Below are 72,089 nucleotides of genomic sequence, written 5' to 3' on the forward strand. Positions count from 1 at the left end.
TTCCTTTCCTTCACTATCTCTAGCATATACGCGGCTTAATACATTATCATGAAAATCCTCAATACTTTTATATGAATGAATGATTGAATTACAATACAAGTTCTTTGCGTTCGCTCCCACTTCTATCACATACGTTTTCTTCCCTGCCCCCATTCCTGATGCCTGGGCTTCTGGTGGTGGTGGTAGGTTCTGTGGTTGTGCCACTAAGAAATGATTTATTTTTCCTTGATCAATCATTTTTAGTATGATTCTTTGAACATTTCGACAATTATTAGTGTTGTGACCGTGGAAGCGATGATACACACAAAATTCTCTACTTCTTCTTCCTGACGGTGGTTCTTGTCCTAGATTTGGTGGTGGAGGTATTTCTTCTATTAAAATTATCGCCTCCCAAATCTTTTCTACTGCTGTATTCAGCTGCAGCATTCTGATTCCTTCATAAATTCTGTTGTTTCCACCTAGTCCTTGATTGTAATATCTTTTTTGTCCTCCGTATCCATCTGCTTGGTTTTCATACCTGGGAATTCTGTTATTGCTTGGCTGATTGTTATACTGTCTTTCTCTATATTCCTTTTCATACATTTCTTAATCTCTACTGCTCATTGCTACCTGATTTTTCTTATCCTTCATTACTGTCTTTTCTTGACTCCCTTGGGATGTGCTTGCGACCGCGTTTGTTATTCTTGCAAGTAGGATTGCGTTCCCTTCATTGACATTTGTAACCGCAACTGGATAAGATTCCATATCTCTTTTATTTTGTTCAAGAGAAATGTATTCTTCTTGGAACTCGCACATGTCTGTCATAGTAATGGTATCTTTCATTCTGAATATCTGCGTATACAACAAATCTGTTGGAAAAAGTGCGTTAATCAAAGCCAAGATGAAATTTCTCTCATCTACCCTTCCAGCCATCTCACTACACATAGTCCTCCAACGTGTGGTTAGGTTACGCAAGCTTTCATTGGTCCTTTTACTTAAGATGAATATCTTTTCAATTCATGGCCGCGCGCAACATGTTGTTACTGATGTGTGCTCCTAAGAAAATACTCTGGAGGTGATTGAAAGGTCTGATCGTTCCCATTGGTAACACTTCAAACCATTGTAATGCCTCTCCTATTAAACTGGAAGGAAAATACTTACATAAAACCGCATCGTTATCTTCCCATTGCAATAAAGATCTGCTGTATGCCTTTATATGCTGCACTGCACTTGTGGTTCCATCAAAAATATTAGTAAAGACAGGTAAAGTGCATTTGGCCGGTACTGCTGCCATTTGTATCTTCCTTGCGAAAGGTGTTTTCCATGCTTCTTCTATTGCTTCATCCAATTGCCGCCTTACTCCGTCTCTTCGTGCTGTCATCATCGCTCTTACTTCTGCTAATTATCTTAAGATTATTTCGTTCATGATATTATCTTGTTGCATGGGTCTCTTCAATCTTGATTGTCTTACCCTGTTGTCATGCCTACTTTGACGCAGCGTCTCTTGTAGTTCTTGTTCTTCTGCCTCCTTTCTTCTTCGTCTGCGTCTATCTCTTCCGTTCCTTTCATCTCTTGCATTTAGACGCTCTTCCTTGCGTCTTTCATCTTCTTCTGCCTGATCGCGTTGATTTCGCAACATTTCTATGCCTTGTAATATCATTCTTCCCTGTTCCTCATCAGTTTCATCTTCCTGGTCATAATATATACGGTCATTTTCGCCCTGTTGTGCATGTCGATTGCCCCTATGATCTCCTCCCATGTGATGATATTAGCCTTGTTGTATGTATCGATCCTCCACTGGCTGATGTTCCAAGCGATTATGGCGGCCCCCTTCCTGCATATTATCTCCTACCTGAAAATTCTCAACAATATTTTCTAGTGGTTGATTTTGTATGTTATCCCTGCAGTTAGATCTACTACGTCCTGATGTACTCCTGCTTGTCCTTGATCTTGAGCTTACACGTGTTGTCCTTGATGTAGTTTGTGACCTTCGCCCTAGCAACCCGTTATTTTCTTCTCTGAGTTCATTATTCCGACGCGTCAAGTTCGCACGTGCTTCTTCTTCTCTTCTCCTTTCTCCAACTAATCTTTGTCGAAGCTCTTATATCGTCATATTCTCCTCATTTTCTCTTACTAGTCCTTCTTCTCCATTTCATTGTTCGTTTTCCTCCGCTATATCTGTATTCGAACACTCACCTCATCATAATTCCTGTGGTTGTTTTGCTCTTCTACCTGCTGGATCTGAGATTAATCTGTCTATTCTGGTTTTTTCTTTCACCCATCCTTGACGATTCTGCGTGTTTTCCTCTTCTTCTTCTTGCAATTCTTCTGCTCCTTCTAATTGGTGTTAGGTTTTCTTCTGCGAGTGCTTGTCTCACCATCTGTTGTTTCTGTAACAATATCTTCTCTTGACAAAGGAAAAAGTACTCTATAAAGAACCTGATAGATACTAAGGAAAATTGTTTTCTGAGATGAAAACTTTAGGTTACGTTTTTCAGATCTGAACTTCTAAAACACTCAAAGATTGATGATGAAACGATTAAAAACTGGGAATATTTTTAAACACTTTTATTAATGAGAATCACCAATAGGGTATATCATCCAAGCTGTATTCTAGCGCCAAAATGTAGTTGCAGGAAATCCCACAAATACACCCTAATGATAATCTATCAAATAAACTAAGAAACCGTTGATGAATACTCAAGATCTAATATTAAAAACTTAGAACAAATACAAATGAGATATAATGAAACCCTAACCTGGAAAGCAAATAATACTCTCTCTCATAAAATTCTAAGTTCTGCTCACCAAAAAAATATATTTTCCTTTTACAACGGTGGTTGGTCCGTTTTATAGGAGTTTACATAGTGGAGGATATCTAATAAAGCCCATATTTTCGGATTTGACGCGCGTCAAACTCTGTTGTACATTTACACTGCCGCATAGATTGTTTAGTGACGCACAGATCTTCACACTTTTATTGTGACTTGGTGATATCATCTAATTCGTCAACCAATATGAATGTGCGTTCGTCTTCGCATAGTACTAAACATACTAGTTCGCATAACTAATGAATGTGCGGTATTTTTCACCCACAACCATTACCACCATGATAGACAGAGATGGTAGACAAATCAACAATACTTTCACCGGAATGTCTCGAGCTAACAGATTGAAATAATGCACCAATGATTTTTTGATAAGTATTCATCCCAGCAAATCCTTCCGAATTCCACTCCATTGAGCAAAACATGATAAACTGTATTAATATGAACCCGATAATGGTAGCGACCAAATATAAGGAATGGACAGTAGAGATCAGCACTTCATTAGCCGGATAGCCAACTTGCTCTATTGCACTAATCTTTCTATTCAACTTCAAAATGTATCGGATAACATCTCTTTTACTGAACTTCCCTAAAAGTCCATAGTATAAGGGATTAGAAGTAATAAGAGGCATTCCATAGCCTAATGATTTTCCAAGACCATTAGGTTTGAGGCATGAACAATTAAGAATATCACCTAGTTTCATACTTATACAATGCAAGATGATGCTCAATGTGAACAAGCTTGTTTGTTCGTGAATTTGTGAACATATGCAAACAAGTCTGCATGACTTCTTTAACCAACATTTCTGAGAATAAAATTTCTTCGTCTCAGTTAACTCATTCCTTTCAAACCCTTCGTAAGATCAACACCCATATGGCCATATCTTATCCGCACCCTCCACACTGAAAAGATCGATTGGTAATTAAATTAAGCGGACAAAAAACAACCACAAAAAAAAAAAAAAAAAAAAAAACTGTTGTACTTTTTTTGTTCGGTAAAGATAATTTTATAAACAAGGTAATATTTCAAATTACAATGTAAAATGTCACATGGAAACGTTTTTTCTCACAAGAAATTTGTAAGAAAAAACCCATTACATGATTGCTATAGAATAGCCCAACACAGTCTAGAAGCCCACTCTAATTGACAAACAAAGACAACCCTCTAGAAGCCCCAAAACATAGACAACCCTAAACCCACAGCCTTTTATCATTTTCAAAACCCTAAAATATGCAACCCTAGAAAATAGTCACCATGACCACCACTATTGTTTTACACCGCCGCCGCCAGTGCTTCTGCCATTAACTTCACAAGCCAAATGAAACCACCGGAACAAGCTAAACGCCACCAAATTTGATGCTTGATAAACAACAACCAAAGCGTTCGAAATCAACCCCACAAACAAGCTCCAGATCTGAAGAAATCTCCATCTACAGAAACATGAATGCAATTGAAATGGTTCTTTATAGAACTTCTGTACTAGAATCAAAAACAGACAACTTGCAAAGAAGATCTAGGGGTTTGACGAAAAACGCCCAAGTTTTTTTCTCCCAATAAAATCCACCATTAATCCTAGCAGAGAAGAAGAACCCCCAAAGTAACACAAACAAATAGACCCAAATAAGAATGATTTCTGAATGAAGACTGCTATGATCACCATTGCAAATAGAACTAGGGTTGGAAAAATCAAAAGAGGCAGAACAAACGAGTATCCAAAGTTAACAAAATCAATCCCAATAATAGAAATCTTATATGAAAAGTATAAGCTAGCAACAATGTGTTGTTTCTCGTTAAAAATATTCTTTCTGTTTATTATAAAGAAGATAAAACTTCATTACAGACACAGGATCCAATGCTACAGTTTTATAGTGTAATCAATAATAACCAACACTTTCTCGTGTACAGAAAACGTGTGACATTGACCAGCTGTGAACAACCTGGCATGAGCTGTAACTGCTTATCCTTCACTGCTTAAGTTCACTTATCCTGCACCACTGCATCAGCAGAAATATCCTGTTCTTGTATAGATGAAGCTAACTGATTGTAGAGAACACTATCAGTGTTAATATCCCCCCTCAAGCTTAAGGGAGCATCAATGACATTGACCTTGGATCTTATATCAATAAATCTGGGACCATGATAACATTCAATGAATGATAAGAGTATTGAAGATCGGTTTGCAAGAGCATTATCTACTCACTCCATTCAACTACGCACAAAGTTAGTCTCTTTAACTCAAGGTAACAAATCAATTCCATCATTGATTAATGAGATCAAGAGTAGATCAGATCAGTTAGCTGCTGCAGGAGAAGTCATCTATGACAAAGAGCTTGTTGTTGTTACTTTAAAAGCTTTAAGTACTGATTATATATCATTTACCACTGCTATGAGGCATAGAAGTCCACCTGTGACTTGTATTGAATTGTACAATAACTTGCTTAGTGAAGAAGCAGTTATTACTGATAAAGCTAAAGCAGTGAAGAGTGAAACTGAGGCAAAAGCTTTTTTAGCTAACTCACGAAGAGGTGCTTTTAGAGGAACTTACATCACAGAGGAGGAGGTTATAGAGGCAGAGGTTCTTATGGAAGATATCCAAACCCAACTATGTTTTCAAGATCTCAATCTGGCAGAGGTTATGCTCCACCAGAAGATCCAGTATGTCAAATCTGCATTGAACCAGGACATAAGGCTGATGTATGTCCTCATAGGCTTCATTTCACCTACAAAGGAAAGCAACCACCTGCAAATTTGAGTGCCATGTTAGCTGATGCCGACATATTTGATACTGATGAATGGATTGCTGATAGTGGTGCAAACTCACATATTGCCTCTACTTCTGCTGGCTTACAAGAGATCACTCATTATGATGTTGTAGAAGTTATAAAAGATGCAAATGGTGAAGGTATGCCTATAACTCAACTTGGTTCTGCTAGTAAACATGTGCATGTGCATTCTTTCTCTCTTAGTGACATTATAATAGTGCTAAAATATTCTCATAATCTTCTCTCAATTCATAAATTCACCTCTGAGAATAACTGCTCCATAACTCTTGATTCTGCTGGCTTTTCTGTGAAGGACTTGAGCTCTGGGAAGACTCTTTTCCAAGGACCACATAAGAATGGACTTTTATCCAATCCAATTCACTCCATCCATATATGCTTTATCATCAACAATAACAGATCATACTCTTCTTCACAAAATATTTGGTCATCCATCATTTCAGACTTTTCAAAAAATTTGTAATCATCTCATTTAAAGAATGTAGCTAATAAGCCATTTACTTGCTTGGATTGTAAAGTTTGTAGAAGTCACAAACTACCATTTCAACTTTTTTTTTGTTTTTAAATTCTGCTAAACAACCTCTGGAATTGTTACATATGGGCCTTTAGGGTCCTTGTCATGAACAATCTGTATCTGGATCTCTTTATTATGCTAATATAGTGGATGATTACACAAAGTATTGTTGGGTTCTACCCTTAAATTCTAAGGCTGATTTTAAACATGCTTTTCATTCCTTTGTAACAAGAATTGAATTTTTTTTTATTTTGTTCAGTCATTACCATGAGAAGTGACAATGGTGGTGAATTCTTAAATGATTTTCTTCATTTTTTCTGTGCTCAAAAAGGCATTACTCATGAACTGTCTTGTCCTAACACACCAGAGCAGAATGGTGTTGCTGAAACTAAACATAAGCATTTACTGGATGTTACTAGAACTCTCTTATTTCAGTCTAGTCTACCATCTTCTTATTGGGTTGAAGCTTTCCTTACAGCTAATCATCTTATTAACAGACTTCCAACTAGAGCAATTAAGTTTGTCACTCCTTTTGAAATGATTTTTCATAGAGTCCATATTATAATTTTCTGAAGGTTTTTGGATGTTCTTGTTTTCCATGGTTTAAACCAAATACTTCCAACAAGCTTGAACCAAGGAGCAAGTACTGTGTGTTCCTAGGCTATAGTTACATCAAAAAGGCTATAGATGTCTAGAACCATCTACTGGAACTGTGTAAATCTCAAGACATGTTACATTCAATGAGACTTCTCTTCCCTTTAAAGATGCTCTTTCTACTTCAGTACCCATTACTGATATTTCTGCTGCTCCTTCTGCTATTCCTGCAAACATTCCTCCATTACAATCTGTTTCTCAGACTTCCTCTTTTCCTGTCACTAAGAATGCTCATCATATGACAACTAGGGGAAAGAATCGCATAAGAACACCAAAATCATACTTTGCAACAAAACATCCTATGCAACTTGCTTTGCTAGCTAATTCTGTTACAGTTCCTACTTGTATTACTGTTGCTCATAAACAAAAAGTTTGGAGAGTTGCTTCTGCAACTGAATTTACAGCTTTACAGCATGCTGGTACTTGGTCTCTAGTGGATCCTTCTGAAGCTCAACATGTAGTAGGTTGTAAATGGGTTTTTAGAGTCAAATACAAGGCAGATGGAACTATTGACAAACATAAGGCTAGACTGGTTGCAAAGGGATATCACCAACAACATGGCATAGATTTTGATGAGACTTTTAGTACAGTTGCAATGAATACAGACTAAAATAATTTAAAAATTCACCATAAGCTAACTGAAGTAACTTCTTATGTTTAGTTTCAGCAACACCATTCTGCTCTGGTGTGTTAGGACAAGACAGTTCATGAGTAATGCCTTTTTGAGCACAGAAAAAATGAAGAAAATCATTTAAAAATTCACCACCATTGTCAGTTCTGATGGTAATGAATGAACAAGATAAAAGTTTTTCAATTCTTATTGCAAAGGAATGAAAAGCATGTTTAAAATCATCCTTAGAATTTAAAGGTAGAACCCGACAATACTTTGTGTAATCATCCACTATATTAGCATAATAAAGAGATCCAGATACAAATTGTTCATGACTAGGACCATAAAGGTCCATATGTAACAACTCCAGAGGTTGTTTAGCAGAATTTAAAGAAAGCTTAATGGCAGTTTGCGACTTTTACAAACTTTACAATCCAAGCAAGTAAATGGTTATTAGCTACATTCTTTAAATTGAGATGATTACAAATTTTTTGAAAAGTCTGAAGTGATGGATGACCAAATCTCTTACGAAGAAGAGTATGATATGTTATTGTTGATGATAAAGCATATGTGGATGGAGTGAATTGGATTGGATAAAGGCCATTCTTATGTGGTCCTTGGAAAAGAGTCTTCCTAGAGCTCAAGTCCTTCACAGAAAAGCCAGTACAGTCAAAAGTTATGGAGCAGTTATTCTCAGAGGTGAATTTATGAATTGAGAGAAGATTATGAGAATATTTTGGCACTATTAAAATGTCACCAAGAGAGAAAGAATGCTCATGCACATGTTTACTAGCAGAACCAAGTTGAGTTATAGGCATACCTTCACCATTTGCATCTTTTATAAATTCTGCACCAACATAATGAGTGATCACTTGTAAGCCAGCAGAAGTAGAGGCAATATGTGAGGTTGCACCACTATCAGCAATCCATTCATCAGTATCAAATATGTTGGCAGCAGCTAACATGGCACTCAAATTTGCAGGTGGTTGCTTGCCTTTGTAGGTGAAATGAAGCCTATGGGGACATACATCAGCCTTATGTCCTGGTTCAATGTAGATTTGACATATAGGATCTTCAGGTGGAGCATAACCTCTGCTAGCTTGAGATCTTGAAAACATAGTTGGATTTGGATATCTGCCATAAGAACTTATGCCTCTATAACCTTCTCCTATGTGAGTGAAAGTTCATCTAAAAACGGCTCTTTGTGAGTTAGCTAAAAAAGCTTTTTCTCAGTTTCACTCTTCACTGCTTTAGCTCTATCAGTAATAACTGCTTCTTCACTAATAAAGTTATTGTGCAATTCAACAGAAGTCACAGGTGGACTTCTATGCCTCATAGCAGTGCCAAATGGTATATAATCAAGATTTAAAGCTTTTAAAGTAAAAACAACAAGCTCTTTGTCAGAGATTACTTCTCCTGCAACAACTAACTGATCTGATATACTCTTGATCTCATTAATCAATGATGGAATTGATTTGTTACCTTGAGTTAAAGAGAGTAACTATGTGCGTAGTTGAATGGAGTGAGTAGATGATGCTCTTGCAAACCGATCTTCAATACTTGTCCACAATTGATGAGAAGAAGTAGAGCTGGAGAAGTATGCAATAACAATATCCGAGATTGTTGAATTTAGCCACATGATAATTGAAGAATCCTCATCCATACAATCTTTGTATAATCGATTCTCAATTCTATTTTCTTGATTTATTCTACTCGTAAATTGTACATGACATAGAAAAGATCCATCCAAGAACTTCATGAGTTTATATTTTTTGGATTATTGGATTTAGTAAATGCTTCGAAGGAATGAAATTGTCTTCTTTGAGTTTTTGGTTGACAAAGTGAGTAAGATGATGAAGAGGAACTTTTGAGAAGGAATTTGCAGTTGGATTTTCCATTGAAAACAAACAATAACTAGATCTGAAGATGGATAATCAAAGATCGAAGAAAGAATGTAAAGATTCATACCATATTAGCAGAAAACTGTAAAGAATGTTATGAAGAATCTTCGATGAAACTACGGAAGAATACTAATCTTGAATCGAAAGAAAGATTGATTTGAGAAGATAATCTTCTCAAAGAACACACTGAATCATATTAAGAGAATACAATTTGATGAAGAAATGATCGAATTTACAGGTTGAAGATAACCTTCCCTGTCTGATACCATAGCAACAATGTGTTGTTTCTCATTAAAAATATTCTTTCTGTTTATTACAAAGAAGATAAAACTTCATTACAGACACATGATCCAATGCTATAGTTTTATAGTGTAATCAATAATAACCAACACTTTCACGTGTACAGAAAACGTGTGAAATTGACCAGCTGTGAAGAGCCTGGCATGAGTTGTAAATGCTTATCCTTCACTGCTTAAGTTCACTTATCCTGCACCACTGCATCAGCAGAAATATCCTGTTCTTGTATAGCTGAAGCTTACTGATTGTAGAGAACACTATCAGTGTTAATATAACCCCTCAGCAATGAAATAAAGAAAATGAAATCTCCGCTTGGATTTGATCAAGAAATGACCAAATCCGAGCGAGAAGCGGCTAGAGAAAAGAGCAAAAAACTGTTATAATTGTAATTGTTATAGTTTACATATATGGAAATCAATTCATATATGGAGAGGTAGACCTAATGAAACCGCTAAGGAAGAGAAAAGAGCCTCAGTGTGTTTCTGTTAAATTAATCTTGGATTTCTGAGATACAAAACTGGGTCTCCAAGTTATAATTATTTAATTGAATGAATAATTAAGATCACTTGAAAATTAAGAGGAAAAAGTCGAACGGAAAAAATGAATAATGGTGAAGAGAAAATGAAGAGGGCAAATTTGTGCACTACCAAGCCGAGGATGCACATTTTTTTCCTCGTTATTGGCTTATAATCCCTCTGTCTCACAGTAGGTGATTAGTTCAAGTTTGCACAATTTTTAAAGTAAAGAGGAAAGATGAATATTTTTTAATTATTTCTTATAACTTATGGATAATAATTAGTAAAATTTAGAAATAATTTATCTCTCAAAATACCAAGGATATTCCTAAACATTATACCATTGAAAAACATTATAAAAAACCTACAAAATGAATATAAACATGGCTACAAATTATACATATTTTTACTAATAATAATCAACTAAAAGAGTAGTTTTAGAATTATCTCTTTGTTTAATGATATATGTCACCTATTAGTGGGACAAAATTTAATAATGAATAAGTCATCTAGTGAGGCACGAAGGGAGTATGTGATTCTAGTTATTATTAGTTGGACCTATCAACAATTCGGGAGCTTTGATATGGTTTTATTTTTCGTCCAACATAACCACTTACAAACCTCAATCAAACATATCATTATCGCACTCAGTTACTCATACTAAATATCACAAACCCTAGTAAACCATCCCATTTCCGACCAATTATGTAAAGTAATGTGGCATACAAGATCATTTTAAAAATACTGGTAGACAGAATCAAACAATATATCTTAAGCCCATTTCAGAGTATTTTTGTACCAAACCGAACAATCCATGACAACAGTGCAATTGCAACCGAATTGTTCCACCACATACGGACAACACCACCGTCCAAACATCCTAAATTTCCTTGAAATTGGACATTAAAAAAGCATATGAAAGACTGGAATGGGGATTTAATCAACTCATTCTGAGCAGATTAGGTTCTCCACAACTATGTATTGACCATGTCACGAACTGCGTCACATCGGTCACGTACTCCATCAACGTGAATGACACGTCACATGGACTCATTCAACCATAACGTAGATTCAGACAAAGACAACAAGGCAAGGTGAGAGGCTTAAAAATTTTCACAAAATGCGACTCCTATACTGCATTCATTTATGCAAAGGACCTGCTCCTTACTTGTGTTGCTGAGATGGACTCTTGTAATACTCTTAAAGCCTCACTGCAAGAATACACAAGTTCAGCGGGACAACTCATCAATAAAAAAAAACCAACTCATTTCACTACCGCAAACTATAACAGGAGGTAACTCATTGGTTCAACTCAGTCTTTCTCATACCTACCTCACTATCCACCTAAGTATTTGGGAATCCAGTTCAGAATAAGGAGAAACAATATACACATGTTTCCTCGAACGACTAAATATATTATAAAGAGAGGCAAAGGGGTGGATATCTAAATGCCTAAAACAGAAAGGTAAGTTAATACTCATCAACACATCACTCACACCTAAAACCAATCATATAATGCAAACACAGCTTCCACCTGCGCATGTCCATACCAAGATTGATAGAATCACCATAAATGTTTTCTGGGGACATGACAAACATATCAAAAAGCTGTATCCAATTGGATGAGATAAGCTCACTAAACAGAAATATATTGGCAAGCAAACATAAGGAAAAAAAGAACCACAATAAAGCTTTATTCCTTAAGAGAGTTTGAAAAGTGCACAACGATGACAAATCCGTATCAGATACACTATACAAAGAAAAATATCTTCACAATCAACCTTTTTTCTACCAACAACAAATCCCAAAACCTCAATCATCAGCCAATACAATTGGAAATGTTTATCTTACCTAGATGTTCTTTTGCAGGCACAAGTTTTTTCAAAAATTGGATATAACAAACTTCTTGTTTCTTCCTTCACCGAGAAATTTTACGGGGAAACAGATACTTTTCATCTTCCGATTGGAGAAATGATAATAACTCTAAACGATGTGCAGTTGATTAGTGATCTAAGCATAGCAAAGTCGTGAGGAGCACCAACTGCGTGAATGAGCTTGTATGGAAGAAGATTTTCGAGTTCACCAAAAGCGTGTTCGGTTGGGATGAGAAGAATGCCAAGTCTTAGATGCTAGTGGGTTCAACGAAGCATAGAATCTTCTATCTCGTGATCTTGAGAGACCAATTCATGGGAGCAGAGAAGCTTCGCGAAGAAGAAAAGTTGACCCTAGAACGTATCAGTATTGCAACCCACACATATGTTCTCTACATCTTGGGAGCTGTTATCTTCCCGAAGTTTTTTTACAACATAGACCGGTTCTGAGATTCATCCCTTTATTCTGCCAGGGTACATGACGGTTTATATATAATATACCTATCGACCAATTCTGAGTAAAACAATCTGGCTAGGCTAGTCGCGAAATAGGGTACTCCTTGATTTTTTAGCTATCTTAGTTGATTATCTTGGATCAGGTGTATCCGATCTTTTTGAAAAATTTACCAAAATTTTGACAGTGTACCAGAATCGATTCCTTTTAATTGAAAATGCCAATTTTTCTGTTTTTTTTAAGGTTAACATCGGATTAAGTGAGAATTACCTATATACCGATTCTGGCAAGGAGGTTTTTATAGAATTTTACAAGTCCAAAATTGGTCTATGTGGACATATTTGCAAGTTGATTATTGGAATTGGTTTCAAAATAACTAGCGGTTTAGTCTTCATTTATGTAAGGACAACCTCTTTTTCAAGCATATTTTGCCCTAAACTTGCAACTTTTAGCATACTTCAACCAATACTCATATAGAGCTTGGAAAATGAAAAGGGAAACAAAAGAACATACGTAGCTCGTGAAATTGCTCTCCCTTCTTTCTCAAACGTCCGAATGAACTACATTCACTTTTTTGAAAGAGAGCCAAAGAGTTCTATTATAAGCTCACCAGGAATCCCAAGAACCGCATATGGGGAGACTTAGCGTTTCGATTCACATACATCAAAAGTGTAATTCAAGAGTTTGTTAAAGTTACAAAAACGGTGAACGACCATCATCCCCAAGCTCCTCTTCCTGGAAAAGTGAATAATCCGACATTTTTATACCCATCCCATCTCGTAATGTTTGCACCCTAACATTTTATTCATTTATTACCGATGGGAAAAAATCAACAACATGTAATTCATTTAGTTTCAATTGGAATGATTTAATGGCATATGGCGAATACGACACAACGAAATAAATTTCATTCACACGAAAGAATATGGGATATTATCAGATCGGAGGTTCATTGACAATGTACTGATGTGCGAGATTCAAGAATACACATTCTAAATTATCGTATGAAATGTGCTAATCTTCTAAACTATGTAATCTCTTGATTTCCCAAAACTGTGAACGGATATTTTCCTTATGTTAGTATAACATAATAGGTGTATATGTACATCCACATCCACGAATTCCTAAAAATGGTATCTAACGATTCCGGGTGTTCTTAGTGAATACAAAACATCAACCTAGAATTTGTGTACGAGGGAATGAATACCCAACAATTCTAGGTTGATGTTCTTAATTTTTTTAATTTTTTTTTTTTGGATTTTGTCATGTTTTCGTGATAACTTAACATTAGTTGATTTTTAGGATAACAAGATTAAACATCTATTAATCATCCGAATTACATTAATTGGTTAGGACCAAATTAGCCATTAACGAAAATAGCTGGTTAAGGGCTTTTTGAGTTTACTTTATGATGACCCATTTCTATTAGAACGGGATAAAAGCCATAGGTGCCAAATTAGCCAAATTATGCCAACTCATTGTCTCAACTGACTGTCTCATAATAAAAAATGACATTTTTGAATTAAAGGTATATCGGTAACTTAAGATTTTAAAAGATAGTTTTACTTTAGGAAGAACACCTAAAAAAGGTATTGAGACCATTGAATTTGAATTTTTGGTTGTTGGAAGAGTCTCTAATTTTACTTGTCAAGAATTAAAATCCAAGAATTAATTAATCAATTGTGTGGTTTCTTAATGCGTATAATTAACAGCCCTGCAATGATATCTCCTCAAATGTGGATTTTATTTATGAAAATTAAACATAATACTGCATAGGGTACAAGCATCATTTTTATATAGGGAAAACTTCCAAGTCACGTATGAATATTATGTAGTGTACAAGTTCATGTCAAATAAGACATAGTTAAAGGTCCTGTGTTGAGAGTTTCCAAGCTTTGCCTCCCCTAAGGTTAAACCTTTTAACTCTACCAAAAATCATGACCACGATTAGTATTATCTTCCCTACGTTACTCCATCTTCCGACGAAACCAAACATCATATCCTTGCACAGGCCGTCGGGGTTTAGTTGCCGTTTGCAACTGTAGCCAGTTGTGAAACCTACATTTCCATATGCGCTGCAAAAACAAAATTTATTTGCTTAGTTCAATCCTTTAGAATTCAATTCAGTTCAGTTCTTTAGAATTCAATGCCAAAGAGCCAGAGACAATAATTAGGAGTTAGATTATCTTTAAAACTTGGGTGGTCCTAGCAAACACCAGGCTTCATAACACACGCATAAGTATGCCAACCATAAATCTAGGATTTTAGATCCTTAAAGCACTACTAATCTTAGTGGTAGAGTGTAGTAATCTAGGATTTTGGATCCTTTAAGCACTAACTCTTGCTTTTTGGAAACAACTAACCAAATTTTCAAACTTATGAATTTTTGCATCTCTGACACCTGAACAAATATAAGGAATATGCATATTTACTGTCCCTATCATTCACTGTAGATTTATTCCATTGCGCAAACTTTTTTTCTTGATGTTAATTCTATTGTGAATATTTTCAAATTTCAATCCTATGTATCTTATTGTCAAGCACAGTTTGTTACCCATTTCCGGTTGCACTCACCTTTCAAATGTTTTTTTTTTGGGATCACATTAAGTGGAACTTGTAATGATACCCAACTTTGTAGGGTTTTCATGCATGTTCTCCCTCAATCTTTTTATTTTTTATTTTTTTTAATTTAATTAGTATAAGATGATTGAAAAGAAAAACTAAAAAAAAAAAGAAAAGAATGTTATACCTGATAACTTCTATTGTTATGTTAAAAACATTGAAGTTGAGAGGATCATCCTTGAGCTTGTTTCTCTCTATAATGCAAATGAGGACTATAAACATAACCAAATAAGATAGCTGTGAAAATAATAGGTTATCTACGAGTGTTCGTCGTCTTCGTTTCTTTCTTTGATCGCAACATCCGATGATAGATCGTTCGTCATTAATGAGTGGTAAAAATGAAGTATATGGTGGAAGGTACCTGTCATTGAAATGACAAAAAATCAGACTTCAACATTTTGATACATAATGGGCAACCAATCATGTTTCAAAATTATACATAGATGTGTTTAATGAACTCACGTGAAGTAACATGATATGTTTAAGACAATTAGACAAGTGATTATGGAACACGATCCAGTTCCAATAATGGTTTTGTTTTCATCATCAATTGATTTTCTTGATTTTATTATACTTAGATTATTGCAATATAAATACGGTTTTATTTGTAGGGGAGTTGATGGAATATGGATAATGAAATCAATAATTCGAGTAAAATATTTAGAAGTAACTGCTAATTATTCTTGTTGACTCCCATAAATAAATTTATTTCGATTGTCTATGGAGCCCCGTCAATGTGATACCTCGTACTTCTTCCAAAAGCTAGTTTTAGGAGAGGAAAAAAGTTTCCACATCAGCTCTATCAATTTGGCGCCTAATATGTATTGATCCCAAATATTGTTGCAAAAGTACCAGTATTTGGGTTTTAAAACGTCACTGTAATACAATGGCATGGTGATGCATAAATGAACTGATTACGAAACTCTCGTTAATTTATCATCAAATTCTTTACGGATAAAATGAAAAACTTACCCAAAAAAATAAAAAATGAACCATGAGAAGGGGCTATACTTACATCATAACAACAAACGCCACCATGATAGCTGGTGAGGTAGTAGATAGATCGACAATATTTTCGCCGGAATGTCTCGTGTTAACAGTTTGAAACAATGCACCAATGAGTTTCTGATAAGAATTCATGCCATCAAGTCCATCTGAATTCCACTCCATTGAGCAGAATAGAATAAACTGTATAAATATGAACCCTAAAACAGTAGCAATCAAATAGAAGCAATGGATAGTAGAGATCATTACTTCATTAGCAGGATAGCCAACTTGTTCTTTTATACTAATCTTTTTATCCAACTTTAACATATGATGGATTTCTTCTCTCTTGCTGAATTTTCCTAAAACCCATAAAACAAACCTTAAACCGGCTGGAAATAACGTGTTACCGAGGAGAACTTGAGGGATTAGAAGTAATAAGAGACCGGAGTTCTTCCGAAAAATAACCATACCTTCATTAGTTGGAACGTAACCACAATTCGCAAATGTTGCAATGATCAAAAATATAGAGAAAGTTTCAGTGTTAATACCTTTAACTTTGAGTACCTCATTTGCACTTGGAACCAACCTCATGTACATTATAACCAATATAGAACCACCACCTAGAATCACAACCAGATACCCAAGAACTACATAACTCAAATACTTCACTGATTTATACTTCAAATCCTCGTTACTAGAACGGTCATGATGAGGGGTACTAATAGTAACTGCCATCGGCTCGTTCATGTTTGCAACAGGAAAACTCCGTACCCCATTCTCAGAAGATCCATTATATGCAAATTCTCCTAGCTCATTAATTCGAGGACAATGATCTTCTTTATGGACAACAATACTGACGTTTTCAACTATTTCTTTTCTTTTGATGATCAGTTTAGATTTTTCTATTTGAAGTTCAACGAAAAAAGTAAACACTTCACCTCCGAATAACATGATAATGGTTAAAATCACAAGTTGGGCGTTCGAAAATACCTCCATTTCGATAGTAGACATACTCGAAACGGTAGTAGCAGATACCGATGTAAAGAACATATCAAGATTAGCTGGTGCCATAATCGGACCAGGATTAATACTATTAGACGATCTTGGTTTTAAAACTTTCAAAACCAAAAACCCCATGAATGAAATACACATAAAATAACACAACTGAAGCCAAAATGGTTTCAACTTGAAGATTAAGTAACGGTAAAAACAAGCCATTCCATAGCCTAAAGATTTTCCCAGACAAGTAACTTTGATGCATGAACAACTACAAAGATCACCTAGTTTCATACTTAAACAATGCAAGTTGTTCTTCATCGTGTGTGATATATTTTTTTTGGCTTGAATAGTTGAATGTGAAGAAATTTGTTTCTCAAGTGACGGGCTTATATAGGAGTTAAAACCTGGCTCGCTAGTGTACGTTAAGAGGGATAACCGGTTTTCAAGATTTATTATTAGGATACATTTCGATACTTTATCTAGTTAATAAATTGCATGTCGAGATATGAGCCCTTCTACGTCTATGAAAACAACTTGCCGAGATGGTTGCCAGAGCAACTTTTGAATTTGGGGTTGAATGAGAAGATATAAGTCGAATAGGACGCAGGTCCCTCGACCATAAAAGTCCCAAATAATTAGAATGTCTTTCAGTGCCATTGTGTCGTATATCGTACCAATGATTCTAGATTCACAAAATTGGTTAAAAAGATCAAAATCAATAATTCTTGGGGTGAAAAAGACATGTAAAATTTGATAAAATGGACGAGAATGTAAAAATAGCCAGGATGTAAACAGTTTCATCCTATCCATTTTCAAATAATTTTTCTTATTTTTAATTTACATCAGGATGCATCCCGTTTCATCCTTGCTATTTTTGAAGTTTAAACCAGGATGAATCCAGTTTCATCCTTGCTATATTTTTGGTGTTCATTTCACCCATACAAATTTTTACTCGTCCATTAAAACCATGTTTTAAAATTATTTGGACAAATGACCCATTTTCCGTTCCAGATTGGCCGAGTAAAATCCCCACAAAATTGGTTAATTAATCCAATAACGATAATTCATGGAAAAAGACATGTAAAATTTGATATTGTTCAAATGGACGAGAATGTAAAAATAGTCAGGATGTAAACAGTTTCATCCTACCCATTTTCAAATACTTTTTCTTATTTTTAATTTTCATCAGGATGTATCCAGTTTCATCCTCGCTCTTTTTAAAGTTTAAGACAGGATGAATCCAGTTTCATTCTTGGTATTTTTTTGTGTCCATTTCACCCATACTAATTTTTACTCGTTCATTAAAACCATGTTTTAAAAATATTCGGTCAAATGACCCATTTTCCGTAAAATCCTGGATTAAAATTCGTAAGAAAAATCAGCAATGATTTGAAAGCCATTCTATCATTGGCTGTGGATGAAAAGCCTAAAAAGTCAATCCTAAATTTTTGAATTTGTAGATGAAAAGTTCACCAATGTATTTGCAAGTTTAGGTTCGTTCCGTTGGGAATTAACTCGGCCTCCATGTGGATGGTGCAGGGTACGATCTAGGGTACCATCATTATATTTGGTTCCTATGTTACTTAGTTTCTACTCCGTTAGGAAGCCGGTTGCACCGAGCTTTAAGTTTTTTATGGGGAAGAAAAAAATGTTGTTGCAGCCTAACAATTCCCATTCCCTTTGTTGGGCAGCTTGTAATATAAAATATTAAATATCCATTAAATTTTCTAATGAATTATTTGCCAAAATAATTGTTGTATCTTTCATTTCATTTGAGTTTGTGACTCAAACACGGAGTGTACACGGTTTTAACAAAGACTGACTAATGACATTTATAGGGTAATATTACTAATATTACATATGGCCTATAGGTGATTTTATTTTGTATAAAAGCAAAGGCATGCGCCATGCCCGTTACTAAAACCATCAAACACATGTATATGTATAGGCAAGAGGGTAAAATGGTGGTTATGTATATTTCAAAAAAAAATTACGAGGATTAATTTCGTCCTCTTTTTATGAAGCCTGCGTAGTCTCCAAACCAACCCAAGAGAACTTGTTTTATGCTTCAAAAGAAAAATTAATAAAAATTAATAAAAAAATAAAATAGAGTATTGTTAATTTAAAAATATATATAGATACTAAACAGAACATATCTATCTTACTAATATTATCTTAGGTAGGTTGTTAATTGTTGTCCGGCTAATTGTACTTAAGCCACTGTATATTCTTCTCTTACTCGAATTTTATATCCTAAACTAAATAACTTAGTTTTTGGATGGAGAATTGTCAATAATTCATGCTATTTATTTGGCTAAATTAACACTTTATCCTTGAGCTAAATAATTCTAGGAATAATGGTTAACTAGGTTCTTTGTACTTTTGATTCAATCAAAATAGTTGAACGAATGAATAATTAATGAATTATTTGTTAGGGGATTGGTCCCGGGCATAGTGGGACGTACTCGCATTATTTAACTACAAGGTCCCCTAATCAAAGGACCAACATCGTATACAAAGTGCTCTGAATCGCATGTCAACTTCTAAAACAGGAAAAGCTATTCCAAATTTCTATACAAGCATCATCTTTCATTATTTTCTTATGATTATCGTGGGTAAGTAAGAGCAGGGTTGGAACTAAGATTCTAATCATGGGTAGGAGAATTTTTTATCAACACTCTTGGATAGGAAAAATTGTAGAAGAGGGCTTTGGAGCCCATATAGCTTATAAAAAATAGGCTTAAAGAGTCAGCCTAGCAGGGTAGGAAACTGCCTACCCTTGCCATGGACTAGCTCCACCCTGAGTAAAAGTGGTTTAAAGTTCGACTAACTATTAGCAACAAGTCTACCCATCAAGATGCGAATGCGCCCATCTGATCATTATTATATGTATCTAAATACAGATAAAGCTTATTATCATTTTGGTTTTGTAGGAATTGGTGCAAAATTCATAGAGATGATACATTGGATTCATGATGTCCCACGTAAGGCACATTCATAGAATCGGAAACAACATGACAGAACTTTGAACAATCAAAAGAAGAAACCCACCGAGTTTACAAATTAAACATGAAGAAGCTCACCGTGAAATCTTCCTATCACTCACAAGTACTAATAGATGAAAAAGAGAGAGTACGAAGTATATCAACAACTTTTTCGTATTAACGTAATACAATCCATGGATAACCTTTAACAAGATTACAATCGATAAGGATGAATAACACAATACCTGTATTTTTTTTTTTAATTATATAGACTAATCAAATATAATGTGAAAATTAAAGTAAACATTATGCCACATACAACAAGACACCAAAAATTTAGCTAACTCAGGTGCATAAAATTTTGGGACATCCTCCAGGTTGAACACACCCCAACACCACTAACCATACTAGCAGACTTCAGACGGGATGTAATTGACATCATATATCCTCCAATCTACTTTACTTCAGTGTGTTCCATGCTTCACAACTCCCCTAGATGATGTCTTTTATAGGCATAGGAGTTTCTCCATAGTTCATCGTGAAGACTGTCGCTTCACTGCCTCCAATAATACGACTAATTGATATATTGTTAGATGTATAATCTCGGAAACAGAAATCTCCCTAAAACTTAGAATGATCAATGTGAAATATTCAAATTTTTATTTATATTCTTCACAACTTATAGAGATACTTAATCGAATCTACCTCACTAGAATATCAACCTTAGAACTAATCTTAGACAAATATATGGAAACTTCAATTCTAAATTTCATCTAATAAGTGTTGTTATGAAATTCTATCGAGTTTTGAATCTGATCGATAATTGTTGAACGTCCTTGTATATAACATAAGAGAAGAACCTTTAGAATAAACAAGAATTATATGAAAGATCAAACCAAGATAAATGAATCGAAACTATCAGATGATACTTCAACCTACGTTTCACATTCCCCAAGTTAAGTACTCTTGAAATTCTTACCATTGATCTAATCACAAGAACCTTCGGGGTTAGAGGGTGACCTCTTATATAATAAATACACATTTTCTAATGGGTTGGGATTTATGTTGTCGTATGTACCTCATTTATAATGAATGATCAAGTCTAGGTTACTGGAGATTGAAGTAAAGAGTTTCATACCATCCAAATAACTTAAATACTGCTCAGAATAAGTTCTTTCCTCAGATACAAAACTAGTTTGTTTCCTTAGTTAGAACTAAACTTGTATTGAGAATCTTTCCTAAGGTAAAAAGCTTATACAATTAAGTACTAAGTAAACCACATGTAATTACTTCCATAAATGGCTTCTAACTTGCTATAGTTAGATTTTGCAACTAACTAAATTAAGATACAAACTTGTCTATCAAGTTTGATTTGCTCTTACTAGTAAATATTAAGTTTTATCGCTTGAAATTGCACCACATATGGAAACCAAAAACGCGCATTTTTTTTATTGGAACAAAAAAGAAAAGTGCAATAATTTCCAAAAACAGTTTTAGACGATTTTTTTTTTTTTTAGGTTCGGGTATTCAAGTGGGAAGAAAGTGTCTAGAAGAATAAACTCAAATTACAAAAAATTCTTCAATACATAATTGCTAGACTTAGGTTCGCAATCTTAACTGAATAGGTTCACAAACTTAAGTAAGTTGAATGTTGGCAGTAAACAAACTATTTGACTTAGGTTTGCGAACTCAAAAAGTAGGTTTATGAATCCAAACTTTCATAATCATTACCCACTAGATTTTTCTTTATTTATTTTTAGTTTCAAATTTTGACAAGCAAAATCCTGAACTTCAAAACCTCATTTAACTAAGTAAAATGCTTGTCTGTACCAAAAACCTTCCTTGTATGTCATTCATACTAAAGTTATTTGACTTTACTGCGATAGCTAATAGATATAAGGGAAATAAGTATGAAAGGAAAATCAGTCTTCGTTACTAACCTTTGATGAACTCTCAAATGATGTCTTCTTATGTTATTCGATCTTCAATCTTCAAGGGTAACTTATGTGAATCCTATAACTATATTACCTAATATAATCTAGTTTGTCGCTCATTTTAGTAGACTACAAATCAGAAAATTATTTTGGCATCTAAAATATGATAACCGACTTGACATAATACCTATGCATTCAACCACGATACTTTAATAACACATACACATACTTATTATTGTAAAATGCTACACTCTTTTTGATATTAAGCATGTTAACAATATTTAACGAAATGACTAACGACCATTTTTCCTCCCTTCCGATAATCTTTACTGAAAGCAGTGACTAGATATAACCCACAGTAATATTAAATACAATCTTTTAGAATTATTATAAACCTTACCAATGTGAATGGATAAAACTTACCTTTACAATCTCTCTTTTGGCTGTGTTATATAGATTTACCCCAGATCCCATAATACTCAAATATGATTCTCTCTATTACCACAAACTCAATTCTCAACCAATCTCTGTATTAGTAAAGAAAATAAAAATTGGAAACCTATTAGGCCATGATCAATATCTATATCTTTTTTTTTTTTGCTCGGTAAATAGAGAATTATATTAAGAAGAAAGGAAATTACATAATAGCGCTAAGGCTAGCCACCAAGCAGGTTATAAACAGGGAAACAAGGAAAGAAAACCCAAAAACCTAGGACCACTAAGGAAGGTCAAAAAGCATATTTTTCCAGTTAACAATTACATCATTCAGGTAATAGTGAGATGAATTCTGATCAACAGCAACCCAATGGAAAGAATTGATTTTCACGTCAGTTATAATCGCCTCGACTTGTCTCTTTTTTTTCCGTCAAAGCATCTAGCATTTCTCTCCATCCATATGTTCCAACAGATACTTGCAGGAATGCATTTCCAAACAGCGTTACCCATTGAAGAGCCATCGTAGGTTATCCAATTTTTAAAAAGATCAACCAAGTTGGTGGAAGTTGGCAACGGAAGGTCGGCTTGCGTGCAAAAGAATCTCCATAGATATGATCAACTGGATTTGTGCCCGTGCTACGCACCGGGCATCTTTCTTCTTTTAGCTTGATGTGTGTGGGGCTTTGCCCCGCCCCGTGGCAATGCGTTTTTGATTTGGCATGGAAGCGCAAATACATTAAATACGTTTTTTTCTTTTAACCCGGTGTGTGGCTACGCATTTTCGATTTGGTGTGCAGGGGCTTCGCCGCCCCGTGACAATACGTTTGATTTGTGTTGTAGCGCGAATACATTAAATACGATTTTTTTTTCTTTTAACTTGGTGTGCGCGGAGATTTGCCCTCCCCGTGATGATGTATTTTTTATTTGGTGTGCGTGGGGTTTCGCCCTGCCCCGTGGCTATACATTTTTGATTTGGCGTGGGGGTGCGAATACATTAAATAGGTGGAGAAAAAATAGAAAATATGTGCCAATTGTAGTTAATTTTTTATTTTATTTTTCCAGAAAATATGTATTTTTTTTACCTTTATGTAATGGAAAAATTAGTATATATATGATACGTACGTGCTCGACTTCCGTATTGCATTTGAACTTCCATAAAACTGCAAATAACGCTATTAAGAATAGCGTTTTCACTATTCCACCACTACACTTGCACTTCCATCCACGGTTCCAAATGTTGAGGTGGCGTGGAAGATGGAACTCTTCCACCATAAGACTTGCTCTAATATGATACTCCTAGTACATATTTCATGAAGTTTAAGAGAAACCGTAATATATCTGACACCCGGCGGTTCCTATTAGTAGGGCTACATGGTACTGCAGTTCCTTATCAATTGCAACTATAAAGGAATCGTAAGATATTCTATGGGAATCTGCAACGCATGATGTGCATTAGAGAATACTGTCTATATGCATCGGAGGTCACTAAAAGGACATGTACACATAGACAGATGGTACCTGGGGGAAACCTTCGACTTCAAATATTTGTCCCCGTCATTATTAGCAAGTACTTGGCAATTTTGGGTTAAAACATTACACAGAATCCCTGTAATATTAATGGGTGAAAATCCAATTGGAGAAAGGATTGCTAATATAAGATGACATATGGTTCTCATGAAGTGAAGTAACTACGTTTGAGCAGCGAGCCTCCATACGAAGAAAACTGAATGGTAAAAAGATATCAACCAAGTAGTCGATGGCGGCGACAACTTAAAACAGTTCTGTTTCACCGGGAAAAAACGTTGAAACTTTGAGATGGAATAAACATTGAGTTAATCTGATTCATGCAAGCCGTTTGAGTTTGACATGACATATAGATATTCGTAAAACACTAACAGAAAAACGTCAAACAGAGAGAGAAAGGAAAAAGTAAGATGGATTACCTTGCAGTTTTGCAGAAACTCGTTATAAAAGCTTCTCGTGGGGAAGATATTTTGAAGTTAGCTGGTACGCCCAACTTATACATATAAACACGATGCTCTTTTAATCCTATTATAAACTGAGTTTAGGAATCTACCTTTTATGTATTAAAATTTCCTTATTAAGCTGAGTTTAGGAATTGAGTTAGGAATTGAATTTGGATTTCCATAGAATTCCAAACACGGTATGTACGATTTCCTTTTATCGTTTGTTTCTTCTTTTTTAACCGATCATACCTTACTAAGTGTCCTCATCAAAATCCTCGTTTCACAAAACTCAAAAGAACCTTATTTCGATCAATAGGAAGCCAGAGTTTCCTCACAAATCATTGTGGGAGCTTTATTTGTCTAGGCCTTTAAGTCTTAGACATCTATATCTTGAATATTGTTAATTTCAATATCTTGTATGAATTAATGTTTAGCTCCATATATATAGGGCTTTAGAGTTTAATTAGACTCTCTAGTCATGCCTTCCAAAGCCCAGTGCGTGTTTGTTTTTTATTTGCGATAAAAAAAAAAGTTGCATTAAGAAGAAAAGAATGTACAATGACCCTACTACCAGCAGTAGATGAAAGAAAGAAAAGGAAAAACAATACAGAAGATTACACAAAGATAGAATCCCATGTAGAGAGCATTGAATTTAAAAAGTTCAAACGAACACGGTGACATGCTGCTGCCTTCCAAGAAAACACGATTGATTTAGAAGCCTAGTACGCTCTAGTCGTGTAATAATGGGTTAATCTTGTACATGGACCTAACTTTTTTACTCTCTCATTAATAAAGTTTGTATAAAATTAGTAAAGAGGATTTTGGATGGAGGCAGTTCTATAGCGTGCAAACACTTCTTAATCGTTGCTCTGTTGAGATACTCCAAAAGAAACCCAAATGATCAAGAATTAATTTAATTACAGGATATTCTTTCTTGTTTAGTGACCCTTCAGAGATTGACGATAAAATGACAGATTTGTCCGGTGATTTCTCAATCTCGGTGTCCTCCCTCCATGACAGGTTCATCACCTGATATTTTGTGATGGAAAAAAAAGGAAGGAAAAATATAAACTTTTGTGCGCCTGCAAACGCTACTGGTGCAGGTGAGGGAAGATGACAGAGGAAAGATTTTTTTTACCCATGTCAAGAAAGTGTATGGTATTTTAAACGGAAAATGGGTCATTTGTCCAAATATTTTTAAATCACGGTTCAAATGGACGGGTAAAAAATAGTAAGGATGAAACTGGTTTCATCCTAACTTAAATTTAAAAAAGGATGAAACTGGATACATCCTGTGTAAATTAAAAATAAGAAAAAATATTTGAAAATGGACACGATGAAACTGGTTACATCCTGCTTATTTTTACATTTTTGTCCATTTAAACAATATCAAAATCTAACTGTCCATTTCACCCAGGAATTATTGATTTTAGTCTTTTTAACCAATTTTGTGTATTTTAAAAGGGTTGTGTTTGAATTTAAAATGGGTTGTATGTATTTAGTCATCCTTTACTAAATATATGAAATACGATAATTTTCAGCGGATATTCGATATATGATAATTACTTCAATATCTTAAAATTATTGTATATCGACTAATATCCAATAATTTTTCGAAATACTAAATTAAAAGACAAACAAAAGCCATTTAATTTGATTGTTTGTCTTTGATCACTGTTTCATCTCGTGATACCATAATTGTAATACATAAATAAGTTTGATGATCTTATCATTACTTTGATGATTTAAAATTACCACGGATCATGTGAGCAGCACGAGTCAGTGTTTTTAATGGGTTAGAAAGGAAGTCAGTTGGATTGCGATGACAGTGTCCTCTTTGCCAAATGGGTGTCGTTACGCCAACTAACTGCGGTCAGCACTGTTGACTATTCTTTGACCGTTACATTGAATAAAAAAATTTCCAAGAATTGACACGCTAATAATTAGATATAAATCAGGGACGGACCCAAGAAGTTTTCTCAACCTGGGCTAATAGCCTTGGCCCAGTATAGCATTTCAATTTTTAGGTTGTTTTTAGGTTGTTGGGCTGTGACGACTACCTGGGCTAAAGCCCGAGTTAGCCCAGCTGTAGGTCCGTCAGTGATATAAATATTATAAATAAACAATTCCTTACGTGTCAAACTATGATGACTGGAGCCGTCCAACGACCAAACATGACAGTCATCCTCGAGTACCTCAGCTATTCATATTTTGTGAGTAAAAATTTTCCATTATTCAGACAAAAAAATTGATTATGTAGCGAAATTGGATGGTCAATTCTCTCTTGTCAAACAGGGATATTCGATCATACACGGAGTGTACACAGCCTTAACCAATTCGTAAGCACGGAATATAAGTAGTTCATTATTGCAAATTATTAAATGAAATTATTGCGGTTTGATTAATATTAAATTATTTTTATTCATTATATTTCATGGAAGAATACTTTAGCGCGAAAGGTAATTTAAGATTTCTAACTAATTTTCAAGATTCGTTACCCTTCGAGAAGAGAATATGAGGCATGCATGTCTAAAAATGCCACAAAAGTCAGTGACGAGTGATTTTTATTTTTCTGGGTAGCTAGGATGAAGGGTATTAGTTAGGGGCCTAGGGTTTCCATACCTACTGAGTTGTCGAATAATAGTACTTGTTCTCCCTAGTCCCTACTAAATGCGCCAACAAGGCAGCAGAACAATCTCTTAACTTCAAAACCTTGAAACAGACAGTATTTCGATTCGAAAAGCCAATTTGATTTCTTCCCCCTTTTTCTTCCCTTTGCGACTGCGGGGTAATCAGTGGTGGCCGGTTTGGTTGGTGGAGGGCCTGGGGACAGTAGAAGCTGGAATTGGTAGTGCGAGGAAGAGAACCATGTGCTCTTATTTATTTTTTTAAATAGGAAAGATAAATAGATTGAATTTAAATCAAAGAGTACAATTGTTCTTGTCCTGTTGAATCAGGATTTCAGCCCACTCTGGGGTGTTATTATGCCAATTAAAACAAACTGAATGTGATCTTGCAAATTTGGCCAGAGAATCAGCCAAATGGTTAGCATCTCTGCGCACATATTTGCATTTCCATTGTGCAAAAGAACTAAGTAAGAAAATAGCGTCTTTGACTACATTTTGCGTAGTCTATTTCACAACATCCATCTTTCCATTTGCAGCTGTTATTACGTTTTGACAGTCTCCTTCCATAACAATTTTTCTCCAATCATTTTGCTTAGCCCAAATCACTGCCTCCAAAAGTGCATAAGCCTCAATTTGCTCTGGATCTATTGCACTACATGCTCCTCCTCGCAGTCCATTGCTATTACCTGCGACATCTCTAGAAATTAGTCCCCAACCAGATAACATGTTTTTATCAACACAGGAAGCATCAAAGTTAATCTTGAGAATCCCATTGTCAGAGGGGTTCCAAGTATTAACAGAATGTCTAACTGTGCCACAAACATTCATTCTTAATATTTGCCCTATTCCATTTTTCTACCTGCATCACAATATTATTAGATAGCTCATTGGCATTTAGGGGTTTATTATCAAAAACCTTAGCACATCTTGCCTTCCAGATCACCCACAGGGTGAAACAAGCTAGCTCATACATTGTGTAACTGTTTAACACATGATTATTATTTACTGTGAAGAAATTGCATATCCAGTCATAAATATTCATAGATTGAAAAATGGCATGGAAACTAGTATGCACAGTACTCCAAATATTGTAAATAACAGCAATCACAGAAAAGATGTTGAGGAGTTTCTTCAGCACTATTACATAGAGAGTATAAATTATCTTGGTATCTAGTACAGACAGAGAGTCTCGATTTAGTGGGGAGACATTGGTGCAAGAATTTCCACAAAAAGAGATGAACTCTTGGTGAAAGTTTTTGTGTCCAAAAAGCTTTCCAGTTTAAATCTAAGTTGTTTTTGGAAGGTTTTATTCTCATCTGATTATCCAAGATAGCCTTATAAGCAGACTTTACAGTAAAGTTTCCATTACTAGATGGTTCCCATCTAATTTTATCATGGCCAAACAAAGGAATTCTAATATTAGAGATTTCTTTAACTGTATTATCATCAAATAATGCAGATAAAGTGTCCATCTTCCATTCTTTAGTGTCATGATTAATTAATTGGCTAATAAAAGTGATACCTGCGGAGCTCATTCTAGCATTGGGAGGTTTGTGCATATTTGGAATCCAATTTGTTTTCCATATATGCACATCAGAACCATCACCAATTTCTCAAACATAGTGTTTTTTAACAATGTTCAAACCCTGTGCATATTCCTTGCCAGATCCAGGATCCTTGATTACCTATACCATCACTCAAGAGATTTAAATTAGCAAATTACTTCTCTTTAAGAATAATAGCCCATTGATCATCAGGAGAGTTTAACAATCTCCAAGCTAATTTGGTAAGCAAAGCTAGATTAAGAACATCTGTTTTCCTAATGTTCAGACCTCCTAGTTCTTTTGGTAATGAAATATCATACCAGCCTTTAGGATAGTAGCCTTTTTCCCCTTCCCTTTTCCCCCACCAAAAGTTCATCTGAATTCTATCCATTTTATCAGTGAGTTCTTTGGGCATCTTGAAAATAACAAGATGATTATTAGCTAGACTGCCTAGTACAGACTGATTCATGACAACTCTTCCTGGTGGAGATATAAATATGGTCTGCCAAATATCTAGTCTACCATTGTAGTTTTCTAGAAGGTGAGCAAAAGTTTCATACTTTGTTTTTTGGAGCAGTAAAGGAACTCCTAAATATTTCTCTTGCAGGGACATTCTTCTAATTCTTAAAATGTTTGAAATTTTATTTTTGACATGAGTTGGGACCTTTTTACTAAAACCAAGAGCTGACTTATCAAAATTAACAGCTTGGCCAAAGAATTTGCTAAACTGTTCAACGATGGTAGCTAATTTTCTAGCATCTTTAGTCCTAGCTTTTATGAAGATCAAACAATCATCTGCAAAGAATAAGTGAGAAATAGGAGGACAACTCTTAGTAGCTTTGAATCCATGAATTAAATTATTTTGCTCAGCATGATAAAGATTTCTAGATAGAGATTCCATACAAAGGATAAAAAAGTAGGGGGATAAGGGGTCTCCCTGTCTAAGACCCCTTTGAGGAGTGTACACATTAACTGGAGATCCATTGAGAAGAATAGATGTGGTAACAATAATAACACATTGTTGTATCATGTTACACCAGTCATTTGAGAAGCCTAGTTTCCTGAAACTAGCAATGAGAAAGCTCCATTCTACCATGTCAAAATCCTTTGACATGTCTAATTTTATTGCCACACACTCATCAGTAGCTTTAGTCTTTTTCATACTATGTATTAGTTCATGGGCAATTATGATATTATCATATATTAATCTACTAGATATAAAAGCTGTTTGAGCAGGAGAAATGATTTTATGCAAGACAGTTTTTAATCTAGAAGCAAGGAGCTTGGAAATGATCTTATAAGAAACATTGCAAAGACTAATGGGCCTAAAATCAACAACACTTTTGGGACTTTTATTTTTTGGAATCAAAGTAATGAAATTATGGTTGAGTTGTTTCAGTAAGTGGTGGCTATGGAAGAAAGCTTTCACCATTTTAACAACATCAGGGACAACTGTTTCCCACATTAGTTGGTAAAAACCTGGTGGAAAACCATCTGGCCCTGGTGTTGTCCATGATTTCATATCAAAAATAATCTTTTTAATCTCATCATCATTTGGGATTGCAGTTAACATAACATTATCAGCATTAGTTATACTACCAAAAATATTATCCAAAAACTCATCAAGAGTAGGAGGAGAGGTAGTCTTACTCATATTGCTAAAATGGTTTAGAAGTTCAGTTTCAATATCTTCCTTATTATCAAGCCAAATACCCAGATTATTTTGTAAAGATTCTATTTGACTCATTTGTCTCCTGAAATTAGCTCTATGGTGGAAGAAAGCAGTATTTCTGTCATCCTGCAGTAAAGACTCATCTTTGTTTTTTTGTCTCCAAATATCAGACTCAATGTCATACCAGTATTTTATATTTTGAGTTAATTCAGTAACAATACTGGTATTAATATTTCCATCATTAGCTGTTATATCAGCCAGTTGGGATTCTAAGATCCTAATTTGAGTGTTGATATTTCCAAAATGGTTGTAATTCCAATTTCTAAGACCATATTTAGTATTGCTAAGACAGTGCACCAGCTGGAAAGTAGCAGAGCCATTCTGGTTAGTTTTCCATTTAGTTTTGATAAGGTCTTGGCATCTAGAGTCTCTAAACCAAGCTTTATTAACTCTAAAAGGCTTCTTGGTATTGTTTCCTAATTTGCTAGTAAGCAGCATTATAGGGCAATGATTACTCCCAACAACAGTTAAATGATAAAGAGCAGCATTAGGATAAAGGTCATTCCAATCCATAGAGGTTAAGGTTTTATCCAGTCTTTCAAGAATTAGTTCACATCCACTTCTCATATTGGACCAGGTATAAGGGTTCCCTATGTAGTTCACATTGTGCAGATTATTGGTACTCAACAGAAGATTATTTTCACCTAACTCAGTTTGACTAATAGGGCTACCACCTTCTTTTTCATCTCTATGAATTATGAAATTTAAATCAGCTATAATAATCCAAGGATTATTGTAGGTCATTCTAATGTTTCTTAAGTGATCCCATTGTCTCAATTTGTCATCATCATTTAGGGCTCATAAAGACAAGTAACTAAAGTGCTAACATTTTGACTGTCTAGTTTAACAAGGCAGTTAATCATATTAAATTGTTTATCAATGACTTGAATATCTATGTTATCTTTCCACATGAGTACCAATCCTCCAGATAGGCCAATAAGGTTTAAAAGGATGACATTTGGGTATTTAAACCTAGCCGGAAGGTATTTCATTCTCTTTTCTTGATTTTTGGTTTCTGCAAGGAAGATAATATCAGGACTTTCGGATTTTATGAGCATATGAAGATGGTTTCTGGTATCCTCATTACCAAATCCGCGCACATTCCATGATATGATTTTCATCTTTTGTAAAACAGTAAATAGAGGAAAACAGTTCAGGACAATATGAACAGAATTAACTTTGAAAAGTTTTAAAAAGTAAGTGTTATATTTTAAATGTTTTACCTTTATCTCCCCTGTAGTGTTGTTTGGTTTTATATCCTCAGTTATGAGTCTATCTGCATCTTTTGTATCCAGTTGTTTATCATCATGGGAGGTAAGAGTTCCATCATTCTGAGAAGAGGCAGTGTAGATCCCTGAGTTGCTTCCATGTTCAGTTATCATGAGTCTCTTTCTTAGTCTTGCAGATTCATTTCCATTTTCAGGTTGAGTTTGGTTTCCCATTATTGACCCAATAAAGTAGCCATCTTTGGGAGGGACAAAATGAGTATTCTTAATCTCTTTTTTCTTCTGCATCATTGGAGTATTATCCACTTCTTTTCCTTCTATTACCTTGTTCTTAGTAGCCACATTATTCTTCCCCAGATAGTAAGGCTTTGCATGGGCTTTAAGAAGATAGTTTGCAGCTGCTTTACAACCCCCTTTAGTATGCTTAATGATGTAGCAATTGGGACAGATGTTGTGAGGTTGTTTTTTATAAAAAAAATTGATCCATCTTGTGAAGCCTGCATCAGTCTTTGCCATGACTCCTCTTCTCAAGGGGTTGTTGATGTCAATTACAACACAAACTTTTACACCTTCCTTGTCAATTGGGATTGCATCTTTAGGTTCAATACCTATAACTTCCCCCATAAGCTTCCCTATTTTAGTAAGAAAAATAACATTCATGTGTTCTGGTAGGAGCTTTTTTAATTGCAGCCAAAAACATTGATGATTCCAGTCTAGTTCCTGGTAAATTACCATAAAATTATATGGATGTAATATTACCAGATATCTGTTGATGGTCTATGGTCTTGTTTTGAAGATCTTGTCTTTTGTTTCTTCTTCTTTGAATTTGAGCACCATTATGTTTTTATCCACTTCTACCACCTTGACTTCATCTTCTGATAGAAAAGACCAAGTAAACTTGAGATGATATTCTACACTCTTGAAACCCATTGAACCTTCTTCCATTATTATCATACCTATAAGGCAGTGATCCCAATCTTCTTTTCCATCTCCTGTAACTTCTTCTGAGAGTTGATTCAGAGTTTCCAAATCATTATCTAATTCAAGCGCAACTTGCTTGAACTTTTCTGCAAGATCCATAACTTGTGTTTCTGAACCATTTGCCATATTCTTAATCTTCAGGAAATTGCTAGTAACTTCTAAGGGTTTAGTTTGATGTTTATCTATATAGTTACTGTGATCCAGAAATATAGGATTTTGATTACCATAATAGTGTATATCTCTGCAAATATAGGGTGGTGAGATAAATTGAGATTATGGGAGAATAATTCTGGATTGACTACATAAGGTAAGGCTAAAATTATGGAGAGAAGGTTGAGGATTCTGTTTCCTAATTTGTAACGACATTTTTGAAATTTGAATTTTCTCTTTTTCCTCTTTTTCTGATGTGACTTTCCGGGTGAGTTGATTTGAATCGTCCTTGAACACTGTCGAACTGGTTAGGATGGAGATGATACCTCTTTTGATGATGAAACATTGGATACACACTGGCTTCAAAAAGCATCTTATCTAACAGAGCAAACGTTATAAACACAACTTTAAATTCGGCGAACGCCATTGAGGAGAGAAACAATTGTAAACACATTAGAGGAGAAATAGGAAAAAAATTAGAAAGACATATAATTTAAATGAAAAGGAATCATGATTCAAGAGAGAAAATGAAATTAAGGTTGCATCAATAAAAACAGGAATATAGGTTCTAGGATTAAAGTAAAAACAAGTTTTTAATTAAAAATCATATCATGAGACTGTAGATGAAGTAAAGGATTAAGTAGAAAAATCAAACTATTTTCGAACTGAGTCGATGGAACGATTCGCAGAGCGTCTCTCTCCTTTTCATACTCGAATCATGTGCTCTTAAGATTTGTAAAATTGGTCATAAGCAAATAAAGGTAAGTTGTTAATTAGACGAAGTTGGGTTATTTTTCGTTTTACTATTGTCATCGTTGTAACTACTATTGTTCTTTTTTACCAGTAAATTAAACGTTTAATAGATAGGAGGTTCAGTACATGAACTATGGACTAGTCTCTCGACAAAACGGGAGAAGGACACCCTACTAAAAACAAAAAAGAAAAAGAAATGCTACAAGCCAGCACCCCGAAAGACCAAAGGAAAAAACATTCATCAACTACAAACAAGCATCAAAAAAGCCCCGAAAAAATACACACATCAAGGAGGTTGGAAAAGAACTTCCATCCAGCTAATGGCAAGTTGGTCGGAAAAACCCCCGAAAAAAACCCTTTATTATGTAACCAATATGCGATAGTTAGCTTTACTGAATCAATTATAGCTTTCTCGTTTTCACTTACATTATCGAACGCTCTTTCGTTCCTTTCATCCCATAAACACCACAAAACTGCTGCAGGGAGAACTTTAAGCATCAAATGTCTCTTAGGCGAAGTATCCCTCAGTGTCCACGATTTAATAAGATTTATGAGGTCAGGAGGCGTCAGCTACATAACTGACCACTTCTTGAGGAAGAAACACCAAATAGACCGAGCCAATTCACTATGAATTAGAAGATGGTTGACTGTTTCTCCATTCTTGATACAAAGGTAGCAGCAATTTTCTCCATACTTCTCCAGTATAATAATTCTCCATATACCCACTTTTTCAGTGCCAAAACGCCACAACCACTTCATAATAAGCGAAGAGTTCAGAATTTGGAGCTTCTTCACACCAAGACCTCCTCTAGACTTCTCACAAGTGATCACTTCATACTTAACAAGATGATATTTATGATTTCCATCATTGTCATTCACAAAAAGTTTTTAAACAATTTTTCAATTTTTGTTTTCATTGAAACTGGAGCAACAAACAATGACATAAGATAAATAGGAAGCACTTGTAAAACAACATGCGTAAGGATTAACTTCCCACCTTCGGCCAGGAATCTAGCAGACCAAGAGGCAGGTCTAGCTTCCACTCCCTTAATCACAATATCCCATTTTGCCTTAGAAATATATGCGTCTCCTAGGGGTAAAGCCAAATATGAGACAAGAAAAGACTTCAGTTTACACCCAAAAGAGCTGGCTAACTCGTTTATATGTGGAACCTCCCTAACCGGAATTATAGAAGTCTTCTTAAAGTTCCCCTTCAAACTTCTAATAATCTCAAACCAAAGCAATACATTTCGAAGACGAGAAACTTGGTTAGAGTAAGGTTGTAAGAATACAATGGTATCTTCTGCAAATTGTAAGTGGCTCACCACTTACCTCCTTGAACTGCTTCAAAACCTTGGAACCATCCCACATGACAAGCTTTTTTGAACATGAGATTTAATGGTTTAGCAACAAGAATGTATAAAAACAGTGACAACATACGGGTCTCCTTGTCTCGGGCCTTTAATGCTCTCAAACTTCCCATTAGATAAGCCATTTATTAGAACTAAGAAATAAACGTCTTTGGTGTAGGCTTCAATCCATTTCCTCCACTTCAGACCGAATCCCATTCGCATCAATGTATAATCCAGGAGCTTCCATGATATATTATTGTAGGCTTTTTGAAAATCTATTTTGCACAGTAAACCACTCTTCTTATTTTTCTGGTAAGAGTAAATTAACTCACTCGTTACAAGAGAACTATCCAAAATCTGTATCCCCAGTTATAAAACTTGTTTGATGGCTACTAAAATGACCCGTCCCTTCCACAGATACTGTCCCCACTTAGCCACTGCGTACATCCGGCAGTATGGGGTTTTTAACGGGCATCGCTGCGTTCATCCGACAACAACTTCTCGGGAGGTCACCTATCCTTAGATTACTCCCGCCCGATCAAACTTAGTTGTAGATTTTTCTTCCAACTCTGGAGAAAATTGTGCTGAAAAGGCCTCGGTGTTAGGAAAGGAAAAACCATTACTTATATTCCATTCGGCCAAGGGTATTACAATAGCACCACCTTAAATTAGACCGCACCTGGAACAACCCCGCCCAGCATACCTTCTCACCCTCGGCAGGTGAGCTGTCGTCGGCTTTGATTCCATTTGTAATGACCTGTCCCTTCCACCGATATTGTCCCCATTTAGCCATTGCGGACATCCGACAGTGTAGGGTTTTCAACGGGCATCGCTTCGGTCATCCGTCAGCAACTTCCCGGAGGTCACCCATCCCTGAATTACTCCCGCCCGAGCACGCTTAACTGTAGAGTTTTCTTCCAACTTTGGAGCTAATTGTGCTGAAAAGGCTTTGGTGTTAGGAAAGGACAAACCATTACTTATGTTCCATTCGGCCAACCACTGCCGAATATCGGGGTATTACTCTCTCACCCTCGGCAGGTGACCCGTCGTCGGCTCTAATATGATAAGCACGAAAATGCGACGCATTTTAACCCATAAATACATTGGCTAGGACTCATTATTTCTCTAATAAACTTGTTTTAAGTCTTTTCAAGGAAATAAGCTCTTATGGAGAAAGTTGCTCGAAAAGTGGTTTTTGCACCCCGGAGGACACGTGTTATTCGGACTCTCACTGTTGGTTAAGGGGCACCTCAATTACTAAGGGGCACCTTCTTTACTATTCAACACCTAATGCTAAAGGGACACCGGAACATGATAAGGGTGAGGTCATCTTCTTCCTTTTGAATTTGAAAAATGGCGGGAAAAAATTGTTTTCAATGGAACGGAATTGGGGTTTCGGTTTTGGAGGTGTTTGGGTGAGATTAAAGCGCTGAAATCAAATGGGTTTGTTCCTAGAACCTAAACAGGGATGGTAATGTGCTCTGAATCAGTTAGATGGGCTGGATAATCACGGATTGATGAAAACAGGAAGAACAGAAATTGGCGGGAAAACTGGTTATTAAACTGCCGGAATTAGGGTTTTGATTTCGGAGTTGTTCTAGGGAGATTCAATGGCTGAAATTGTTTGGGTATCTTCCTTTGGGCCTAAAAGAGTTGGTAAGGATGCTTGAACCAACCAGAATTGGTTAGAATCGAAGGTTTAAAGAAAGCAGGGGATGGAGTTAATTGCGAGATTCTTTGAAGATATTGGAGGAGTTCGGTGGAGATTTAATCGCTGGAATTAGTTGGGAATATCCTTTTTAGTCAAAACAGGATTGGTATGAGGCTTAGAAACGTAAAACACGGGCAGTGTACGTGGATTTTATAAAACATGGAAGTTTTGTGTTTGCCTCATGAAAACAGAGTTTGGAGTATGACTCGGGATTATTAGGAGAAGTTTGGCGTGTGTTTACCACTCAATGAGGTGTCTACTCAAATATCAGACGCGTGAAAGAGAGAAAGTGGGAAGGAAATCCCGTAGCATGGAAATAAAAATGAAGAAAATATTTTCTATTTACTGTCGAATATTTGGCGTAACTGCACAAAGATTTGATGCGCCTGTAAAGTATAAATAGGCTGCTGGCATTCCAAAGAAGGGGATAGAGAGTTTTGGGGGTACGGTAGAGAGCTGAGGCCGGAGAAAGGGAAGTTGCAGAAGTCATTGCTGCACTTTCAGGTGAAGAAGAAGACGAAGAATAGATCACTGTTTGAGGCCTGTCATCTTTCCTTTGTAACAGTTACTCAATTGTGACAGTAGGTTCTGTAACAGAAATAAAGCGTTACGAATATCTGTTCTATTACAATTCTTTAATAAAAACACCTTTTTGAGCGATGAATTATCTTTTCGAGTGTGTTTTCACCATGTGGAGCTAGAACCCAACACTGGGTCGACGGAGGAAGTCGGACTTCATACATGGGTGAATGTGTTTTATTTTCTATTTGAATTTTGCACTTAATTAAAATAGAATTATGATTTGAAAAAATTAGTTATTATTTTATTAGATGAGTCATGCTTGCTTAGATGTTTGATGTCCCATGCTTACTATTTATAACTAATGTTTGGAGAATCTACCTTGGCAAGAATAAGAGTCGATGTTGTTTTATTTGTCGAGCGATAATTGTTTGAGAATGAATAATTGAACCTATTGATATGAGTTTGGACGAATCCTAGACCCAGTAACTCTCTATTTTATTCCTTTAAAATTAATCTTAACAAGTCTTAGAGTTCGAATCTTAATTACTACGACAACAAATTAAAAATAGAATCATTTTGGTGCCGCCGACACGGATTTGTTTTTAGATTAATTTTTTAGGTTTATTTGTTTTTATTTTGTACAATATTATCATTTCATTTTAGATTTTTTTTTCCTTTTTATGCGTTTCTTTTTGTATTTCTTTTCAGGGACTTTTTGAGAATGATGACTTCTTCTGAGGAGACGTTACCTATGATGACGCTGGCGGAATATATGCTTAGAAACTCAAATTATCAGGAAACCTCATCTGAGATGACGCTTGCTGAATATATGCGTAGGCAATGGTATGGAGTTTCTACTCTACATAAGGTAAGTGAAGAATCTCCTGTAGAGATATATGAGAAGTATTAAAAACACACACCGTCTAGTTTGGAACAAAGATTGAGAGTTCTTGAATGTCAAAGATTATTTGCTGATGATGATGGTGAATCATGTAGTGACTCTCTGTCCCATACTGAATATATAAATGACCCTGTGAATGATTGTGTAGATGATTCATCTAATTTATTAGAAGAACCTATCTCGCAAGATCTTTCACCCAACTTAGAGGTTGTTTGTAGTTCCATAGACTCCCAAAAGTTACCTAATTTAGGGTTAGAATTATGTGCTTCAAAAATTTTGTTGGAATACTTTGCATCCAAATACCCAGAGGACGTCCCTGTTTCTAATACCGTGAATGAGCCAATTGACAATTTCCCAGTCTCAATAGAATCCCCATATTTTGTTCTTTACGCACTTCCTTGTGCAGTAAAAACTTGGTTTAGGGGTAAATCTTGGTTTTTGATAGTTTCAGCGTCTCCGCATCTTTATAACATAAGTGTGAAGCTGTCATTTGTAAATGTTGTATTTTGCGTCGATCCCCAAATTTTCAGGTTATTAGTGTATGGGGATCCTTTTTGTATATTCCAGTAGGTATAATTTTTTTTTTTTCGTTTTTTTTTTTTTTTCGTTTTATGAATTTCCCATCTTAAGTTTTGCGTTGGATGACTCAATTACATTGAGGACAATATAATGTTTAAGTGTGGGGGAGTGTTTAACATTTTACTTTACTGTTTCAGGAATTTTCTTGCATATTATGACCAGCTGTGTAGCGGGTCTCCGTCTTGGAAAAAAATTAAAAAAAAAAAATTGTATGACCAGCTGTGTAGCGGGTCTTTTTTTTGCATTATATGACCAGCTGTGTAGCGGGTCTAAAAAATTTATAAAAAATATATGACCAGTTGTGTAGCGAGTCTCTTTCTCTCTTTCTTATTTGACCAGCTGTGTAGCGGGTCTCGGTCTTAAAAAAAAAAAAAAAAAAATTATTGTTAGGTTATGACCATCTGTGTAGCGGGTGTTTTTATTTCTTTCTTGCATGTTATGACCAGCTGTGTAGCGGGTCAATTTTCTGTTTTGCTCGAGGATTAGCAAAATGTAAGTGTGGCGGAATTTGATAAGCACGAAAGTGCGACGCATTTTAACCCATAAATACATTGGCTAGGACTGATTATTTCTCTAATAAACTTGTTTTAAATTTTTTCAAGGAAATAAGCTCTTATGGAGAAAGTTGCTCGAAAAGTGGTTTTTGCACCCCGGAGGACACATGTTATTCGGACTCTCACTGTTGGTTAAGGGGCACCTCAATTACTAAGGGACACCTTCTTTACTATTCAGCACCTATTGCTAAAGGGATACCGGAACAGGATAAGGGGGAGGTCATCTTCTTCCTTTTGAATTTGAAAAATGGCGGAAAAAACTGGTTTTCAATAGAACAGAATTGGGGTTTCGGTTTTGGAGGTGTTTGGGTGAGATTAAAGCGCTGAAATCAAATGGGTTTGTTCCTAGAACCTAAACAGGGATGGTAATGTGCTTTGAATCAGTTAAGATGGGTTGGATAATCACGGATTGATGAAAACAGGAAGAACAGAAATTGGCGGGAAAACTGGTTATTGAACTGCCGGAATTAGGGTTTTGATTTCGGAGCTGTTCTAGGGAGATTCAATGGCTGAAATTGTTTGGGTATCTTCCTTTGGGCATAACAGAGTTGGTAAGGATGCTTGAACCAACCAGAATTGGTTAGAATCGAAGATTTGAAGAAAGCAGGGGATGGAGTTAATTGCGAGATTCTGTGAAGATATTGGAGGAGTTCGGTGGAGATTTAATCGCTGGAATTAGTTGGGAATATCCTTTTTAGTCAAAACAGGATTGGTATGAGGCTTAGAAACGTAAAACACGGTCTATGTACGTGGATTTTATAAACCAGGGAAGTTATGTGTTTGCCTCATGAAAACAGAGTTTGGAGTATGACTCGGGATTATTAGGCGAAGTTTGGCGTGTGTTTACCACTCAATGAGGTGTCTACTCAAATATCAGACGCGTGAAAGAGAGAAAGTGGGAAGGAAATCCCGTAGCATTGGAAAGAAAAATGAAGAACATATTTTCTATTTACTGTCGAATATTTGGAGTAGCTGCACAGAGATTTGATGCGCCTGTGAAGTATAAATATGCTGCTGGCATTCCAAAGAAGGGGATAGAGAGTTTTGGGGGTACGACAGAGAGCTGAGGCCGGAGAAAGGGAAGTTGCAGAAGTCATTGATGCACTTTTAGGTGAAGAAGAAGACGAAGAATAGACCACTGTTTGAGGCTTGTCATCTTTCCTTTGTAACAGTTACTCAATTGTGACAGTAGGTTCTGTAACAGATATAAAGCGTTACGAATATTTGTTCTATTACAATTCTTTAATAAAAACACCTTTTTGAGCGATGAATTATCTTTTGGAGTGTGTTTTCACCATGTGGATCTAGAACCCAACACTGGGTCGACGGAGGAAGCCGGACTTCATACATGGGTGAATTTGTTTTATTTTCTATTTGACTTTTGCACTTAATTAAAATAGAATTATGATTTGAAAAAATTAGTTATTATTTTATTAGATGGGTCATGCTTGCTTAGATGTTTGATGTCCCATGCTTACGATTTATAACTAATATTTGGAGAATCTACGTTGGCAAGAATAAGAGTCTATGTTGTTTTATTTGTCGAGCGATAATTGTTTGAGAATGAATAATTGAACTTATTGATATGAGTTTGGCCAAATCCTAGACCTAGTAACTCTCTATTTTATTCCTTTAAAATTAATCTTAACAAGTCTTAGAGTTCGAATCTTAATTACTACGACAACAAATTAAAAATAGAATCATAATACCAGTTGTAATGACCCGTCCCTTCATTGATATTGTCCCCATTTAGCCATTGCGGTCATATGGACGGAAGTATGGGGTTTTTAACAGGCACGACTGCAGTTATCCAGCGATGACTTTCTGGGAGGTCGCCCATCCCTGGATTGCTCCCGTCCGAGTACGCTAAACTGTAGAGTTTTCTGCAAAATCTGGAGCCGATTCCGCTGAAAATGCCTCGATGTTAGGAAATGACAAACCATTACTTATATTCCAGTCAGCCAACCACTGCCGATTATCGAGGTATTATAACTACTCACTAAGCTGTTCTTTTCAGTCTTGAAGAAAGAATCTTTGCCAAAATTTTGTTGACCCTTCCCATCAAACTAATCGATCTAAAGTTAATAACAACGACTACCACATCTTTCTTTGAAATAAGAAATAGAAAGGTTGACTTTAATGACCAATCAATATGCTCATTTACGAACAAGTCATTTATCCACATTCATCAACAATGATTGAATACCATAATGGGGAACCCACCCAAGTCCTGGATAACTCTTTTAACCTCCTCCTTACAACAAGTAACTTCAAGATTTTCTACTTGCAGCTGATTTATAGATGGGAAATCTAAGCCATCTAATTGCGGTCTTGATGTGCCTTAAACAGTTCAGTATAAGAATGTATAATTGTTCTTTTTATGATATCGTTATTAGAAGTTAAAGTTCCATTCAGGTTGAGTTAGGATAAAGAATTACCTCTTTTCCGAGAAGAAGCACGTTTGTAAAAGAATTTTTTGTTTCTTTCATGTTTCTCAAACCATTCAATTCTGGATTGCTGCCTCCAGTAAATTCTCTCATGTTATAACTACTATTGTTATCGTTATAACTATATCGTTGGTTATGCATGATGTGCGTGCTAAGATCTTCGGCTAATTTTCCAAGAAAAATGGGGAACTTAAGTGACCAATATGCGTACACACTTATAGATGAATCTTGACAAAGTAGGAATAAATAAAATTGTTAGAGCATTGCTCGGTTGAACCCACCAAGCGTTGGTATGTCAAGGTCGATTGTCATGTTTTAGTATTAAAACTCAATTAGAGTCGCTTGATTAAAATTAATTGAGTCAACTTCGTTTAGGTTAGACTAGAAAATCTAGGAATATTGAGGCATACAAGTATTACTCTGAAGACCTGAAGAACATGAAGACGTATCGACTATAACAATGGCATCATCCTTCAATTAACTTGAGGTTAGTGATACTGACTTGACTTGTTTCCATTCCTATATTTTCTTTTATGCCGCTTAAGATTGGAAACAAAACATGCGAGGTAATACATATGATACTGTAGTATTAGACTTGGTCATAGTAGTCTAATCAAAGTGTCAAGGAAGTATATTGAAAAACGAAGTATAACATTTATCATTTGAACTTCGTAAATGCGACGATATAATCTATGTAACTTGTTACTTGATTGTGTATTGGATATAGGTGTAATTTCATCACAGAGAACCATGTTTTATTACATTGGTTTTAAGGAAGAACATATACGAACTTGTTTGTAATCAATAGGTGTTTTTGTCCGTTTTTTTTTTATGAAGATCTATTGGATGACCAATTCGAACCTAAGGACGTGGGAATTCAGGTAGAACCGATCTTATATTATGTTGAGAGTCAAGGAAGAACCGATCCCTACCTACTTTGGATACATGGTAGAACCGATCTTATCTTTTTTTTGGAATATTGGTAGAACCGATATCTACCTATATTGGGAGTCTTGGTAGAACCAATCCTAGCTTTTCTTGGCATTCATACTAGAACCAATCCCTACCTATATTACGAGACTTGGTAGAACCGATCCTAGCTTTTGTTGGGAGTCATGGTAGAACCGATCCCTACCTATATTTGGAGACTTGGTAGAACCGATCCTAACCTATGTTGCGAGTCATGGTATAACCAGTCCCAAGAGAAAAACCGATTTTCAACATTAAAATATTACTTTACGGTTTTGTGTGAATTTGGAATTAGGGTTTGCTAAATAAGAAAGTTCCAGATGTCAACATAAATTAAAATATACATAATTCTTATCATTGATTGGTCAAATATATTCCTTGATACTCAAGGTGATCCTAAACTGAAATATTGAGAATCTTTTAATTAAGATTTTCGAATTATATGTTTTTGATTTTCCCAATCAAAACATATCTCTAGAAAGCTATATTAGTTAAGTGCTAAACTAATATTAGATATTTTCTAAAGAGAGATTTCAGAATTACAGGTTGGATATTAATTGAAAATATGAAAACCGAAATTAGGTACTTTATTGCTTTTCTTGAGAATATTTCGGTTTTGGAATTTCTTGTTGTCCAAACATCCTTGGTTTATATATAGAGAAGTTTGTTCTTCTAACAAACTATCCTTAGGCGAACTTCATTATTTCTGGCGGAGCCGACTACTAATATTATTTGTAATACTATACCGGAGATGGGAAAGTACCATAATTAGGCAAATCTCTTATGTCCGCTCATTTGAAGAATTCTTTGGAATCAAGAATCTCTAGCAAGTACTGTAGGTGGGAAACTAGACAAGAGCATTGTTATTTAGTTATCGATTATTGATTTTATTGACTAACGGTTGTCGGAACTTTGATTGCACCTAGTTTGATTATTATTGAGATCATTCTCTTCTGACATAAGGTCACTCAAACTAGATTAAAGTATCGACTAATCTTCATAACTCTTTTTTTTATCTGAAGACAACTTGTGATCATCCATTTTTAACAGACTTCATTATGTGCATGATAGATCATAAATGTAATCAAGTTTTTGTGTGCAGGTATAATTGAAGACAATTGAAGATTTGAAGACAAGAAGATTTTTCTATTTGGTTTCGCATCTTGTGATATTATTTTAAGCACATATCTTGATTGGCCGACTAAGCTCTAATTTATCTTTGGTAGATTTGATCAAGTGATCTTATAGATCGACAACTATCATTTTTTGGTATTAATATCGAAATCTAGTAGTTGTGAATCTAGATCTGATTATTTCGGATCTTGATTGATCTTACCCGACCAAGGAGTTTACTTGTTTAAACGGAAGAGCCTTTGCCAAAACTCAACATATCTTTATTCTTAAAGATTATTGGAGTAGTTTCCAAATAACTTTGTTCCTTTACTGTTTGGAAGACGATCAAAGTAAGAGTTGAGTGTTTAAGACTTTACATCGGTAAAGCAACTCAAGATAGTGATTAATGTCTTGGGATTCATGTGCGTTGGCCAGACGGTTGTACGCAAATTGATATTGAGGGAACTAGTAACTAGGGTACATTACTTTTTCTCAACTATACGAAGTTGGCTTTGTTCTTTATATAGCGGCTTAATTCTGAGAGTACTCAAAACTGGACTAGATCCTGGGGTTATCTGCATTTGTGGTTTTATCGTGAACAAAATCTTGTTGTGTTATTTACTTTTACTTTTGTAAATTATAATATTTTATTATAATTAAAAGTAAATACACTTGTACGTTAATCCAAGACACTTGATTGTGATCCTACAATGTATCGGTTTCATACCATAATTATTATCAAGTGTATACCTTGTTGTTGTATTGTCTTGATTATGTCCATAGACGATCACACTTGATATCAGACTTATAGGTTGAAACGAAAAAATTATGGTATACTTGGGTACCCTCGTCATTTGATGGTATCAGAGCAGGAAAACACGAAAAGATCTTACAATCTACCTTTGGTACGATCCAACCTATAAGACATGAGCCAAAGTAAGAAAGGTAAAGGTAAACTTAAAAATGACTTAGTCATCTACATCAAGACTTTGAGAATGATCTCTCAAAAAGGGCTACTGGTAATAGGTCAATAAATCATTCCTTGTGAAAATCAAGAAATTTTTTTTTCTCTAATAAACTCTTGATTAAACATCTTGCACATGAAAAAAGAAGGGTGCATCCAAAACATAAGGTACAATTGCCTTATTCAAAATCTGTTTTGGTTCCGATTCTAGTTAATGGTAAAAAATATTCTATTACTAATTTTTCAGTTCATATGGAAGATTCGAATTTCACCATCCTGTTTTCATCCTGAAAATATATCTGAATTGCAGTGTTTTCTTAATAAATTCAAAGTGTTTTCAGAAACAGGAAAAACCATAATTGTTTGGAAGATGTCTTAGAACTTATTATTCAGTTAAATGTAAGAATTTGTGAAATAAAGCGAGAAACACTTAGCCTCCAAAATAATCTTACAGATTATTCGGAAAAAAATTTTACTTTGTGTAAAGAAGTAAATCAAAAAAGTTCAGAGTGTGAAAATCTTACACTATCACTGAATTGTTCACGAATAAAAAAAAATATTGAAAAAGAAATTCTTACAGAATCTTGTCAAGAGGTATCTTTTGGCATATCTTTAGAGAGACGTTTTCAAAAAGGATTCAACATCTTGAACATGCATATTGAAGGTCTTGAATCAAAGATTTCTGCTATTTGTAAGACTTTTGAACAAAAGTACGAGAGCACAAACAAAATGGAACTACTATCTTGGGCTGAGAATATCATCATGAACATATCCTCCAGGAACAATCAGACTAAGGAAAAATTGTTGAGTTTTAAAAATTAAAAATATTTCTAATTGAGAAGGTAAAGAACACATAACTGATTTTTGTATTCCCATACTTTCTTCTGTTTTTTTCCTTCGAGGGAAGTTTTACTTTTATACGACCGATAAACCTTTTTAAGCGAGACACGTTGTAATTAAGAATATCTACAACTTTAAAGTATGTATACTTTCCTCTATTCTTTTGTGAAGATTCGGAGCTATTTTCGGTGTGTTTTAAGAGTAAATTTTCATTGTTGTGCATGCCTCTGTTCTTTTTCTTTACGAGAAGATTTTGTAGCAAGCATCGTTATCTTTGTTTTCATCTTTCCTCATCATTGTTTCGCGAGAACCTTAATTTTACCTCGTCATTTGATTATTGGTTTTCGCATATCCACTTGCTTGGGCTTCGTTGTGTTGTTTATGGTTATTGTTTCAATTTCAATTGTGTTCCTATATCTCATTATGGTTAATATGTATAGCCTAGAAATGGTATGATTACTAAAATGATGTGAATATTAATGAATGTGGAAGTTTACACGAATATTAATAACATACTAAATTTGTTTAATAAACGATGTAAATATTTCGCAGGCGTTGAAATATCATATATAGTTAGATTTATGAGAACATGTCTTGTCTCCGCAAGATCCTTTATCGCCATGGAGAGCATAATTTTTTCCATTTTTCTTCGTGCCTTAGTGAAATTTTATGAGGTCTTATTATTTCATCTTGAGGTCTTATTGTGCCTCCTAGTTAAGGTCTTATTTCTCCCTGTGTTTTTCTTAACCTTTTTGGTCTTATTTGTAGGCCTTTTTTAGGGTTTATATTTTGCGACGAAGTCCCAGGCGCCTACTACTCTTGCGAGCAGTAGTTCATTGACCTTGTCTTATCTTTTGTGCCTCATAAGGTCTTTATTTCGTGACAAGATCGCGGGCCTAAATACTCCAGTGAGTAATAGGCCCCCCGACCTTTCCTTATATGGCCACTGTAGTTGCAGGAAATCCTTCAACACACCCCTTGTAATAATTTATAGATCTAAACATAAAAATGATGATAAGAATGCTAAAATTTTAAAGAGACACAAGGTTTACGTGGTTCGATCAATTTGATCTACATCCATGGGGTTAGGTTTTACTATGATTATTTGTAATTACATCTTGATTACATGGAGACTCCATTAATGAGTATTTGGAGATCTAGGTTCTTCAAGGAGGAAGAAGAAGGAGATAATAATAATACAACCAATTATTCTTTCTCTCTATACAGAATGTATCCTCTCCTAAAGTGTGTCTCTCTTTCTGATTATCTATCCTCTTTCTTTCTCTTTCCTTTCTCTTTATATAGGTGTTTACATAGTGGATGACAGCTAATGTACAACTAACATTTCATCTAATTTCGGATCTGGCTTGCGGTATTTCGCAAGCTTACAAATTTAACATTCGCAACATTCCTAATTTTCGCAAGATCATCACACTTTTCTCATGTTTAAGTTGATGTCATCTGTTATGTCGTTTCTGAAATCATCATGCGATGTTTTCGTGATGTGTTGTTAATAATTTCGCAAGCATATTCTTCTGTGCGAGATTCTGATCCTACATCTTGCCTCTTTTTTCTTGAATATTGCTTGAAAAGCGATCTTTAAGAAAAAATCCACCTTGTTGTAGTTGTTGGAGGAACGAGCGAAAGAATATCGGACTTGAAAAGTACGTACTTGCCTCTATTCTTTTGTGAAGTTCTGGAACGTTGCGAAGTAAATAAGAAGTATCATCTCTTGAAGTATGCGAAGTATGAAGTATCCTTGAAGAAGTATAAGAAGCATGCAGTATCCTTGATGAAGTATAAGAAATATTCAATTCTCGAAATATAAGAAGTATCCGTCCTTGAATGAGAATAATAAGTATTGCCTCTATTCATGCGAAATTATTACTCCATTTTTGGTGATTCTTGCCGAGAAGATAAAGAACATAAAATGTTTTCTTGGTAATCCATAGTTGCCTCTGTTCTTTATCTATGAGGGTGGAATCTTTGAGAAAATGTTGAATGTGCGAATTGTTTCCTCATTCTTATCTTGCCTCTGTCTCATGTGTTGTGCTCATGCGATAGTATAATCTCTTCAAGTTGCTTATAATTGTGTGAAATAACTGAGCGAAATAATCATATCGTTCAGAATAATCACATTCTGTAAAATTCTGACAAATTTGACGAAATTTTGAATCATTCTACGAAATTCTGAATCATTTTGCGAAATTCTGAATAATCTTGCGAAATTCTGAACAATTCTGCGAAATTCTGAATCATTTTGCGAAAGGTTTTCCCTAAACACCACCCACACTTTCCCTAAACACCACCCAATGACTAAAAACAAAATACTTGTAAACCTAATCAAGAGTAAGTAATAATAACCCACCTTCTTACCTTTACTACTTGAAGACATAAAACCAATAGATATCAAATGACCATGGGTTTTTTTAGCATTTAATATTGAACGTTGTTTTCCACATACTTTCATGGCTTCCGAGAAATTTTGGGAGTAATTCATGTAAGATTTTTCTGTAGAGAAGTCTTGGTATAGAAAATTCATGGTCTGTATTACGAGATTTTCTTCTCGCTACAGGTGACGAACCAGTTTTAGAGACAGAAAAGGGGTTCGAATAATTCTGTGCAATGGAAGCTTGAAAATCATACAGAGCCATCGCACACCACCCCTCATTATAATACTTGCATATATCTTAGTTATGGTGTTTTCATCATAATATATACCACATCAAATTGGAAGCACTAACGTCTGTTCTCTACAATGGATTTTAATTGATTTTTAGCGGAACTTACATTATAGTTTTTCGAAACTGGAATCGTGAATAAGATTAAAAGAAAACTTAATTTGACTCTGTTAGAAATTAAAAACCTAATTGATCTATATAACATAAAATAAATTCATCACTTTATCTCCTAATTAAAATCGTTATTAATATTTAAATTAATCGTAAATTCTTATTAAGATTAAGATCTTAAAGATGAAAGAGGTTAAATTGAAAGTGGTGGTGGTGGTGACGACGACGGCTGCCGTAGGAGTTATACGTGGTGGCTATAATGTTGTTAGATGGATGATTGTTTGAGAAGAAGGTACGTTTTTATCACCCCCTTTAAGTTAGGTCTACAACTATTGTGTATTTTGGCTATGAGTGGAATGTAGTAAAAATGTGGGTGGTATTTAGGTAAAACCTTGCGAAATTCTGAATAATCCTGCGAAATTCTGAACAATTCTGCGAAATTCTGAATAACTCTGCGAAATTCTGAACAATTCTGCAAAATTCTGAATAACTCTGCGAAATTCTGAATAACTCTGCGAAATTCTGAACAATTCTGCGAAATTCTGAATAATTCTACGAATCTAATGCTTATGTGATGATTATGTTATGAAATGTGTATGCGATGTTTATGCCATGAAATGCTTGTGCAATGCTTTTGTGATGCGAGTATGATGCTTGTATGATGAGAATGCTTATCTATTGCAATGTATAGTTAATGTTTGTGTTACTTAGCTCATTTTTCCGTCTAAAATTGATGTAGCTTTAAATTGCTTCCATTCTTCATTTCTCTGGATTTTTCTTTAGTATATGCATTCCTCTTCGTGTAGTTATTGTTCCTCACAAGTTCTTACTTATGTTTCATCTTTCTTCTTTCCTGCACTATTAGTATCTCATAACAGTATGATCATAATATCAAGTCTGCGGCATTTTCACTGCCTCAGTTTCATTTCCATGTACATATTCGCAAGCTTATTTTCTTACTCATTTTCTTATGTGGTCTTATTTTTCCTTCCTAGTTAAAGGTCTTATTTTTCCACCTCTTGTCATTGCGACAAAATCGCAGGACGTCTTTGCACTTTCATGCAAAAACCCATTGATCTTGACTTAACTTTTTCTTTTGTATTATTGCCTCTTTAGGATTGTTGCGACAATATGACAGGCCTAAATATTCTTGCGAAAATAAATCCCCATGACATTGCCGTCTTGCGACGAAATCGCAGGACGTCTTCACATTTTCATGTAATGACCCATTGATCTCGTCTTATCTTTTTCTCTAGTATTATTGCCTCTTTAGGATTGTCGCACAAATATGACAAGCCTTAATACCCTTGCGAGTAAAAAGCCTCATGACATTTGCGTCTTAAGACACTTATCAGCTCCCTAATGGAGGGTGCCGCCCTTATCTCCCCCCTGGTTGCCCCTTCAAGGAGGCGTACTTCTACCATACAAGGTTATCTCCTCCCATCCAGTCTTAACAACAACCAGTTGTTTTCGCAGCCTCTTATCCCTTTTACATATAGGGCTTATGGTTACGAGACTGCACCCTAAGTGGGGTTTTCTTCGGGCCGAGTGCAGTATAAGCCAAGACTTGTCAAGAATGGCAAGGACGCTTCAAACGCCCCTGGCACTCTTGACTCAACCGTGTACCTCGGCGCCTTGATCAAATTATGCACTCCTTGGGAGAGTCCTTATTACCTTAGTCGCCCAACCTAAGTCATATGCTTAAGCTGAGAATCCAAGGTGCCTCTCCCGGATGGGCTTTATTGACCCCAAATCTTCATGACTCAGGTTCCGGGGGCGGTGTAACCTTTCCCTGAGCCGTGAAACAGGTACCCCCTTATATGACGTACTTTAGGTCTTACATTTGCCTCTTGCGAAATTTTATTCGCGAACTAAGGTGTACGCCATAAAGGTTCTCCCCTATCTGCGAAATTTTATTCGCGTCTTTTTTTTTTTTTTGCAAAATGTTCGCGTTTCTTTATTCTCTCATTCATCTTTTCATTTCCGTCATCTCTTTCATTCATTCTTTCATTTCTGTCATCTCTTTCATTCATTCTCATAATATCATATCATTTGAATCAAAATAAATATTCAAGAGAAATTCTAATACATGGTAACTCTGAAATCTTTGTAGTTGTGAAATCTTTGTAATTCTGCGATTCTATCGCGTTTTGTAAATCAAATCAAAAATATTTTTATTCTCTACAAAATAAATATTCTAGAGAAATATATAAATTGATTTTTCTCAGTTTTCTGTAATTTTGAAATCTCGCAATCTTTGTAATTTTGAAGTCTTTGTAATCTTGAAATCTTAGTAATCTTTATAATATTTGAAATCTTTGTAATCGTGCGATTGAATCGCTTTTTGTAAATCAAATCAAAAATCTTTTTATTCGTTCCTAGTAGAAAGTAAAATGTTCAAGGAGGTGGTACTTATCTTTCATGTGAGTCGCTGTTGTTGTCAAAGAAGTGAATAAATGCCTTGAAATGTATAAATTTCGCGCAGCAAAAAGAAGTGTGAGAAGTGAGACTTGAACCCTTGATCTGCTTCTTGGATTTTCTCGCACCATACCAACTGTGCTAAGCCTCTTTTGAAAAATAATCAAAGTTCTTGCGAAGTAATCAAATTCCAACTGTGTAAGAGGTAATTCTGTATAAATTTCGCATAATAAAAATAAACATGCGAGAAGCAAGAATTGATCCCGCGACCTGCTGTTTGCATTCATGCCTCCTGACCAACTGTGCTAACCCTCTCTTGTGAAATAATCAAAGACTGTGCGAAGTAATCAAATATCAACTCTGCGAAATGAATATTTGCGAAGCAAAAATTATTTGGTCGCAGGGAGAATCGAACCATTGTCCTCTAGTTTGCATACTCCTTCTCTGACCATCTATACTACTTGTTGCTTGTGAAAGAAACACACAATGTTTTACTTTATTCCATTTCTTCGCCTTTAGGATTTCAAAAATGTGCGAAAAATTAAGCTTGATGAGGGATTCGAACTCGAGTCTTACAACTCACTCTAGCGAAGCTTGACCAACTGTGCTACCTCTTGTTTGCGAACTAATGAAACAATATTGCGAAATTATTCATTTTTTCGCTATCTGTTAAAAGAAGAAAACTATGCTCGCAGGGAAGTTCGAACTTGCGACCACGAACGTACATATTGTTCTCTTGACCAACTGTTCAAGAATCTCTTTACGAAATAAACGCACAATGTTTTTCTCTTATTCTTTTATTCTCCCATGCAAATGAGAAGAAAATGAAAAATATGTGTCTCTGCGAAATTCGAACCCGTGACCTATCGCTTACTCGCTCCAGCTCAAACCATCTGTGTGAATTTCTGTTTGTGATAGAAATTGCAGCATCTGCCTCTTATCTTTTCTTCGTCATTCCTTAACTTCTTTCACATTTGCCTTCTTCTCCTGAACATGAAAAACTTCCACTGAAACTTCCATTTTCTCCTTAAATTTCACCACAACAACTAATTTTTTTCTCTCACTCTTTTCATGTCTTTGAATTGTTGATGATGTTTACTCCCTGAAAATGTAATTTCTTCCATAAAATTTCCATTTTTGAACTTAAACTTTGTAGATCTAGAAAAATATGAACAATAGTTAATCTTCGTGGAAACTTCTTGAACCAACAAGCTACAAGAGGGATAAATCCTTTACTCCTCCCTGTTTCTAGCGCCAAAAATGCAGTTGCAGGAAATCCTACAACACACCCCTTGTAATAATTTGTAGATCTAAACATAAAAATGATGATAAGAATGCTAAAATTGTAAAGAGACACAAGGTTTACGTGGTTCGAACAATTTGATATACATCCACGGGGTTAGGTTTTACTATGATTATTTGTAATTACATCTTGATCACATGGAGACTCCATTAATGAGTATTTGGAGCTCTAGGTTCTTGAAGGAGGAAGAAGAAGGAGATAAGAATAATACAACCAATTCTACTTTCTCTCTCTACAGAATGTATCCTCTCTTAAAGTGTGTCTCTGATGGTTTTTCAAATAGTGATTGTAGTAGTAGTGGTAAAAAGGGGTCTTTTCAGACTTGTGAAGGTAACAAAATTTCTAGATTTAAATTAACAGGCAACTAAATAAAATAATTCAAAGTTTTGGAGAAAAACACCAAGACTAGGATTCCACCAATGACCATTTTAATAGTAAACTCTAAATAGTTCTTATGCAATTTTATCTTTAAAATCAATTCTAATATTTGCCTCAAATAAGTTTTTGAAGTAATAATTGTAATTAAAAAGTATAAAACATCAAAAGTTACTAAAACCCAGCATGCTTCATCAAGTCAATTCACAATTACTCAATAAAAACTATTAATTCAATTTTAATTCGTGCAAATAATCAAATAATAATATTGCAAATAAATATAAAAATTAGAATTATACCAATAAATTTTGTACCAATGGCTTCCTCCGTCGTCTCGGCTAATGGGTTTAGCTCCTCATCCCAAAAACACACTCACAAGATAAATTCATGGCTAAAATAGGTGTTTTTATTGATGATTATATGATGAAATAGGAATTAGCAACGCTGTAAAAGTGTTACAGCGTCACTGTTACAAAGGGGTAAGTGCTGAAAATTAAACGATACTTTTCTGTTGCTGTAAAACAACGACACAGTTTCTGGTTTTAAGACTGATGAAGAACGACTGCCTTAGCAGGTCTGTTCTTCGTCTTCTTCTTCCTCCTCGAACAGCAGCAGCAGCAGCAACAATAACTCTCTGTAATCGCTTCTCCTCGGCTCTCCTGGACTCTAAACTCTCTCCTCCGGTTTCTAAACTTTTCTATGACTTGAAACCACTCTTATATAGCCCTCAAATCCCAATAACTCGTATAAATTCCGACTTTTTCTTCTCTGCGCTGTTGAGAGAATAATCCCTTCTGTTGAGCTTTTTCACGTGTTGTTAGCTATAAAATAGCTACCAAACTCTTCCCTAGACTTGAATAAGACCATGTACATGTTAATCCATCGTCAAATTCCTCCAGAAATCTCTCAAAAATCTTTGAAAGTGCACAACAGGACACGTCTCTCTGTTTTAACTTTGATTGCTTCTCCCGGATATTCTAGCCCAATTAAGCCCATGAAATCATCCATACTAGAATTTTATATCCATATCACGTCCAGCCCAATCAATTTCCGGTGTTTAATCTCCCTAAAACAGCTCCAACAATCGGATCAAAAATCAACAGCGAAATGCATGGCCTTTCCCGCCAAAACCAGTATTTGAAATTTGAAGAAGACCTCCCCCTATCCAGTTCTGGTGTCCCTTTAGCAGCTGCCTGGAAATGGGTCACCCCTTAGTAATTAGGTTACCCCTTATCCAAAATCAAGGATCCGTATAGCAAGTGTCCTCTGGGGCATTTTCCGCACTTTTTTCGGGGTTCCTCCGGGGTATTTCTGGGATACTTCCGGTACACTTCTGAGGCGCTTCCGGTACGTTATCAACGGAGGTCCAAATGCCACATTTTTAGCCAAATTCGCCGCAAGTGATTATTTTCCAAAAACACCTACAAATACATAAAATAACCAAATAAGTACAATATCGAGTACTAACAATATATACAAATGAGCTATATTAGACACATAAATGCGTCTATCAAATACCCCCAAACTTATTATTTGCTAGTCCCGAGCAAATCAAAACTACAAAATAAAATCCTAACTCACTGTCGCAGGCATCGTCGATTGCATTTAGCGTATGCAATAAGCCTTTAAACCCCTAGGTGGCCCTAGTGGCCGAGTTATAGTCTCGGGGGGCTTACAAGAGGTATACCCACAAAACCTGTACTCCAGACCTTAGCTATCTACGCAGAACCTTGGAAGGCACTAAAGAATCTCCTTGGTTGGCATACTTATTGACTACAGGAAGAAGTACCCTGATGCGAAATTCCAATTGCTGTACACGAGTTTGCACTCAAGCATACTAAAATTCATATAAAGTGACAGAGCTCTACTCAGATAGTTGCACTATGGACATCATATTCGGAGTCAAACTAATCACATGGATAGATCAAGAAGATGGATATAGAAAACATAGATGGTTTTGATGTTTACTAAGTGAACGACGTTTCCCATATCTGTCTGAAGGCCTCCGCCAAAATGAACCTATCCTAATGGATTGAGATACTAGTCTGACTAATATCAACACATGGCATATACAAGGGTACCAGTGGTCGATAACCTAACTCTAGGTCAACACAACTGGCATATACAAGGGTACCAGTGGTCGACTTTATTGAATTTATTCCTTTTGGTCAAATGGTCTGGTCTCAATTTCTTTCTTCTTTCTTTTTTTTTTTTTTTTTTTTTTTTTTTTTTTTTAACTACCATTTTTTTTCATCTTTTTTTTTTTTTTTTTTCAACTTTTTTTTTTTTTTTATGGTATCTCAATCACTCTAATTCACCCTAGCATTGGTAACAACTTGAATCGTGGGCCCCACCTATCACTTAGAGAAACATAGTTTAAAAACAAAATAAAATAAAAATAGAAGTGAAAAGGACTCAACGAGATATGGTGAAACTATCATGTTATTTCTAACACCTGAGCTCTGTGCTTTTATGAATAGACTCTTTAGATGTTTCCATCTAATCAGATTGGTTCCTCAAACTCCTACAATCAAAATGCTTCCATCCACTTAGATTAGTTAGTGCAATCCTCAATAGGCATAAATTTCTAGGCTCTGGAGTTTATTTATTGCAACTAAAAGCTAACAAAAAGTGTTTCTTCCCCACCCCCAAACTTAAATCTTACATTGTCCTCAATGTTCTAAGGATGAAAATAAAAGCATGAACAAGGAGAAACTATTACCACTGGAGGGAAAAGAAATAAGGAAGGATATTACCGTATCACATGAACGCGGGAGCCTCCCAGTAAATGCTAAATTTATAGTCATTAGCTAGACATCAAATACCTCAAAAAGAATTTTCACCTTCCAAAGTCGTATACCAATAGTCGAAATAATTGTGGGTCCATAAGACCAAATAGAACTGCCACAAATAGGAGACAAATGCTCAAGATCAGAAAAATGAGCAGATAGAGCACAACCTGATCTAAAGTTTCTCGCAAGACAACTGGATTTATCTGAGGTGCCCACTTGGGCTTCATATGAGTGTCTCGGCAAACAGATTCATCCGAAAAACGGGTCTCTAACATTTGGATTTTCTCCTGGACATTATCAGGCGGATCAGGTTGTGGAGTCTGAATACACTCAAGCGATACCTCAGATGCACTAGGCTTGAGTCCCAAGTTAGGGACTTCTATTGGGGATAATTGACAATCTCTACCCCCAAACTTAGAATTTTGGGTGCCTCTACAATGACTAGTCACAATGTTCCTAATTTCTAGACCATCGGGTTCTTGAAAAAGGTCAATTGCTTTCTCTAAGTCATAATCAGGTGGTTCATCCTCAGCTTGCTTCATATCTTCTATGGTCCACTCTAAGGCTTCCTTATTTTCTTGAAGCACGGTCTCTGGACTACTTTCCTGATCACTATCCAAATCGGAGGCTATAATCACAGGGAAAGACTCGGGTGGGCCTAAAAATGTATAATTAGACTCCAACTCAGGAGGCTCTTTTAAATAAGGTATTAAGATAGACTCAGAAGCTAGTAATGGTTCGAACCTATCTTTCCATATATCAATATCTAACATAGGAACAGAATCCAACAGAGCATTTACTTGTTCAATGTTACTATCATCGTCGAAATCCAGGCTAAAATGGGATAAACAACTCTCCAATGTATTTTCCGGTACGATGTTTGGTAATGACTCCTGAACTAAGGTTCCTATCATGTTCACCTCTTCAATACATGTGCTATCTAGCTCAGAATGTAGCTTGTTTACATTAAAAATATTCAGCTCAATAGTCATATTACCAAAAGATAGATTCATAATACCATTTCGACAGTTTATGATCGCATTAGACGTAGCTAAGAATGGGCGACCTAAAATCACAGGTATTTGGTTCTCTGGGTCGGGGACAGGTTGGGTATCTAGGACCACGAAATCCACTGGATAAATAAACTTGTCGACCTCAATAAGAACATCCTCGATCACACCACGAGGGATTTTAACGGACCTATCAGCTAACTGGAGTGTTATCTGGGTAGGTTTCATCTCACCAAGTCCTAGCTTAAGGTACACATGGTATGGCAGTAAGTTCACACTGGCTCCTAAGTCAAGCAACGCTTTCTCAACACGGTACTTACCTATTGTACAAGAAATGGTAGGGGACCCTGGGTCTTTATACTTAGGAGTAGTGGTATTCTGAATAATAGAACTCACATGACTAGCTATGAAGGCTTTCTTCTGGACACTGAGCTTACGCTTTCGCGTACACAAGTCCTTAAGGAACTTGGCATAAGAGGGAATCTGCCTAATTGCATCTAATAATGGAAGGTTGATATTAACCTGCTTAAAAACCTCCAATATATCATTAAAGTTGGACTCCCTCTTAGTCGGAACTAGCAGCTGGGGAAACGGGGCTCTGGGAACAAAGTGAGGCTCAACAGGACCCTCATTGGTCTCTTTGGAGACTCTATCAGTCTCCTCATTTTCTGGCTCAGCAGGGTGAACTACAGCATGTTCACTATCAGGCATGGCGACCTTGTTGTCAACTTTCTTTCCACTCTTAGGGTTGTGACAGCATTCACATGATTGTACGATTTCTCTCCTCTAGGGTTAGGATCAGTATGACTAGGGAACCTTCCATTTCTCTCTCACTTATAAACTTAGCTATTTGTCCTACTTGAAGTTCTAATTGGCAAGACTCTGGGAATTATTCTTCAATTCTTGCCTAGTTTCTTGTTGAAAGCTCATGTGGTTCTTTGATAGCATTTCATGGTTATTTGCTAACATAGTGAGAGTTCCTCTAAGGTAGAGATCTTTTTCTCGGAAGTGTTCTGAAACTGGGTTTGACCTGAAGAGTTCTTAAAACCAAAACCTGGGGGAGGCTGAGAATTGCTAGACTGGCCTTGACTCTGGCCCTTAGACCAAGAGAAATTAGGATGGTTTCTCCAACCAGGGTTGTAGGTTTCTGAGTATGGGTCAAACTTCTGACGGTTCTCAAACCTAGAGTTGTTATAGACAGCATGGGCTTGTCTTCACTAACACTAACTGACCTTCCCAAAATGAATTATCGGGCTCTATTCCACAACTAGAGACTTGAGAGGCTCTATTAGGTTCAACAAGGGACCTATTTTTAGACTGACCCATTTCTAAAGCTTCTAACCTTCTGGACAAAGCAGCAAACTTAGCATCTGACGCAAAACTCGTATCTACCATATTGGTGCTACTTCTATTGACCAAGAGTCTTTTAGGGGGTTCAACACAAGATTCCCACTGTTGGGATTTTTCAGCGATAGCTCCTAAGAAGGTAAAAGCATCATCAGCATTTTTACTAGTGAACTCACCAGCGCACATAGACTCAACCATGGCTTTGGTCGAATAGTCTAAACCATCATAAATAATCTGTACAAGTTTCATATTATCAAATCCATGGTGAGGACACTGAGATAGGAGATCATTGAATCGCTCTAAAAACCTATAAAGAGACTCTCCCTCTTGTTGCACACTAGCACTAATTTTCTGCCTAACAGCTGCAGTTTTATGCTTAGGGTAGAATTTCATATAGAAGGCAGCGATAAGTTCCTGCCATGTTTCTATGGATTCAGACGGTAGGTTGTTAAGCCAGGTCTTGGCTTTGTCTCTCAAAGAAAAGGGAAACATCTTAAGTTTCAAGACTTCATCGGTAAGGTCCTTTATCCTAATTGTCCCACAGATTTCCTCAAAGTCCCTAATATGAAAATAAGGGTTCTCATCATCTTTTCCTAAGAATATAGGGATCATCTGAAGAATACTAGGTTTTATCTCGAAATTAGCCGTAGTGGCTGGCAATTTAATGCATGAAGCTCGGTTGGTCCTAGTTGGGAACATGTAATCTTTCAAAGTTGCCATCGTTGGCACAACTGGAGTACTAGGGGTACTTTTGTCACTCAGAGACAATTCTCAAAACTGAAGTTTCCAAAAACAGGGCTCTCCAAAGAAGAGTCTTCGAGCTCCCTGCTTAAATCAGAAGAACTACTAGGTTTTTCGCTAATCAATCGACCTAGAGTATCTCTTTTCCAAGCCCTAACAAAATCGGGCATACACTAAAAAGAATTCAAAAAGAAATAAAAACCTAACAGGAAGGTTCTAGCAATCACACAGCAGGCTGACTCGACTTTACCACAGCAAACCTAAAGATTTCTAGCAAACAACAAGCATGATGGCTCCACTTAGATTGTTTCTAGACCAGCTTCTAATCCTTCGAAAGGGAATTCGTTACAATTTGAGCAAACCCCTCTGGAATCAATCCGAGTTAAACAAGTTGAATCGAGGCGAGGGAAGCTCAGTGGAGCTTTGATACCCAAAACCTCACCGATCCAATGCGGCGCAGTCACGCATTCAACTCGCAGAACCGTCAAGAACTTCAGGTGTGCTTAAAAGAGTAACCAATATTTTTCGAATGATTGTCCTGTTAAGCTCGATACCCTATAGGTCTCTTTCTAGTCCAAATTTTAGGCTTAGGTTCGCTTTAGGTTTCGTTTTCCTAAGGCGGGCAAGAAGGGAGCGGTGATGAAATCCGAACCCTTATCTTATATGGTCCAGTCCTTGCCCTTTACTAGGAATTTAAAAACAGTCCATATTCAAGTCCTCAGCATATTTCACCTTAAGGAGTCCAGTAACCCGCTTGCAGGAGATTCGCGGGTGTTTAGAATTTTACCTCCCGTACCAGACGGGCGAAGAACCGCTGAAGTCGACTCGGGCCACGACTCCTATGCCGTGTGCGAACCCGAGGGGCCGAGACGATATCGTAATCGTCGTCCTTCCCTGCAAACAGTTTATATTTAAGGGTACCCTTCCGTAGGGTTTAAAAATAAAATAAAAATGTCCCAAAATTAATGTCCAAAGTCCATAAAAAAAAATACAAAAGAAAAGAAAGTCTAAAAAAAAAATTACAAAAAAAATGTCTCTCTTTTTTTTTTCTCTCTTTTATCAAAATAAATAAATAAAATTCTTCTTCTTTCGCTCCTTTAGCTTTGCTTTTCGCTCCCAAACTTTAAGTAAATCACCACAAGCTTTGGCAAAATTGTCTTTCGATCCAACTTCAAAAATCTGCAAGGAAACAAAAAAAAACCAAAAACGTAAAGAAGAACAAAAATAATAAAAAAAAAATCTAAAAAAAAATGCTAACTAAACACAGGTCCGCGTCGGCGGCGCCAAAAATTTGATGGTTTTCAAATAGTGATTGTAGTAGTAGTGGTAAAAAGGGTCTTTTCAGACTTGTGAAGAAAAAATTTTTAGATTTAAATTAAACAGCAAATAAATAAAATAGTTCAAAGTTTAGAGAAAAACACCAAGACTAGGATTCCACCATGACCATTTTAATAGTAAACTCTAAATAGTTCTTATGCAATTTTATCTTTAAAATCAATTCTAATATTTGCCTCAAATAGTTTTTGAAGTAATAATTGTAATTAAAAGTATAAAACATCAAAAGTTACTAAAACCCAGCATGCTTCATCAAGTCAATTCACAATTACTCAATAAAAACTATTAATTCAATTTTAATTCGTGCAAATAATCAAATAATAATATTGCAAATAAATATAAAAATTAGAATTATACCAATAAATTTTGTACCAATGGCTTCCTCCGTCGTCTCGGCTAATGGGTTTAGCTCCTCATCCCAAAAACACACTCACAAGATAAATTCATGGCTAAAATAGGTGTTTTTATTGATGATTATATGATGAAATAGGAATTAGCAACGCTGTAAAAGTGTTACAGCGTCACTGTTACAAAGGGGTAAGTGCTGAAAATTAAACGATACTTTTCTGTTGCTGTAAAACAACGACACAGTTTCTGGTTTTAAGACTGATGAAGAACGACTGCCTTAGCAGGTCTGTTCTTCGTCTTCTTCTTCCTCCTCGAACAGCAGCAGCAGCAGCAACAATAACTCTCTGTAATCGCTTCTCCTCGGCTCTCCTGGACTCTAAAATCTCTCCTCCCGGTTTCTAAACTTTTCTATGACTTGAAACCACTCTTATATAGCCCTCAAATCCCCAATAACTCGTATAAATTCCGACTTTTTCTTCTCTGCGCTGTTGAGAGAATAATCCCTTCTGTTGAGCTTTTTCACGTGTTGTTAGCTATAAAATAGCTACCAAACTCTTCCCTAGACTTGAATAAGACCATGTACATGTTAATCCATCGTCAAATTCCTCCAGAAATCTCTCAAAAATCTTTGAAAGTGCACAACAGGACACGTCTCTCTGTTTTAACTTTGATTGCTTCTCCCGGATATTCTAGCCCAATTAAGCCCATGAAATCATCCATACTAGAATTTTATATCCATATCACGTCCAGCCCAATCAATTTCCGGTGTTTAATCTCCCTAAAACAGCTCCAACAATCGGATCAAAAATCAACAGCGAAATGCATGGCCTTTCCCGCCAAAACCAGTATTTGAAATTTGAAGAAGACCTCCCCCTATCCAGTTCTGGTGTCCCTTTAGCAGCTGCCTGGAAATGGGTCACCCCTTAGTAATTAGGTTACCCCTTATCCAAAATCAAGGATCCGTATAGCAAGTGTCCTCTGGGGCATTTTCCGCACTTTTTTCGGGGTTCCTCCGGGGTATTTCTGGGATACTTCCGGTACACTTCTGAGGCGCTTCCGGTACGTTATCAACGGAGGTCCAAATGCCACATTTTTAGCCAAATTCGCCGCAAGTGATTATTTTCCAAAAAACACCTACAAATACATAAAATAATCAAATAAGTACAATATCGAGTACTAACAATATATACAAATGAGCTATATTAGACACATAAATGCGTCTATCAGTCTCTCTTTCTGATTATCTATCCTCTTTCTTTCTCTTGCCTTTCTCTTTATATAGGTGTTTACATAGTGGATGACAGCTAATGTACAGCTAACATTTCCCCTAATTTCGGATCTGGCTTGCGGTATTTTCGCAAGCTTACAAATGTAACATTCGCAACATTCCTAATTTTCGCAAGATCATCACACTTTTCTCATGTTTAAGTTGATGTCATCTGTTATGTCGTTTCTGAAATCATCCTGCGATGTTTTCGCGATGTGTTGTTAATAATTTCACAAACATATTCTTATGTGCGAGATTCTGATCCTACAGCCACTCAGCTCCCTAAAAGAGTATTCCGTCCCTTTATATTCCCTCTGACTGCTCCTTCAAGGAAACTTACCCCTAACTAATAGGGTTGGGTTCCTTCCATCCAGATTTGCCAACAATTTTTTTTTTTCGTGAACTCTTATGCTTTCGCCGATATGGTTATGGTTACGAGATCACACCCAAAGGGATTTCTTAGGGACCATATGTATCGTAGCAAGGATTTGCCAACGGGGGATGACAATCGAACAAAATTAATATTCAAAGTCAAGAAACGAAAAAAGATATGGATCTTAGCATAAATTATCGAACTTACATATTCAAAGTTATAATATCAGGTTTAATATTTAGAAACCACAATCCAAATCATTTGCATCTTCCCAAAACAAGTGAACTTCTGTAAAACGAAATTGGCAGGAGAATTTGAGGTAGATACCCCAAAATGTGAAACAAAATCATGCGAGCTTGCGAGGTAAGTTGATTGAATCGAACTTGAAACATTTACAAAGTTAATTAGAATTAAAATTCATTTTAAGTGTTTCCGGGACGAAGAAGCATATTAAAAAGATTGAAAAGTGAATATAAAATCTTAAGTATTATGTTACAAAGGAGATGACATTCAAACAAAATTTAGCACAAAAGAAAAGTATGCCCCCCAATCTTGGGAGCGCCCAGATGTTCTCAGAATCAAAGATTCACAAAAGGGAAAATCAAACATTAGCAACTGAAAAAAGAGAAACAGCATTCATGATGGTAGAATCTTCGCGAGGTTGATTAGGACGAGAAGTATCATCATCTTCGTGGGACTGATCGGTACAAAGAATATTATCAGCTTCCCCACTGACATTTGGAGAAGTACATCCAAAACGACATACTTTGAATATCTGTCCTTATTAAGAGAACCCCCAACATATTAATGATAGGTGACGCTCCAGATGCCCAGGGCACCCAGAGCTGAACTGTGTACCTCGACGCTCTTGTCTATTTCTACATCCCATGCGAGATATCCTCTTCAAAGTGTTTAACCCGACGGTATCCGACAATCAGGACTTACTCAGTGCGCCTCGTGCAAATATTTTTAGGGTTTCCCAATATGGCGTGTTTAAGGGCTTACATAGTTGTGCCTCTTGCATAATGTGAGAACTAGGGTGCACGCCGAAGATTGAGTACCTAGCCTCCTTAGTAGAGATTTCAAAAAAAAATTTGGGTCTTAACATCCTCCTAATGAGATCCTACTTGTCTGTTGAAGAGGTCTTGTTTGCCCTCTTTGTTTGTATGGAGTCTTATCAGCCTGTTGTAGATGTCTTATTGCTCCCTTTTTGTTTATATTAGGTCTTATTTAAATTTTTCCAGCCTGTTGTAGATGTCTTATTGCTCTCTTCTAAATCATCCAACTTCGCCAAAATCAAGTCTGCATTTAAATTTTTGTTCCAGGCTTCGCGCTTTGTTGTTGGTATGATAACATCAATTGGTAAAACTGCCTTCTTCTGCCAAGGGTATCTTATTATACCCTGAATATTCGTCCATTAGTGAGAGTCTGTCATATCTTGTTGTTGATTCCACCATTTGTGGTATATCTGGTTATGAAAAGCTATCTTTGGGACAAACCTTATTCAAATCGCTGAAGTCAATACAGATGTTAATTCTCTTATTCTTCTTCGGAACCATCACCATGTTTGCGATCCATTTTGGGTACTTCACAGGTCTAATAATTCCCGACTCAATCATCTTTTGGATCTCATCCTCTATTTGCACATGGTATGTTGTCACCACCTTCCTTATTCTCTGTTTGAAAGGCTTAGTTGTAGGACCGATGCCGAGTATATGTAAAGCTACCGATGGACCTATGCCTGGCATATCATCCATCCTCCAAGCAAACACATCATAATACTCTCGCATAAACTTTTCCAGCCTCTCATCTTCCTTTTCCTCCAACTTGGTACTTATTTTTACTATTATTGACTCCTCATCACTGTTTAGTGGGTTCTATTGCCTCGAAGTTCATTACTGGATCTCTGAGGGGACTTGGTTCCTTTTATTTCTATAAGGCTCACCTTCTTTTTCTGGAATCTCGCTAGGAATACCCTTTCCCTCATTTTCTTTAATCATATAAACTTTAAGTTCTTCTTCTTTCTTGTCTTCTTTCGGCTTTTTTTTCCAGTCTTTCTTCTTTTGTGTTCGCCCTTCATACTGACGAATATCAAGCTCATTGCAAACTTTCGCCTTCGCAGGGTCTCCTCCAATTTATCCAACACCATTTGGCATTGGGAAGCGAATGCATTGATGGAATGTAGATGCCATTTCTTTAACTCCATGACCCCAAGGTCTTCCGATGAGTGCATTGTAGGGAGATTCCACATCCATGACACAAAAAGTTACATCGTTGTCCAATAACCCAACTGGAATGTTCATCGTGATTTCACCTTTTGGTTTCGAAGCTATACCATTGAATCCATAAATGTTGTATGTTGAAGGAATGAGCTCCGAATAGGTATATCCCATGGTTTTGAAAGTATGATAGAATAGTATATCCACTGAACTTCCAGTGTCCACCAGAATTTTATCTATTGCCCACTTTGATTTTTTGTCGGTACTATCTACTCCCCATTTTGAACGTTGCCCAATAGTTAAAGTAACGGCGAGAGGATCTATGTGTGACCCACCCCCATTCAGAGATTCTTCTGCCAAGAATACTATAGGCTGCTTTTCCATTCTTCAAGGGGTGAATTTTTTTGTACAATATGAATTTCTTTTCCACCGTAATCGCGCTTGTGAACCTTGCTCATGATGTTCTCGTGAAAGCTTGCAATATTTCTCGCGGAATGTATGATGGAATTACATTGCAGATATTTAGTACCTTTTTCCATTACAATGCGATCCACCTGGGCTGGTTGTTGTACCCGAAGCTTAGTCTCTTGATGCACTGGTGGTGGTGGTAATGGTGGCGATGCTATAAAATGATCTAGTTTCCCTTGTTCAATCATTCACAATATAGTTCTCTGCACGTTCCTGCAATTATTAGTGGTATGCCCATGAAATCTATGATATGCACAAAATTCATTCCTATGTCTGCCTGGACGTGGCTCTACACCTATGTTTGGTGGGACTGGAATTTCTTCAGATAATATGACAGCTTCACCAATTTTATTTATTAGTGTATTGAGCTTTGGGAGCTTCACATCCTCGAACATATGAGCATTTGGTCTTCACTCACCAAATCGTTGATTGTTATACCTTCCTCACTGTTCATTATACCTCCCTCGCTGATCATTGTACCGTCTCCCTTGATTGTCTTCTTTGTGGCGTTTGTCTCTATATTTTTTGTTAAACCATTCTCCGTCTCTGCTCTACATTGCTACTTGCTTTTGTGACTTATTGTCGTGTTGCTCCTTGTAGTATGATTGTGGGACATTTTCTACTATATTAGTTATTTGTGGGAGAAGTCTCGAAGTACCTTCCTTCGCCGCGATAGGATGCATCGTCATCTCCTTTTTTTTCTCCTGCAAAGCGATGTATTCTTATTGATACTCTCGTTGAACATTCATTTTCAAAGTATCTTTTAACCTGAGTATCTGTGTGTATAACAGATCTGTTGCAAACAAATCAACACGAATCAAATTCGCCTCAGATTATCTCCCTACAAGCTCGCTACAAATAGTTCTCCATCGTGTGACCAAGCTTCGTAGACTTTCACGTGGTCTTCTCTTTATGGTAAACAATATCTCTATTCCAGGCCTTAACAACTTGTTGCTAATGTAGGTTTCAATAAATATGCTCTCAAAATCTCCATATGACTATATTGAACCTTTGGGTAAAACATTAAACTATGCCAAAACGTCCCCTGATAAGCTTGATGGAAAGTACTTGCATAATACTGCATCATTATGTCCCCATTGTAATACCGAAAGAGTGTGCGATCTAATATGTTGAACTGCACTTCCTGTCTCATTAAAGATACTGCCGGATGAGGGTAAAGTAAACTTCAGAGGAATTTCTGCAGGTAAAATATTGAGAGCTAATGGCGAACGCCTTGCTTCTTCTATTGCCTCAGCCAATTGAATTATACCTCCACTACTTCGTGAATTGTTCATCATCGCTCACATATCTCTTAACTCGTTTAATACCGCATGACTTAAATTCCACTCGCCTGGATTACTCACTTGCGTTTCCAACTCCCCTCGCCGACTTTCTTCTATCACCCTTTGCAAATTTCTTTGTTCTCGCAAACTTGTTTCTACAACTCTTCGTACATCTCTTTCATTGTTATTTTCTCTTCGATTTTCTCTTATTTGAGAATCTCTTTCTTCGCTTCTTTCCCTGCAATGGTCTCGTCTTTTTCTCGTCGAACTCCTGCTTGTTCGAGACTCTGAATCTCCAGAAATTGTTCGCGAGAACCTTTCTTTATTAAGTGTATTGTTATCATTTATCAATACTCTCTTCTGCTTGGAGAGACGTGCTCGCTCGTTTTCCATTTCTCTCTCCCTTCTCCCAGCGCCAAAATGTAACCGCAGGAAATCCCACAGTACACTCTAATGATGATATCTAGTAATTATTCAAGTCATATTAAACATAAACTCACAATTTTATCACGAAGATGATGATATTAATGAATAAGCTTTACACAAACCCTAACTTACAACACACAACTTTTTCTCCAAGATACTATTTAGACTACAAAATAACCACCCTTTTTACATTGCTCTCTTTTCCCTTATATAGGCATTTACATAATGGATGACAGCTAATTTAATATTAGTTTACAGCTAATAAAGGCTTCTACTTCGCCTACAATCTCGTCTATCTTTACGTGATGTTGGTTGTTATCATCGGGTAGGTATTTGATAGGTCAAACTTCTTCTCGCCAACTCTGCTCATACCTTTCATGCGAACCTTATCTTCCACTTTGCGCGATGTGTAATAAGTCAGAATCTCACTCGCATAAGAGTCACACTTTCCTTATGACTTTATTCTTCTCGGCGCCTATGTAATAGTCTCTCGTGCATCAAATCTTTTTTATCGTGTATCTCTTTTCCTCGTGCGCATACTCGTCGCTTTCAACCTCGTCGCTTTCAACCTCTTATATGATGTTACTGCTTCCCATAGCAATGACCAACTTCCTCCCCTCTTAAACCGTTGATTATTTCTGGATGCTTTACACATGTTCCATTCGTGGACCTTAGATAATTACTCGAGCTATACTCTTATGCTCTCATAGTGTAATCTTCTCAGAGGTATTCCTATTCTCAAATCATTCCTCGTAGCGAAATGATATTTTGTATCCACAATTTTGACTTTCAAATCAAAATGAATTATTTATACGGAAAATGGGTCATTTGACCAAATATTTTTAAGACATGGTTCTAATGGACGAGTAAAAATTAGTATGGGTGAAATGGACACAAAAAAATAGCAAGAATGAAACTGGATTCATCATGTCTTAAACTTTAAAAAAAACGAGGATGAAACTGGATGCATCCTGATGTAAATTAAAAATAAGAAAAAGTATTTGAAAATGGGTATGATGAAACTGTTTACATCCTGACTATTTTTTACATTCTCATCCATTTGAACAATATCAAATTTTACATGTCTTTTTCACCCAAAAATTATTGTTATTGGGTTAATTGACCAATTTTGTGTTATTTATAATGCGTCCGGAAGCGTCCAACCAATATCCACAAAGTGTGCATTCGTTAATGCTACTGTTAGAGTAGAAGTGTTCAACCACTACCCCATGGTCACTTCCTTGGTAGTGCAAAAAAAAGAAAAAAACATATTAGTATTTTTTTTTAAAGTTCCTGTTGTTATTTAGCTTATGATTAGCCTTTATTTGGAGGGAGGAGATGATATAAAAACAAACATGAGACATGCCCTAAGTCTTTATTTTTAACTTCTTTAATTAAAAAAATAAATCTCGGGTGTGAAGAACATCGGCATAATCTTATTGGAGTATAAGGACATCGGCACAATCTTATCGGAATATAAGAGTTTTTGTGCAACAAAAGATTGATCATGCTATGAGACAATGGAAGACCCTTTTTCCAAACAGTTTGATTTCCAAGCTCTCCCTCCTTTCAAGTTAAACTTCTTAAGTCGTCCAAAAACCATGACCATTATGAGCATTATTTTTCCTCCGTTGCTCCATCTTCCCACAAATCCGTACATCATATCTTTGCATTGGTCATTGGGGATTAGCAGCCGTTTACAACTGTAACCCGCTGTGAACCCTACATTTCCATATGCACTGCAGAAGCAATTTTGGATGAAAAGATAAGAAGTCAAATATGGTTTCGTTGTGATAAACAATCAAAATTTCTACCCATGGCTCTCGACCAATTTAAAATGATCGAGTGCCAATTCAATGTAAGTTGTGGTTTATTATGGAAAGTGGCGTTCCCGTTACGTATTCAAATGTCTTGGGCGATTTCAATGATAAAATAACTAGGAATCTAAATCTAGGTCATTTCTAGATCACAACCCATTGTAATGAATGTGACGTGATTTATATCATTTTTACATCTAGTTGAGGTCATTTTTTAAGTACGAAGACACTAAGTAAGTTGTTGGGAGGACAACATAACTAACAAATTCTAGAAAGCATGATATAACCAGTTTTATCGTGCCCATTTACAAATATTTTTTCTTATTTTTAATTTACACAGGATGTATCCAGTTTCATCTTTGCTATTTTTTAAATTTAAGCTAGGATGAATCCAGTTTCATCCTTGCTATTTTTTTTTTGGCCATTTCACCCAAACTATTTTTTACTCGTCCATTTGAATCGTGATTTAAAAATATTTGGACAAATGACCCGTTTTCCGAATAAGCTTTCACAGGCCTTTTCACTTGTATTATAAACTATCACATCATGTCTCTCCTTCTTCATGGTGGATTATCAAAAAAGTAAACCACGATAAAGTTATTAAGTGCTGATTTCCGCATCATCAACTTAAATACTGTTAGCAGTTAGCACTCTACTTTCTACCGAATATTGAAAGCAAAGCCAGAGTGGTAATTAAGTGGAAAGTTCATATGAAAGTATACCTGATAACTTCTATAGTGATGTTGAAGACATTGTAGTTGAGAGGATCATCCTTCAGCTTCTTTCTCTCTATTATGCAAATTATGGTTATGAAAATAACCAAATAAGATAACTGTGAAAATAACAAGTTATCGACTATTCTTCTTCGTGGTTGTCGCTTCGTTTCCCGATCACAACTTCCCGTCATTGATTGTTGTTCATCAATGATATTGACTTGAGAGGTAGAAATGAAGTGTATGGTGGAAGGTACCTGTAAAAATTATAAGAAAAAGAGAAAAGAATATAATATTTTTGAGCCGAACATAGAATCTTAGACTTGTATTCAACCCTAATAAGTATGTATTTGGGTAGAGTTTTACCATGGATTGGACCATTAAAAAGCATCAGATCCTCAATCTTTAAAGATTTGGATATCTAAAGTATAAAGATTTTTGGTCCCAACTTGAAACACCAAACTTGTATGAAGAGAACATGTCTTATGGTGGACTTTAAGCTATAAAAATGAACAAGCTTAATGTGTTCCACTGCTTTCATCCAAGTTTTTGCCTCAGCTATCTTCAGTGTAAGATAGCTGGGAATCCAAGTTTAAGCGTCAGTCCTATTGGTACAAGACTTGCTCTAATATAGAGACATTTCTTACGTATACGTTTCCATTATTTGCACATTTTAAGAAACTCCAGAGGTAATTATTTTTGCTAGACCATTGTGAAAAATGATTATCTTGAAACTACACTCTTTGAATTTGCCAAATATCCTTTTGTATGTCACAAAATTAGAAAGTGAAAATGTCATTTCTTGTGGAAGGACGGAGTACTCGTTAGAAACACGTAACAAAAACAAAATATGGGCGGAGGGATTCTCGTTTAAAACACGTAACAAAAATGAAAGACAGATGGGATTGAGAGATACTAACATCATAACGACGAATACCACCAAAACGGCCGGTGAGATGGTGGAAAGATCGACAATATTCTCCCCCGCATGTCTTGAATTAACAGTTTGAAACAGTGCACCGACAAATTTTTGATAGGAATTCATTCCATGTAATCCTTCCGAATTCCATTCCAACGAACAGAACAGTATAAACTGTACTAGTATGAATCCAAGCACAGTTGCAAGAAAATATAAGGAACTGATAGTAGAGATCAGTATTTCCTTCGCAGGATGTCGAATAATCTCATCTTTTGAAGTAACCTTCAATATGTGATGTAGTTTGTCATTAGTACTAAACCTTCCCAAAACCCATAAAACAAACCTCAAACATACCGGGAACAAAGTGTTACCGAAGAGAACTTGAGGAATTATAAGTAATAAGAGACAGGAATTCTTCCGAAAAACAACCATGTTTTCATTAGTTGGAATATAACCACAGTTCACAAACGATGAAACGATCGAGAATACGGAGAAAGTTAGGGGATCAATACCCTTACCTTCTAGAACCTCACTTGCACTTGGAACAAATTTCATGTAAATATAAACTAGTATAGAACCACCACCTAGAAACGCGCTGAGGTACCCTAGAAGCACATAACCTAAGTACTTGACGGAATTATACTTCAAATCCTCGTGATCACTAGTACTGCTGCTATAATGAGTTATGGACCGGATTACGTTGTCGTTAACGGTAACATATGATCCATTACTTTCTAATTCGCCCAACTCAAGCTGTGGATCATCATGAACAACAGTGTTAGTACTTCTTTCCTTTTTATTTCTCTCGGTGATCAATTTAGATTTCTCTACTTGAAGTTCAAGAAAACAAGTAAAAACTTCACCTCCTAAGAACATTAAAATGGTCAAAACAACAAGTTGATTATTTGAAAAAACCTCCATTTCGACAGTCGACATACTCGAAACTGTCGTAGCAGATACCGATGTAAAGAACATATCAAGATACTCCGGAGGACTACTTGATGCTCTTGGTTTTAGAAAACCCAAAGTTAAACAACCCATGATCGAAATACACATAAAATAACAAAACTGAGACCAAAATGATTTGAAGTTGAAGATCAAGTAACGGTAAAGACAAGGGATGAGACGATGAAAAGATTTTCCTAGACAAGCTACTTTGATGCATGAACAACTACAAAGAGAACCTAATTTACTACTCAAATAATGCAAATTGCTCTTCATGATTGCACAGCGATACCTCTGATTACGATCAGTTTTTGTTTTCTTTTGTGGTTTTCCGAATGTGTTCGTGTTTGTTTGTTAGTTCATGATTTTATAGTGGAGTTCCTTGCTATGTGTGAGTATACCTCACAAGAGTGGAAAGGTGCGGATTCCATTTTGATACAACAATTTTTATTTTTGTATGACTCATTGAGAAAACAAATATTACATCATACCTTTTTAGGCAAGTCAAATACAAATTAGCAATCATAATACACACAAGTCTATTTTAAATCAAGTAGAACGAGTGTGCACAGTCGAAAAGATCAAAAACCATATGAGAAAAGGACAAAAACCGAAAGCCCTTTACTCTATGGGTATATGCATACTTTTTCCGGTCAATAGGGAAAAACTAGTCGAAAAGCGGGTAATTATGGCCTGGGATGAGCAAATAAAGGCATACAATATGGCTTGGGATGAGTAAATAAAGGCATACAAGCAAACATGATTGGCATGGCAAATAGGGAAGTTGCCAAGTTGGGTGGTCAGACAATTGCAGTCGACCAACAACCTATAGCCTCTATCCTATTTAATCCAATGGATGATGTCCCTCAATCCCGCAACCATATAGTTCAATCCAACGGATAATATTGATTTGATCCTACGGCTAATGTCCCAATTATTGATTCCCTCCAATGAATATCTACTTGTGTGTTAAAAGTGATCACAACACATGTAAAGAGTTATTTTTAAATATTTTGAGTTCCCATGTCATTTAATTTGTAAAACGTATGATTTTCTGATTTTGTTTCTTCATTTTGGATTTTAAGGGTTATCTTAATTTGTAGAACAGCCTCACCTTGTTTTCTTATTTTACTCAGCATCTTCTTGTAATTACCAACAAACCCATTAAGCTCCCAAAGTGTCTCAACATCAAAAGCTTCAATATCAGTATCAAGCTCATCCCTATCTTGATCTAGTTCAACATTTCACTTTCTAATTATCTGCAAGACTTGATCCATCCTATCTTGAGGTAAATTCTGCAACATCTCACCCAATTTCTCCTTCTCAATACTCATATCTCTTTCATTTGCATCTTTAGCTTTCGGCTTTGGCTGTTTCACAGCTTGTTGATACACATGAAGAGCAGCAAACATCACTGGTTGTGCAGGTGTTGATGGTAACACCATCGGTAGTGGTTGAGGTGGAAGTAAAAAAGATGCTTCGATGACTGTGGATTTGAATTCTCTCTGAGAGGTGGTGGTTTATGCATAATTCTATCAGGTGTCACAGTCCTCATTGTATCTGGAGTTGATGATGCTAAAACCCTCTGTCGAACATAACCCGGCCACTCCCTTTCCGGTTCGTCATCAGAAATCCCAATAGGAACAACAATGCTGCTATCGGATTTTAACGGATAAATATCCGATAGCTTAACGTTAACGATATCGGATTGCATTTTTGATATCCGCCGGATGTTATCGGATATCCGATAACCCTTAACCTTAACCTTATCGGTTTTTCCAATATCCGGCGGATATTTATCCGTTGACAGCCCTACCGTGAGTGAATTGTTAGCTGACTTTTTAAATTTGCCAAAACTACGGACTGTCGATTGATCTATGTTGACTGTTTTGAGTCGGTCC

At 36.0% G+C, this 72,089-nt stretch overlaps 1 protein-coding gene and 1 pseudogene across 1 annotated transcript; both read right to left on the reverse strand.

Moving 5' to 3' along the window:
- Nucleotides 1-14,129: 14,129 nt before the first annotated feature.
- On the reverse strand, nucleotides 14,130-17,231 carry LOC113296237 (sodium transporter HKT1). Its single transcript, XM_026544555.1, has 3 exons — nucleotides 16,042-17,231; nucleotides 15,154-15,387; nucleotides 14,130-14,479 (listed from the first exon to the last, which is right to left on the reverse strand). Exons 1-3 carry the CDS (start codon nucleotides 17,229-17,231, stop codon nucleotides 14,269-14,271), a joined length of 1,635 nt encoding a protein of 544 aa, XP_026400340.1. The 3' UTR covers nucleotides 14,130-14,268.
- A 49,916-nt stretch (nucleotides 17,232-67,147) lies between these two features.
- On the reverse strand, nucleotides 67,148-70,513 carry LOC113293554 (annotated as a pseudogene).
- Between the last annotated feature and the right edge of the window lie 1,576 nt (nucleotides 70,514-72,089).

This window comes from Papaver somniferum, chromosome 7 (genome assembly GCF_003573695.1).
Source record: "Papaver somniferum cultivar HN1 chromosome 7, ASM357369v1, whole genome shotgun sequence".
NCBI classification, from domain to species: domain Eukaryota; kingdom Viridiplantae; phylum Streptophyta; class Magnoliopsida; order Ranunculales; family Papaveraceae; genus Papaver; species Papaver somniferum.

Excerpts from the sequence above, each read along its gene's own strand:
- LOC113296237 (XM_026544555.1), bottom strand. The coding sequence starts at position 17,231 with ATGGCTTGTTTTTACCGTTACTTAATCTTCAAGTTGAAACCATTTTGG. Across the intron at positions 15,388-16,041 it reads GTGGCGTTTGTTGTTATGAT|GTACCTTCCACCATATACTT; the intron begins GTAAGTATAGCC and ends TTTCAATGACAG. Across the intron at positions 14,480-15,153 it reads ATAACAATAGAAGTTATCAG|CGCATATGGAAATGTAGGTT; the intron begins GTATAACATTCT and ends TTGTTTTTGCAG.